Consider the following 72089-nt stretch of genomic DNA (forward strand, 5'->3'; position numbering starts at 1 on the left):
CCTCCAAATTCGCCGTTAGGACGGACGGCCATAACCACCCCCCAAAGCTTCTGGAAGCTTGGAAGCTTCCAAAGGGGGGGCCTCTTTAAACCCCCTTCCTATACCCTACTAACCCCTTTGTTTTTTTTTTCCCCCGGGTTTAAAATCCCTTAAGCCCCCTTCCATTCCCCCTCCCCCCCCGTGCTAAAACCCTTTCCCCTTGGCTTGGAACTCATACCCCCTCCCCCTGTGTTAAAATCATTAGACCTTTATAAGTTCTTTTTTCCCCCCCATGCTTAAAACCTTAAGCCCCATTCCCTTGACCTTGAAACTACATTCCCCCGTGTCTGAACCCCCTTTCTGATGGGTGTTAGAACCCCCATATTTTTCTCATTAAGCCTTTTCCTTAGGCCTTAAAGACCCTTATCCTCCCCGGATGTAACCCCTTTTATTTGGGCTTCAAAACTATTCACCCCTTTTTTTTTTCCCCCCCTGGTTAACCCCTATAAGCCCTTTCTCTTGGGCCTTGGAACCCACCCTCCCCTTCCGTATTTTTTTTGTAAATCCTCTTAAGCCCCTTTTTCCCCCTTCTGTTGCCTTTCATCTTTCCCTCCCCCTGGGTTTCAAAACCCCTAAGTCCTTTTCACTCCCGTGTCCAAAGTTCTTCCAAGGCCTCTTCTTATGCCTTTTAGAACCACACTCACACACCCTTTTCCCCCCCATGCATAAACCCCTATAGGGCCTTTTTTTCCTTGGGCTTTGTAAGCCTTTCCCTCCCAGAAGAATTAAGGCCTTAAAGGTCTTATTACCCCCTCCTCGTGGTTAAACCCTTAACAGTTCCTTGCCTTCTCAAAATACCCTTGGGAATTGGTTTTTCCCCTACTCGAAAAAGAGAAGAAGAGTATTGACGTGCAAAGGAGTGACGGTGGAGTTCTAAGGAGAAGTTATAAAGCTGCTTCCACGTTCAACGGACTACAATTGCGATGCCTCCTAAGAAGGTCCAAGGCGTCGCCGCGGGAGGGTCATCTCCCGGTATCCATGTGGATATCTCACCTCAAAGCCAGGTTTTCTTCTTGTTGTTAATTCGGGTTTTTAGTCAATCATGCAAAGAATAATTGTTAAGGAAATATATTTATTTGTTCAAGTTATTTTTAACGAAGTAGTTAGCTTATGAATGACAATTGGCTTTCTTCTAATTGCATCAAGCATTATAGAATAATAGGCAAAAACTATCCATTTACTATAGTAATATAGTCCTAAAATGAAGAAATTATATCTTGCACCATTAGTCTTATTCCTTTCGCAACGAATCATGGCAAAATGGCTAAATTCATGAAAGATTTCTTTCGATGCTCAAATTACTAGAGAGTTATCTTTGCTAGTTGCACATCTTAGCAAGGCAACTGTTGTAATTAGCATGAGTTCATCTTTAAAGAAACGGAAGTTAAATGTTAGAAATTAATAAGTATAAAAAAATTGATATACGAACTCATTTGGAAAGAAAATGTAATAGGAAGTTGCTGGATGACACTCTATTAACACTTTTCCCCTGCAAATTGAGGACTTGGAACTAATAAAGTGTGTATTCACCAATTCATTAGCTAGGCCTTTGTCCCAAGGAGTATCTTTGTATCATTATGGCATTATGCTATATGCCAAATTAAATTGTATTGACTGAGAAAGTTAATCAAAGATAGTAAAACCGTGACAAGACGATTAAAGATTACCTCCCAAAAGCTGACCAAACCAATCTTTCCAAAAGCTAACCGGACCAATCTTAACATAGAAACATTCATACCCTAAAAACACTGGACTACTTACCTTACCGCAAGGACAATAAATTCATAAAGATAAGAAATTAGGGTTCGTCCCTAAGGTTCTTAAATGAAGAAACCCTAGGCCTGACATACGTCAGCTTAAGGAATCTAAACAGATTATTCCGTCGCCGGACTTGCGCAACATGTATGAAATCATTTTGTGATCAATTCACAAAGAGAAAAGGGAAAAACCCTTTTCAAAGACGACAGATCCTTACGCAAGTTATCTTGCAAAAAGACGTAGTTTTTGGATATCCTTCAAAATAAGGAAAGTTGAAAAATAGAAACTAGCATATCTAAGGTACCTTAGGGTTAGCCAAGCTAGGTATATCCTACATCCGAATATAAGGGATCTTGCCAAGTTACAAGACATCTTGAAAACGACTGCTGATACACTCAAAAAGGAAAGAACACTGCTTTAGCAGTTTGCCATACAACTGGGTTGGTTAATGGAAATGTTTGTGCTTGCTAGAGATTTTAGGGCTCTGTTTGATTTATGGATTACAAATTAAATAAGTATCTATACTTCAGGTTAAAAGCCTGAAAGGAGAGGCAGCTTCAGTTACCCCTGACTGCTTGCCTGACCCTAACCAAGGGGGTTGTTTGACCGCGCCGGGAACGTGGACCGAACCCGCTGCGAGAGGTCTCTCCGTTGAGTTCTACTTGGAGCAGGAGGATGCTTGGGTGCCAGGGGGGGCTCTGGCCGTAAATCCCTCGCCTTCCGGGTCCTGCACAAGAGGCTAACGCGACTCGGGATTGGATCCCGAGGCCCGCATACTAGTTGACGGGCGGAAGCTTGGAATAGTAATCCCTGGAGATTACTTGTTAGCCTCCGGGCAGATTATGGACAAGCCTATGGGCGGAACTTCTTGTAATTCAAAGATAAAATGATGAGATGTTAAAAGAACTTGCTTGATATTGTTTTTATATGTCACGTGATAAGATTACGTGAAGAAACCAGTGCTTAACAAGATTAATTAAAGAAGCTGATTGTTATATGTCAAATTAATGTGTTAGATAATTACATAACTAAAACAAACCAAGGAAAGTGTGGAGGATGGACCATGGGTCCGTCCTACGGTTGGATGATCCCGGTTAGCCGGGAACTTTTCTCATAAATCTCGAAAGACAGCGGAATGATCATCATCATCAAAAAGAATAACGAGAACGATGACCTAGAGTTACGTCTTACCCGATTTACGTTGTTTTAGGGGAACGGAATGGGACTATGCCTTATGGCAGAGAGGTTGAGCTTTGCATCCCTCTCGTTTCCCATTCTCCTTGAACCAAGTGCAGCGTGAATCTGCTTCGGACCTGGCGTTTCTGCGTAAAGTAGTTCGCTCGGGTCTGACGCTAGTTGCTGTTAGCTAGTGACCCATTAGGAAAACCCTAATTCCGGTCGATCCTAAGTGGGAACGGCCAGGATACTTCCGCTACGTGGCAGACGCGGGAAGAACTAGATCACAAAACCCGTAACATTCCATGGGAATGTCGGGTGGAGCTTTCTAGACATCCTTTCCGATGGATTGCTAAGACGTGTCCTAGATGATACTAGGGGACACCTTACAGTTGGTATCAGAGCCGACCAACAACGGAATTGTTTTTATAAGATCTCAATAAAATGAAGTAAAGAAATTGTTGTTGTCCAAACATTTCCTCATCTTCAATACTGTCTTGCAGAACTATAAAGCGTGGAACAAGTTTTTGGTGTTCCGGGTCATGTTTATGACTGCAATGCATTCTCCGCTTTATAGACAAAGAGTTGGGATGATGAACATCCTGGAGCAGATTTATAATCCATCACCTTTATACATAGAACGAAGATGGACAGGGTCTTCAGGAATCTACTACATAGCTGCCCACTGGTTCGCTTATCTACAGACCAACCTAAAGAGGATCAAGTGGTTGGAAGACTTGAAAGTCGTAAAGCTGTTCATTTTTGTGGAAGCTCACATAAATTTGACTTTACATATTCAAGGTCGGAGGGTTAAAATGAACTCATATGTATATGAGGAAGTAACCCGTGTAATCCCAGCCGACAGGATTAAAGTGTTGGGCCACCATGAGAAGTATGGATTCCAACGAAAAGGATATCCTGAACTTCCAATGAATTATCGATTCCTAAATATCCATGACCCAAAACCCTACTATTACACAGTTCCTGTAGACAAATGCAATACAACGTTGTTCTCCCCAAACTAAATGTAATGATTGGATTATCAACACACGAGACGTTGTATAAAAGCTACGACCATGTAAATATAAATAATGACTTCTTTTATCAATATCTGACTGTGCATCAGAGTTGTTAAAAAAGTTAAGTAGCTTCATGATTTACGAGATAACTGAACTAAAGATAAACTAACGTCAATTATCATATAATAACGTTATGAAAAACTTTTATCCAGGCACAACCCCAGGTACAGGTTCCAAATTTGCCCCCTACATCAAGTACTGCTGTGATCCAGGAGAAGAAGTTCCTCCTCAAGCAGATAAAGCCACCCGAGTTTGACGGGAGAGGCAGATTCGTCCAGTCTGATGCTGAAATTTGGATTGAATGTATGGAGGATTACTTTGAGGCAGCTGGTACTGCACCTCCCAATCAGGCCATGCTCACCAAGTTAAAACTCACCGGCGAAGCTAGACTATGGTGGAAACAATGGTGCAGGGATCAAGGGACTTCAGAGGGGTCCGTTACCTGGGAGAAGTTAAAGAAACCCGTGTAGGGGAGATATTTTCCACCTGCATATCGTACACAGAAAATGAATGAGTTCTACGAGCTAAAACAGCTAGGACTCACCCTTGATGCATACTACTCTAAATTTGTCTCACTCTTAAAGTATGCGCCACAGATGGACATGACGCAGCAGGTGTCCAAATTTTGCGCGGGCTTAAATCCACCCGTAAATACCCGTCTCGAATCTATGCGTCCATCAGATCTTCAGGATGCACTCATTCGAGCGGCGCCTATAATTCAGGAAGTGCAAGCTAGACCAAGGGGTAACAAAAATTGGTCCTATAGCGACCCGAACAGAGGGACATTCAGACCCCAAATGAAGATAGTTCAAGGTCACAATCAGGGACAAAGAAAGAAAGCAAGGACAAATAACGTCAACAACTTTGTTCCTACTCAAAGTAATGACCGAAACCTCCGATGTTTCCACTGCAATGAACTCGGTCATTTCAAAAGGCAATGTCCCAAGCTCAGCGAGGGACATCGTCAAGGTGCAGGCCGCGGTCAAGGAGCCGCCACCCGTGGAAGAGGAAGAACTACCTGCATTACCAATAGGCAAAGATGCGAAGCAGAAGAAGAGGAAGATCTGACTATGGAAGCAGAATTCGAAAGAGCGACAGTCCATGCCGCTTTACACAAGAAGGGGCCGAATCGCCAGTTCTGGGTGATTCAAACACCGTCGGACTATCAAGGTAAAGGTTTCAAAACCTTGATTGATTGTGGCAGTACACATTCCTTTATCTCACCAGCATGTGCAAAAAGATTAGGAATAGCCACAGTAGAAGCACCTACCCTGCTTGTGGAATTGGCAAACGGTCGTGAGGTAACTTGTACAAGGCAAACTGCTAAGGAAAAATTCTTTCTAGGAGGAAAGAAAACCTCAGTCAAATTTAGAGTCATGAATTTAGGTATCCATGAGTGTCTACTCGGGATGGATTGGCTTAAGCCTAATGACGCCCACATCCACTGTGGAAAGGGTCAAGTTTCCTTTCGAAACTCTGAAAGGGAGTTTGTTACAACTCAAGGTGAGGCAGGAGTGCCAAGAATCCAGTTAGCCAAAGTATCGCGGATCATAAAAGGAGTCAGAAAAGGATTACCCGTTTACCTGATCAAACTCAACAAGTTAGATCAAAAGCAAGAGTCTCATGAAGGACCTTCTTGGCTAAAGGAATACGCTGACGTATTCCCTGAGGAATTGACTGAACTTCCGCCTCCAAGAGAAGTTGATCATGAAATAAGGCTAGTGCCTGGAGCTGCGCCAATTGCAAAGAGACCTTATAGAATGTCCATACCGGAAGCTGTTGAGTTGAAGGAACAACTCAAGCAACTATTAGATCAGGGTTACATCCGGCCTAGCAACTCACCATGGGGAGCTCCAGTACTATTCCAGAAAAAGAAAGATGGGACACTTCGACTATGTATTGATTACCGTGGGTTGAATCAATCAACAGTCAAGAACAAGTATCCTATTCCTAGAATAGATGAGCTTCTTGATCGCCTTCAAGGTGCAAAGATCTTCTCCAAGATTGATCTCAGGTCAGGTTACTATCAAATAAGGATCAAGGAAGAAGATATTCCAAAAACGGCCTTCAATACAAGATATGGACACTTTGAGTTCTTGGTTATGTCATTCGGGCTTACAAATGCACCTGCCACCTTCAATAGATTAATGCAGGATATTTTTAGACCATATCTTGATGATTTCGTGCTTGTCTTCTTCGATGACACTTTAGTCTATTCTAAACAGGAAGAAGATCATGAACCTCAACTACGGATTGTCCTTGAGACAATGAGGTCTCATAAGCTGTATGCAAAAATGAAGAAGTGTGCATTCTTCAAGCGTCAGATTGAATATCTAGGATTCATAGTATCATCAGAGGGAATATCAGTAGACCCAGCCAAAGTCAGGGATGTGCTTGAATGGCCAATACCAATATCCGTCAAAGAAATACGTAGCTTTCTTGGCTTGATAGGATGGTATAGGGTCTTTATCAAGAACTATGCTTTGATTGCAGCACCTCTTACAGACTTACTAAAGAAGCAGACTTCTATTACATGGTCAACTCCCGAACAAAATAGTTTCGACAAATTGAAGCAAAGTTTGGTATCAGAACCTATTCTAAAACTTCCTGACCTCAATAAGGAGTTCGAGGTAGTAACTGATGCCAGCATTCTTGCCTTGGGGTGTGTACTTATGCAGGAAGGTCATCCAGTAGCATACTCTTCAAGGAAATTGAAGAGTCATGAAAAGAATTATGCCATGCATGATCTGGAATTATTAGCTGTCATCCATGCTCTAAAGCTTTGGAGACACTACCTGTTGGGTAACAAGTTTACTCTAGTAACTGATCATAAGAGTCTCAAATGGATTTTTACCCAGAACGAGCTCAACATGAGGCAACGTCGGTGGATTGAAGTATTGGAGGAGTATGATTTTGAAATCAAGTACCGACCAGGGAAAGAGAATGTAGTTGCCGATGCACTCAGTCGCAAGGCATTCCTAAATTCCCTAATCTTGCAGAATCCATCAACGGCCAGATCTCTGGCTACAAAGGTATCTATGCCAAGCAACCCTATACTAGAACTAGCTAGAGAGGAAGCAAGCCATGATTTGGCCTACCAAACAATGATAAAAGAAATATCTACCAAGGAGCAGAATCTGAAGTTACAAGCTAAGTATCAGGAATTTTCCATTGATAATGGACTTGTCTACTATAGAACAAGGCTGTGTATACCAACAAGCCAGTCACTTAAGCAGAAGATATTATGGGAAGCTCATGATTCCCCTTTCGCAGGACATCCTGGCTATGCAAAAACTCTTAATGCAGTTAGGAAGAGCTACCATTGGGAGAGGCTCAAAGGTGACATTCTCAAATATGTCACTGAATGTTTGTCTTGCCAACGTATCAAGGCCGAACATGTCATGATGCCAGCGAAACTGCAACCGCTTGACATTCCCCAAATGAAATGGGAATTCATCAGTATGGATTTTTTTGTGGGCTTACCCCAAGTCCAAGGAGGTTACAATTCCATTATGGTTGTGGTTGACATGCTTACCAAGGTTGCACACCTAATTCCAATAAAGACAAACTATAAAGCCTCTGACATTGCAAGATTGTTTATCAAGGAAATATTCAAGCTACATGGGTTACCTAGGAGAATCATTAGTGATCGAGATTCTCTCTTCACATCCCACTTCTGGAGAGCTATCTTTGAAGCTATTGGAACTCAACTCTGTTTTAGCACCACTTACCATCCCCAAACGGATGGACAAACAGAGCGAGTGAATCAAATCATTGAGGATATGCTTAGGGCATACTGCTGTCGAGAGCCGAAGAGGTGGATTCAATACTTGCCATTAGTTGAATTTACAATGCTTCTTACCAGTAGAGCATTCAAATGACCCCTTTCCAGGCATTATATGGTCATGATTGTCGAAGTCCCCTAAACTTTTCTGATCCAACCCTAAGAGTTGAAGCTTCAAGACAAATGTTGGAGGACATGGATGATCAAATAAGGTCAATAAGACAAGACATACAAGCAGCCAAGGATAGACAAAAGGCATATGCAGATTTGAAACGTCAAGAAAGAGTCTTCAAAGAAGGAGACATGGTCTTCATTCGAGTACGCCCTAAAAAGAGTTCTCTATCCCTAGGAGACTGCAAGAAGCTAAGTCCAAGGTATTGTGGGCCGTATAAAATCCTCAAATGCCTAGGACCCAATGCTTATAAATTGCAACTCCCTGAGAACCTAAAGGTTCATAATGTATTCCATATCAGTCTATTAAAAAAATATATACCCAATCCTAATCATGTACTTAATGACCAACAAATTGTAATGCCTAGCCAAGGAGTCCTTGAACTAAGGCCAGAAAGGATCTTAGATGTTAGGGAAAGACAGTTAAGATCTAGAACCTTGAAAGAATGCCTTGTCCAGTGGAAAGATTATCCCCAAGAGGATGCCACTTGGGTAGATGAAGGCACTCTCAACCATCAATATCCCCAGTTTATCTCGAGATGAGGACATCTCGATTCCTCCAAGGGGGAGAGAATGTAAAAGTCCGCATGGGAATTAATAGATCGGGCTTTTTGAAATTTTTTTTAAATTATTTATTTCCCCCCTTATCCCTCCAGCCGACTGACGAGCTGGAGGGGGAGGGGAATAGAAGGAATTCTGAAGCTCCTTGGTGGAGCTTGTGGAGGGAGGGAGGGCATGCGTGTCGACACGCAGGAGGAGAAGATTCCCCCTCCCTCCACTATTTAAACGAGGGGAGGGGAGGGGCCTCAGGACGGAGAATGCTGGGGGGGGCCGTGAGAAGAATCGAATGCCGCTGCTGAAGATCATAACGTTGTGAGAAAAAGGGGAAGGGACGCTGTTGATTGGCCGCCAGGACAGCAGATAGGAGTCGCCATTGAGGGAGGGAGGAGCCGCCTCCAAATTCGCCGTCAGGACGGACGGCCATAACCACCCCCCAAAGCTTCTGGAAGCTTGGAAGCTTCCAAAGGGGGGGCCTCTTTAAACCCCCTTCCTATACCCTACTAACCCCTTGTTTTTTTTCCCCCCCCCCGGGTTTAAAATCCCTTAAGCCCCCTTCCATTCCCCCTCCCCCCCCGTGCTAAAACCCTTTCCCCTTGACTTGGAACTTATACCCCCTCCCCCTGTGTTAAAATCATTAGACCTTTATAAGTTTCTTTTTCCCCCCGTGCTTAAAACCTTAAGCCCCATTCCCTTGACCTCGAAACTACATTCCCCCGTGTCCGAACCCCCTTTCTGATGGGTGTTAGAACCCCCATATTTTTCTCATTAAGCCTTTTCCTTAGGCCTTAAAGACCCTTATCCTCCCCGGATGTAACCCCTTTTATTTGGGCTTCAAAACTATTCACCCTCTTTTTTTTTCCCCCCCCTGGTTAACCCCTATAAGCCCTTTCTCTTGGGCCTTGGAACCCACCCTCCCCTTCCATATTTTTTTTGTAAATCCTCCTAAGCCCCTTTTTCCCCCTTCTGTTGCCTTTCATCTTTCCCTCCCCCTGGGTTTCAAAACCCCTAAGTCCTTTTCACTCCCGTGTCCAAAGTTCTTCCAAGGCCTCTTCTTATGCCTTTTAGAACCACACTCACACACCCTTTTCCCCCCCATGTATAAACCCCTACAGGGCCTTTTTTTCCTTGGGCTTTGTAAGCCTTTCCCTCCCAAAAGAATTAAGGCCTTAAAGGTCTTATTACCCCCTCCTCGTGGTTAAACCCTTAACGGTTCCTTGCCTTCTCAAAATACCCTTGGGAATTGGTTTTTCCCCTACTCGAAAAAGAGAAGAAGAGTATTGACGTGCAAAGGAGCGACGGTGGAGTTCTAAGGAGAAGTTATAAAGCTGCTTCCACGTTCAACGGACTACAATTGCGATGCCTCCTAAGAAGGTCCAAGGTGTCGCCGCGGGAGGGTCATCTCCCAGTATCCATGTGGATATCTCACCTCAAAGCCAGGTTTTCTTCTTGTTGTTAATTCGGGTTTTTAGTCAATCATGCAAAGAATAAGTGTTAAGGAAATATATTTATTTGTTCAAGTTATTTTTAACGAAGTAGTTAGCTTATGAATGACAATTGGCTTTCTTCTAATTGCATCAAGCATTATAGAATAATAGGCAAAAACTATCCATTTACTATAGTAATATAGTCCTAAAATGAAGAAATTATATCTTGCACCATTAGTCTTATTCCTTTCGCAACGAATCATGGCAAAATGGCTAAATTCATGAAAGATTTCTTTCGATGCTCAAATTACTAGAGAGTTATCTTTGCTAGTTGCACATCTTAGCAAGGCAACTGTTGTAATTAGCATGAGTTCATCTTTAAAGAAACGGAAGTTAAATGTTAGAAATTAATAAGTATAAAAAAATTGATATACGAACTCATTTGGAAAGAAAATGTAATAGGAAGTTGCTGGATGACACTCTATTAACACTTTTCCCCTGCAAATTGAGGACTTGGAACTAATAAAGTGTGTATTCACCAATTCATTAGCTAGGCCTTTGTCCCAAGGAGTATCTTTGTATCATTATGGGATTATGCTATATGGCAAATTAAATTGTATTGACTGAGAAAGTTAATCAAAGATAGTAAAACCATGACAAGACGATTAAAGATTGCCTCCCAAAAGCTGACCAAACCAATCTTTCCAAAAGCTAACCGGACCAATCTTAACATAGAAACATTCATACCCTAAAAACACTGGACTACTTACCTTACTACAAGGACAATAAATTCATAAAGATAAGAAATTAGGGTTCGTCCCTAAGGTTCTTAAATGAAGAAACCCTAGGCCTGACATACGTCAGCTTAAGGAATCTAAACAGATTATTCCGTCGCCGGACTTGCGCAACATGTATGAAATCATTTTGTGATCAATTCACAAAGAGAAAAGGGAAAAACCCTTTTCAAAGACGGCAGATCCTTACGCAAGTTATCTTGCAAAAAGACGTAGTTTTTGGATATCCTTCAAAATAAGGAAAGTTGAAAAATAGAAACTAGCATATCTAAGGTACCTTAGGTTTAACCAAGCTAGGTATACCCTACATCCGAATATAAGGGATCTTGCCAAGTTACAAGACATCTTGAAAACGACTGCTGATACACTCAAAAAGGAAAGAACACTGCTTTAGCAGTTTGCCATACAACTGGGTTGGTTAATGGAAATGTTTGTGCTTGCTAGAGATTTTAGGGCTCTGTTTGATTTATGGATTACAAATTAAATAAGTATCTATACTTCAGGTTAAAAACCTAAAAGGAGAGGCAGCTTCAGTTACCCCCGACTGCCTGCCTGACCCTAACCAAGGGGGTTGTTTGATCGCGACGGGAACGTGGACCGAACCCGCTGCGAGAGGTCTCTCCGTTGAGTTCTACTTGGAGCAGGAGGACGCTTGGGTGCCAGGGGGGGCTCTGGCCGTAAATCCCTCGCCTTCCGGGTCCTGCACAAGAGGACGGATTATGGACAAGCCTACGGGCGGAACTTCTTGTAATTCAAAGATAAAATGATGAGATGTTAAAAGAACTTGCTTGATATTGTTTTTATACGTCACGTGATAAGATTACGTGAAGGAACCAGTGCTTAACAAGATTAATTAAAGAAGCTAATTGTTATATGTCAAATTAATGGGTTAGATAATTACATAACTAAAACAGACCAAGGAAAGTGTGGAGGATGGACCATGGGTCCGTCCTACGGTTGGGTGGTCTCGGTTAGCCGGGAACTTTTCTCATAAATCTCGAAAGACAGCGGAATGATCATCATCATCAAAAAGAATAACGAGAACGATGACCTAGAGTTACGTCTTACCGGATTTACGTTGTTTTAGGGGAACAGAATGGGACTATGCCTTATGGCAGAGAGGTTGAGCTTTGCATCGCTCTCGTTTCCCATTCTCCTTGAACCAAGTGCAGCGTGAATCTGCTTCGGACCTGGCGTTTTTGCGTAAAGTAGTTCGCTCGGGCCTGACGCTAGTTGCTGTTAGCTAGTGACCCATTAGGAAAACCCTAATTCCGGTCGATCCTAAGTGAGAACGGCCAGGATACTTCCGCTACGTGGCAGACGCGGGAAGAACTAGATCAAAAAACCCGTAACATTTCATGGGAATGTCGAGTGGAGCTTTCTAGACATCCTTTCCGATGGACTGCTAAGACGTGTCCTGGATGATACTAGGGGACACCTTACAGGAAGGCATAATGGTGGAGTGCATGGGGGAGGGGAGGAGGCATGTAAGCCATCCACATGGTGGCTATCTCTCCCCCCCTTAGCCTATATGAAACCCCCCTTGGAGCTTCAGGAAAAGGAGGAGAGAGTGCTATGTTGTCTGAGGAGAATTGACACCGTGCTGCAACCCGCCAAATCGCCGCCCTGCTGTGCCACGGAATTCGCTAGGCTGCCGCCCTCAACACCACGATCACCATCATCATCTTCATCTCTTTCAATCGTCGCCTTCACCTCTCCTTTCCAATCATTTCCCTCCCTGTCACGTTCTGACACTGAAGCTTTTGGAAGATTCCTTAGAAGCTTCTTAAGATAAGGCTTCCATAAGCCTTGTGCACACGGCCTTTTCCCCGGTTTCTTAAAATCCACGTCCTGTAAAGGGCATTTCTACGCGAGGGGAAAGTAGGTAGATTTTTGAGGCTGAGTTGCCAAAACTTGGAGGGAGTTGGAGATTGCATAAAGGTGAGGACAAATCGCGGAGTCCAAGTCCACTACATCAAAGATGGCTCCAAAGCCAAAGACGCAAGGCGCACATGTGGGAGCCTTGAACCCAAGTTTACAGTTGGACATCACTGCGAGTCATCATACCAAGGTTCTTAGAATTTTAATTCCGCATAAACGGAATGCATTGGGAACGTTTAAATTTCATGAGGAAGTTGTGAATACAAATTACTCAGTCATGTTACGAGTTTTAGTTGCATGTTGCTCTTTGCTTGCATTTCCAAGTTGCAAAATCCTAAGCGCATATTGCATAGGTTTAAAAGATGGAATTGTTTAAATGCATCCTTGATTGGCCTCGAAGAAGAAAAGCGCATAAGGCATTTAGGTAGTAATTTTCTACTTGTGGATTCGTGTGAGATAATTGTTGTCGTCCATTGGATATTGTCCAAGTAGTTGCATTGCATGGAAACGAAACCATGCACTTGCCCGTTGCATGCGAAGATGCTTGCATTTTAAGATGGATTAAGTGCCGTAGAGCAGATTAAGTCAACATTACTCTTATGACATTTGTCATACATGAACTTTATTTATCGAAGTAGTATCTAGAAAACGTTTCATGTCATATTAAAGCCTGAAATTCAATTGCATTAAACGAAAGGTTTGTAGACAAAGTTATTGATGTAAATCTATGTAGGTTTTATGCAAGTTATTTCCAAATTGTCAATCATCATGATTTTTGCAAGGAAAAGAAATGGTCTTTGCAAACCTTATAGTAGCATAGAAGTAAAAGTCTATGATTCGCATACTTGCATGGAATGTTGCATCTTGAATTTATTTATTTGCACCTCTTAGGAAAAGTATTAGCATATCTTCTAAGCAAAGACCACTCTTGTCGCAAGACAATTAGATCATTTTAGGTAGATCACTTGTAATGGTATAACCCTCAAGGGATTCGTAAAAGCACAACTAGTTGGTACGATGAACACTTCAAAGTGCTAGGTAGGGTTTAGCACGTTAAAACTTCTGCCTAGTATCGCACTTGGGACGCCAAGTCGAGACTTTCGAACCCAAAGGTCCTACCCACATTCATGCAATGTTGGGTTAACTGGACACCCATACAATAACTATCTAGGGTTTTTACCCTAGGGTAAATTGGCCTATTACTAGACTTCCGATTGAGTTTAGAAGCCCTAGGGCCAAACGTTGTCAGCCTAGTAAGGTTAGAGTTGGGTTGGGTCAAGAGAATTTCCAAACTCTACATCTTGATCAAGCATATTTCTTGACTAGGAAACGCCATTGTTGGGAGATTTATCCCACAAGTTAGATGCGACTCCTATGCAACAAGTTGCAATGTCTCATGGCTTTGTGCCTAAACCACAATATAGATAATTAATGCTTCAAGTTGAAGGCCTGGAGGAAGAGGCAGCATCAGTTATCCCTGACTGTCTACCTGACCCTAACCAAGGGGGTTGTTTGCCGCGTCGGGAACGTGGACCAAACCCGCTGCGAGAGGTCTCTTCGTTGGGCGCTACTTGGAGCAGGACGCTTGGGTGCCAAGGGGGCTCTTGCCGTAAATCCCTTGCCTTCCAAGTCCTGCACAAGAGGCCGACCTGACTTGGGATTGGATCTCGAGGCCCGCATACTAGTCTACGGGTGGAAACTTGGATTAGTAATCCCTGAGGATTGTTGGATTGCCTTCGGGCAGATTATGGATTGCCTTCGGGTGGATGATGGATTAGCCTTCAGACTGGATTATATGATGTATTCCAAAGACTGATAAATAAGATCAATTGTTGAAAAGAAACTTGTTTGACATTGTTTTTCTATGTCAGTGCTAAGATTACATGAAGGAACCAATGACTAAAAGGGCTAATTAAGGAAGCTGTTTTTGCGTGTTAAACTAAATGTGATAGGTAATTAGATAACTAAAGAAACCCTGAGAAAAGTGTGGTGGATGTGGCCATGGGTCCGTCCTACCGATGGGTGGTCCCGGTTGGCCAGGAACTTTTCTTGAAGGGAATTGACAGTAAGGAACGTTGACCTAGAAACTAGGATACTAGAGTCCCAATTTATGATGTTTTAGGGGAACGGAATGGGACTATGCCTTATGGGCAGAGAGGTCGAGCTTTGCATCCCTCTCATTTCCCATTCTCCTTGAACCAAGTGCAGCATGAATCCGCTTCGACCTTGACATTTCTACATAAACTAGTTGATGCTAGCTGCCATTCTAGGAATTTGACCACTAGGAAAACCATGATTCCGATCGTTCCTAAGTGGGAATGGCCAGAATGCTTCCACTTCGTGGCAGACTCAGGGAGACCTAGATCACAAACCCCGTGACATTCCATGGGAGTGCCAAGCGGTGCTTTCTGGACTCTCTTCTCGATGGGCTGCTTAGACGTGTCCTACGAGCAAACAAGTGGACACATTATAGGTGGTAGAAAGTATGTAAAGATGGGGGATTTTGCAGGCTCAAGTGGTGGTGATGATTTACAACAGATGATTGCTTTGTTGCAGCAACAATAATAGCAACAGTTATTGTTACAACAACAAATGCAAACTCGGCAGGAAGCATAAACAATTGATTCCTTAGCTATGAATACATTGTAGGTGTGGGATAGAAATTGAAGCAGTTTAAAGGTCAAAATGTTTTGGCCTTCCTTCGGATGTATGAAGAAAAGATGTTGTTTCACGGGGTACCACAGTATGCATGGAGTCGGTATTTCTGTTGTTTGGCCATGCATGCATTGCATGATTTAGATGAATGAGCTACATAAAAGAGATATTAATTTGGAAACTTTTAAGAAAGATTTTAGATAATAGTTTTTCTTGGAAGATGTAGGCTTGGTAACTAAAAATACATTTAGAGATTGGATTGAAAAGCCCAATAAAGGGTTGGTTGCTATAGCTTTTCTCTGTGAATTTGAAAGTTGGTATGTAGAGTTGGATGCCGATGAGTAGCAATCATTGGAGAGTCAAAAATTTGATTTGTTTCTAAAGGCTACAAATCATGTTTTGCAAGAGAAGTTGACTGATCATTTAGAAGATACCTCTTCTGAAACGGGGTTGAAATCAAATTGGGCTAATGTAACTAAGGTAGTGCATATGTTGGTAAAGAGAGAGCAGATGAAATTAAGATGGGGTCAAAGTACTACACCTGCCAATGCTCAGAAGGGGGACTAAAATTGCAACCAAGAGGCATGTGGTTATGGCAGAACAACTGGTTATACCTATTGGTTTGTCTCTTATAGGTGATGTTGTGGATGAATTAATCAAAGGCATGCATGATTTGAGGTTGAATTTGACGGAAATCAATACAAAGGTCAAAAGGTTGGATGTTAAGGTAGAAGAGAAGGGTTGGAAAATAGCCCAAAGACTGTACAAAGAAGAATACAAGAGGAGATGCATTTTGTGTGATAGTTTACAGCATGAAAAGCAAGACTGTATAATGTACCATGAAGCAGAAGCAAAAAGGTTAGTCTTTTAAAAGATGGAAAAATACATGCAACAGAAATTGGTGGTCTTCCAATAGAGCCAAATTTGGAAATGGTGGCATGGAAAAGGTTGGAAGAGATGGTTGCAAGGATAGCATTTGTTGCCATAGATGCAGCCACATATGGGTTGAGAATTGAAAGGACTAATGAAGCTCGTAAGGGAGGCATGGCTAAAGAAAAATCTCCCATTTGGATGCAAGCATTAGATTGCATGGAAAAGGGAAAAATAACAAAGTCTTAATTTGTTGATGCAAGTCAGAGTATACGAGGGAGAATAGGATGGAGTGCACCAGTGGTGGATCTATTTTCAGTCTATGCTTATTTGGCTAAGGTTCATAATCAAGAAGCTCTTGTGGAAGAAAAGAGAAGAAGAGATGAGGACACTACTGGTCCTTCCTCTTTAGGCCCATCTAAACCCATAACACGAAGTAAAATGGAGTAGCAAAAAGAGGCTAAAAAAGCCATACCTAAGCATGTTATGGAGGATGGATCTCAAGAGAAGAAAAAAGAAGGGAAGAAAAGGGGCAAGCATCCCAATTACAAGTTACAATCAGATCTTGAGAATGCCACAAACCCTAAAAAGGTCCTAGAAGAACGCATACTTGGCACTAGAGTGGAATTCACTTGGCAAAGTTCTTAGAATCAAGAAGCATGAATTTCATGATCTTGTCAAGATTGGAGGGTTGGAGGTGTGCTATAGATCATCTTCAATGGATAGATATGATTGACAAGGAAGCATGCATGGGTCACACACACACACACACACACACACACACACACACACACACACACACACACACACACACACACACACACACACACACACACACACACACACACACACACACACACATGTATATATGTATGTATGTATTTATTTATGTGAGGATTGTCCATGTGTTGTCATAAATGAAAGCACATGTGAGAGAGCATTCTTAAAAGGAAGGGGCTAGTGCCCAAAAGAAATACACAATTTTTAAAGACCTCATGAGAAAAAATATTCAATTAACCAAATGAGAAAGAAAGGATGACTCTAATTCCTCTCACTACATGCTTTGGTATTGCCATATGGAATTTAGAGAGAGAGAGAGAGAGAGAGAGATACACTAATTGAAAATATATAGAAGCTTTAGTTTAAGTGTTTTTAATGTGAATAGATAATATTTATATTGATATCATGAATATCTATATTTGCATCCTAATAGGTGTTCTTGGGGTATCCAAAAAGAAGTATACATGCAAAAACATTATCTAGCAACTACCCACAAGTCCACAATAGACATGTAGACCACGGCCCTTTGCAACATCTTGTAGCTATCCTTGAATACATGTTCCTTCATCGTAAGCCTCTTGAGGAGGGCCAAAACCTCATGGACGATCTTACTATAGATGAGATATTGATAATGAAAATTAAGTATAAACTCATATGTTATGCATTTGGTCTACATATTAATATGAATTATGATAAAAAATAATTATTATACATTTTATCTCTATTAAGTGTTGATAGTGAAAATTAAGTGTCGACATTGAATTAACTATTGATAGTGAAAATTAAACATCAACTAGTATGTTGTGTGTTTTGCTACATATGATTACTCATTATATTATTTGGGATTACAAGAAAGATGAAAAAAACATACTATTATGACCTTCATATTGATTAAGCAAGTATCTCCCAAATGTTTTTAAATTAAGAACTCATTATGTCTTTTAGATTAAAAGAAACACGAAATACAATCTTTCCTCTTCTCCTCAAGAATTTGTATGGTGATCATTTAAAAAAATGCTTCTATAATGGCATCAACATTATGACCTCTTCCAAACACCTTGCATAGCCCAAAATACATCAAAGTTAAATATTGAAGGGTAAATTGACTAGATGATATTCTAATAAGTAAGTTACATATGGGATTACAAAACATACATGAGCATTTGACATACACAAAACATATAAAAAATGCTACTTGCATAGTTGCATAGCATGGTGGAGAGTAGGCAAAAGCACTCCCCAAGATTTCATAATGAATGGGGATTGTGCCCTTCGCCACTATACATAATTTTATTGCATTGTAATGCATGAATAAGTGATGAAGTAGAACATGTTAGACTTACACAGTGTTGTGTTTATCTACTCTTTTCACTGAAAACTTATCTATAATATTGTCATGTCTCACAACAATATTGACATGGTAGAAATTTACTTTGCAAAAGGTTCTTGAAAGTGCTACTATAGCAAGACACTTTTACACAACCATGATGTGCCTTGCTGACAAGATTGAAATGCGTCAATAACTTTGATTCAAGATAGTTAACATTAGAAGATTGTGACATGAAAATTGGAATTTGTACACCCATTGTTTTTTTTGGAAAAAATAATGTCAAACCAACTCAATCATCGTCACTGCCATCAATTGCTACAATTGACCTTCTTTCTCCTTATAGATTCCTTTTGATCTTTTTGTGTGTGTATTTCTTCATCTTCCTATAACCATCGGCCATGATAGCTATCCTTCTTCGTATGCAATGGCTTCTCCTTCACCTTCGGCATGGCAATCACATCTCCTTCTCTAATCAAAGATTGTGAGGCTTATATTTTGTGCCCTTCTCTTGTTGTATCAATCAATTGCCACCTTGGGTGTGGTGGCATATGAATCCGAAAGCATTTCTTTTTTTCATCGTACCTAGAAAAACAAGAGAATTTCTCGGTTACACATTTAAATATTGAGAACATCCCTCCCTCTCAACTTGCTTGATTAGCGTAAGAAATTATAGCTTGGCTATAATCCTTGTCTGCCTTGGCTTCTCAAGCTTGATTATTTTAAAGGACACAAACGTGCTCACCATATTTGTGCAAAGCTAGCTTTGTTGCCATGATGGAGAGAGGACGATGCATAACATGTGTGATACTTGTTTTGAGAGAATGAGAGGAACAACTTGCAATAGCCATAGCTACACCAAAGGAGCTACATTGTCATCATCATTTCAAATTTTCTTCCTTAGTAAGGTAAGTGTCTTGTCCTATAGGGACAAAGGCTATGCACATTATATACAATGCATCTCTTTTGCTAGCATGGGAGGAGAGATGTCAAAAAGCATATATGTTGGCATAGGTGCATGATCATGTTGATTTTGCTATAAATTAATTTCCAAAAGTCACCTTAATTGAGGGTCTAGAAGCAAGAGGCCATGAGCCTTGAAGAGTCATGTAATCCATGCACAGCTTTGCTCCTCTTTAGAGAGGCTTGCTTGGGGTGGCACTTGATATAGAAGGAGAAGTAGTGCTTGCACAATTGAATCACATCATCATTGGAAATCTTGATAAGTATAAGTGACAACTAGCTTGTTAGCTTCACCAATAGTAAATAGTGAGAGTCAACTTCATTTCTCTTAATAAGATTGCTTACTGGCTTTGTACTAATTGTTAACATAGGAGTAGTCCCCTTGCAATGGCCTCTCCAATCCCTTCAAATAACATCCCTTTATTTCTTCTTTCTTTTCTTGCATTTAATGTAGCTCTCTTCTTTTAGCTTTTCTTGACATGCCCAAACTTTTTGCAACCTTCCTCTATTTCTTACAATGTGTGGTAGCTTGTGGTAACCTTCACATTATTGAAACTATTCTTGAGTCTGATGTTGTTGCAAATTTACTATTGGACATGTACATAAAGTCTCAGTTTCCAATAGATGCGAGAAATTTATTTGGTTGGTTGCTAAGGCATGATGTAGTGACATGGACTATAATGATCTCTAGACATGCAGCCAAGAGGCTTGCATACTAACCAAGTGATTGGATGTTCCCTTATTAATCATTATGTCGAATGTGGAAGTTTGGAGGATGCTCATGGAGTGTTTGAAATATTGTCCAAGCATGTTGTTGTCATGTGGAGTGCAAAGATGGCAAGATATTTGTTTCATAAGAATTACATTTTAGCACTGCAGTATTTTAAGCAAATGAGACAAGAAGGCTTGAACCTACATAATGTTGTCATTTTCTCTCTACTTTCTATGTGTAGTGTTGTCCTTGTCTCTCTAATTTTTGTGTGTAGCCACTTGGGTTTGATTGAGGAAGTTTATCAAAGCTTAATGAGTTTGGGTTCAGGCCAAACCTTGAGCATTATAATTGCATGATTGATCTTCTTAGTCATATAGGTCATTTGCACAACCCTGAAAAGCTACTTCAAAGCGTGATATTTTGGGAGAATACCTAGGCTAGAGATCTTTGCTAGGTAGATGTAGAATATATGGTGATGTAGAAGTGGGAAGATACAACTTTGATGTTATTAGCTTATAATATGCAAAAAATGCTTTTGCTATAGTTTTGATGCCGAATATTTTTGTTGATGTTGGCATGTGGGAAGAAGTGGAAAAATTAAAATGCATTCGTAACCAGACACAAACTTGGATGAAGCCAGGACATGCCTTCATTGAGATTGATGGTGGTGCGGTGCATGGCTTTGTTGTGCGAGACAATGGCCATAGGCAATGCACTAATGTCTACATGAAGCTAGAGAGATTTAGTATGAAATTTACAAGGGTAGAGTATAGACCCCAATGTGACTTGGTGTGGGAGTTTTCAATAGCTCAAAATGTTATACAACACTTTATTAGAAACAAATAACAATGAGATTGCAGTTTAACAGCTAAGGGGACTGCTTCAAGCCACTAAGTTCTAGTACACCTTCGTCTTATGTAAGTTAAGTGGCAAAAGAAAACTAATTAAGAAATCTTATGGCACAACTTGGAAAAAATAGTGAGAATGTATTTACACGAGTGATTCAAAGTTTTACTAGTTCTTCTAGAACCTCATCCTCTTATACCCTATACACTAGTTCTAAGAGATTCTGCAGTGTCCTCATCCTCAAATTGGAGATGACCTTTGTGCCTAGACAAGGAGTGCCATAGATAGAATGAAAATTTAAACTCAAATCTAGATGGAGAGAATCTCAAAAATTTATTTGTGTCCTTGTGAGTTTGGTAGGAGAGTCATGGCAGCCAAACCATGAATTTAACATTCTAGAATTGTCATTAATTGCCATAGATTCCCACATTCATGCAAACCCAAAAACCAATCCTAGAAAGATGTTGTGTGAATGGTAGCATTGCTCTCCAAAGACCTAGTTTCCACTTCCAAAGATGCCAAAGTAGAGCTAACATTTTATAGAAAGGCACTTTGGAGAATATAGGCCTAAATTGCTAGATGAGAGTCTTCTCATTGTTAGGGGTCTTCTTCCATGTGAGAAGACATGGAAGAAGTTATTGCCATGAAGACTACAGACTATTACTGTTGCTCTTGGAAGATCATGATCACCTAGAATATATTGGATCTTCTTGCATATCAATGTTAGATAGGGGGTTTGAGATTAGATTTGTAGTTGCCATTGTGACCACGTGCCATGCCAAGGTCATAACTACCACTACATCTGTCCACTCATCAATGTGCCACTTGTTGTCGTGTATTTAACACTACTACATGCAGTGCCCTTAACACTAGCATGCATGGTGGAGTCAAACCCATAGAATTATTTGCTGATTTCCCCTTCATCCTCGATGGCATGCATGGTGGAGTAAAACCCATAGAATCATTTGTTGATGTCACCTTTATCCTTGGTGGTAGGCACATCATCTTGTTGGATTTGGACCTAGTGCTAATGCGAACTAGTGAGAACAAGACCCAAGGGATGGAAGGAAGTAAGGGGTGGGTGGGTTGGGGTTTGGTGGAGTCCAGAGGTGGGGTGCAATTGGCGGGTTGGGTGGTTGAGGTAATAGTAGAGAGACTAGGCTATATATAGGTGGTGTTGTTGCATATAGAAATCTATGTGGGCCTAGAGTGGAGATTGCAACACATTATGGAAGATTAGCTTAGCTACAAACTTTTCCAAGTAAGGCAATTCCAATTGGGTTTGTTGTTGGAGTTAATCATGCTCAAAGGTGATGTGAGCAAGGCACGTTTGCAAGCCATCCATTTCTTATTTTTATAGGAATTCCATGGCTCAATAGTGCATGGATAGGATGCCAACATTTTGGGAACATGGCTTCAAACTTGGCAAGGAGGGTCTAGAGCTGGGTAATGTTTGCTAACTCTTTGAGCTATCCCTCTTGTTAATTTCTAAACTGAGTGTGAGTTATGGATTCTCGTCATTCCTCTCTAAGTGACGTGAGCTATGGGGTGGGAGACTTATCTATCATTCTATGGAGCCATCCATCTTGTCAATTTCCAATTCGATTGTGAGATTTGGGTTCTCATCATTCCTCTCCAAGTGACGTGAGCTATGGGTTGGGAGACTTGCTCACATGTTTAGTAGACCCTCTAAAAGCTCCATCTAAATACAATGTATAGACCCACTCTTCAGTGATAAGCCATGCCATACTAATTTAACTCACTCGTACTTGTGACAATCAAAGTCGAGCTGAGAGAGAGGATGTATAACAGGTACAATCCCTCCTTCCTTGTTGAACTCAATAGGAATGCTCGCAAGAATCCTTTGACAATGGTGGCAATAGGCCTTAATGTCCCACGTGAAAGATTTGTTGTAACGTGTCAACCTGTTATCTTCAGGACACGTCCTAGCAGTCCATCGGAAAGGATGTCTAGAAAGCTCCGCCGACACTCCCATGGAATGTTACGGGGTTTGCGATTTAGGACTTTCCGTGTCTGCCACGTAGCGGAAGTATCCTGGCCATTCCCAATTAGGACCGCCGACCTGAATTAGGGTTTTCACTAATGGTCATTTCCTAAATGGCAACTAGCATCGAACCCCAAGTGAACTACTTTACATAGAAATGCTAGGGTCAAAGCGGATTCACGCTGCACTTGGTTCAAGGAGAATGGGAAATGAGAGGGATGCAAGGCTTGACCTCTCTACCATAAGGCATAGTCCCATTCCGTTCCCCTAAAATAGAGTAAGTTGGGATTATTATAACTTAGACTCTAGGTCAGAACCCTTGCTGTTCGTATCCTTTGAACGATCTTCTTGCTTTCCATCATGATTGAGAAAAGTTTCCGGCCAACCAGGACAACCCATCTGTAGGACGGACCCATGGCCTTATCCACCGCTCTTTCCCCAGGTTGTTTTAGTTATTTAATTACCTACCACATTTAGTTGGACATGCATCAATCAGCTTCCTTAATTAGCCCGTTAGGCACTGGTTCCTTCATGTAATCATAGCACTTGACATTAAAAAACAATGTCAAACAAGTTCCTTTTCAACAGCTTATCATACTTATCTTTGAAATACATTTATAAAGTCCAGCCCGTAGGCTTATCCCTAATCTGCCCGAAGGCTATCCAGCAATCCATAGGGATTACTAATCCAAGATTCCGCCCATAGACTAGTATGCGGGCCTCGAGATCCAATCCCGAGTCATGTTGGCCTCTTGTGCAAGGCCCGAAAGGCGAGGGATTTACGGTCAGAGCCCCCTGGCACCCAAGCGTCCTCCTGCTCCAAGCAACACTCAACAAAGAGATCTCTTGCGACGGGTTCGGTCCACCTTCCCGGCACAGTTAACAACCCCCTTGGTTAGGGTCAAGCAGGCAGTCGGGGGTAACTGAGGCTGCCCCTCCCTTCAGGCCTTCAACTTGAAGCATTAGATATCTTTTCATCCATTAATTCCTTGAGGAAACAAAGCAAACAGTGCTCTTTAAACAGTTACAAGCACAATCATTTCCATTGGTTGTTATTTGGCCAACTGCTAAGGAGTGAATCCTTCTTTCCAAATGCATCTAGCACTCGATTCGGGATCAATTGCGACTTGGCAAGATTCCCAAGCGTTTGTTTGTTAACCCTTATATCCTTGGGTTAGGGCCATACCCTATTAACCCAACTTAACCAATACCTTAAGTTCTATTAGTAGTAAATATGTTATTCAAATTTACTGATTGGTCTTTTTCTTCCAAGCAAATATCTAATCCCCGTATCTTGGTCACTTTACCCAAGAAAGGTACTATATCAGGATGATTATTCATCCTCTTGCAAGATAACTTGCGTAAGAATCTACCAATCTCATTCAGAGGAATTGGCCATTTCCTTGTGATCAAATCACCAGATCATGCGACTCTGTAACTTGTTGCATGAGTGTCGCATCAAAAACCATGGGACTATTCTACCCATCGAATGGCATCTTCTAATCACGAAATCATGATTGGATAGGAAACATGGTTAGGGTGTCTTCATAACAATCTATTCATGATTGCATTAGGCCGACATTGTTGGTTCTAGGGTTCCGAAATTCAAATCGAGTTTTGTTCTTTTAGCAAGCGATCCTTAGGGTAAAAACCCTAGATCGTCTCTCGCAAGCACATCCTATTGTCCATACATTTCGTGAATGTGGGTAAGTCTTTAGGTATAAGAGTTTCAGCTTTGGCAATAAGAGCGATTAGGTCACGTCCTCAACATGCTAAATCCCAGTTAGCACTTGGGATATGTTGCATCAATTTAACCAATCCTAACGAGTCCCTCGGGGTTTAGGTGTTTAGGTTAAACCAATTTACTTGTCTACTCTTGAAGCTATTTACGATACCATTTTCGTAACCACATGATTCATTGCTTACATATGAGTAGATTTACAAACCCTAACTTTTTTTTGGTCAAGATCAAGGCATATGTTAAGTTATGGCATAATTCAAATTGATCCTTTAATAACATGCATTCAAGATTCATGCTACTAAACTTTAGGGTTTTATGTGAACGATGCAACCTTTTTCTAACTTCTTTTCTAAATGAGATAATTGTACGCTGAATGAGCATTATACAATATTTTGTAACTATTTACGTAGTCGATTGAGATTTAAGCCAATTGACTAGGGTTTAATCTACTTCACGCAGCTTAAGAACCATTTTTTGCACCTTGCAAATTCCTACCGATTATTAGCAACCTGCTTTTAATGAATCATTTCGAAGGAAATATGCCTGATAATGCGACATGCGATTTATTCTTTCCATGCCTAATCGAAGTGTACAATAATAATTTCGAATTTATAAAGATGATCTTTAATTGATCTAAATTCGTTACTTATAATGCATATAACAAATTGCTAAGAATGCATAGACATCTTATGTCCTTTCATTCGTTCCATTGGAAAAATACAAATGACCAATTCCTTGATCGTAAGCTATTTCCTTTTAATTTATCCAAAGTATTTCAATCGAAAAAGTACATCCTAATTTCATAAATGATCCATGCACAATTGAAATATTACGACATTAATCAAATTTAGGAAGAAAAACCTGGACTTGTGGTGAAATGCCCACATGGATGTTAGGAGATGATCCTCCTATGGTTGCGCCTTGTGCCTTCTTAGGAGCCATCAAGACTTCGACCTTCTCACCTTGGTCGTGGACTTATGATCTTGGCCCGTCTCCTTCGAATGTGAAACTCCCTTTGTGACCACTTGCACTGTCTTTCAGAATCAGCTTTAGAAGGCTTTATAGGTTTCCTCCTTGAAGTAGGGATTTCACGATTAGGACCTTACAACCATCAAGAATGACTTTGTGGAAATGCTAAGGGAAGTACTCAGTTTTCGAGAATGCAAGGTGAAAGGATGCTTCAGTCCCCGGTTTGTAAAAAACCGCTTTGTAGGGGTAAAGAAAAAAGGGTCCACAGAAAAGGGGATTTAAAACCCACTTGGAAGGGCTTTGAGGAATGACAAAAAAAAGGGGGGAAAAGGGGGTGTTTGTGAAGAGCGTAAATCCCGGGGTGAGACTCCCTTTGTGTAAGAACGCAAGGGGGGAAAGGGGGTGTAAAAAACCCGGGGGGGGGGGGGGGGGGGAGGGGGGGTTAAATCCCAGGGTGGTGAGACTCCCTTTGTGTAAGAACGCAAGGGGGGAAAGGGGGTTAAATCCCAGGGGGGGTGGGGTCATAAAAACCCGTTTTGTAAAGGCAATAGGAAAGGGCACGGGAAGGGGGGCTTTGGATCCCGCGGGGGGGGGGGGGGGGGTTTATTAACCCACTTGCTAGGGCCTGATACCAAAATTTTCTTCAATCTATCAAAGGTGGTTTGTTCGAGAGTTGACCATGCAATGGATGTCTGCTTCTTCAGTAAGTCCGTCAGAGGTGATGCAATCAAAGCATAATTTTTTATGAAGACCCTATACCATCCTGTTAATCCAAGAAAACTGTGTATTTCTTTGACAGTTGTTGGTATTTTCCATTCTAGCACATCTCTGACTTTGGTTGGGTCCATTGAGATTCCTTCCACTGATACGATGAATCCTAAATATTCAATCTGACGCTTGAAGAATGCACATTTCTTCATCTTAGCATACAGCTTGTGTGCCCTCATTGTCTCAAGGACAATCTGAAGTTGGGGTTCATGATCTTCTTCCTATTTAGAATAGACTAAAGTGTCGTCGAAGAAGACAAGCATGAAGTCATCAAGATATGGCCTAAAGATATCTTTCATTAACCTGTTGAAGGTGGCAGGCCCATTCGTAAGCCCGAATGACATAACTAGAAACTCAAAGTGTCCATATCTTGTCTTGAAGGCTGTCTTTGGGATATCTTCTTCCTTGATCCTTATTTGATAGTAACCAGACCTGAGATCAATCTTGGAAAAGATCTTCGCATCCTCAAGACGATCAAGAAGCTCATCTATTCTAGGAATAGGGTACTTGTTCTTGACAGTTGATTGATTCAACCCTCTGTAATCAATACATAGTCGAAGCATTCCATCTTTCTTTTTCTCGAACAGTACTGGAGCTCCCCATGGTGAACTGTTAGGATGGATGTAGCCCTTGATCTAGCACTTTCTTGAGTTGTTCCTTTAGCTCAATTGCTTTCGGTATGGACATTCTATAGGGTCTTTTTGCATTTGACGCAGCTCCTGGTACTAGCTTGATCTCATGATCCACTTCTCTTTGAGGTGGGAGTTTTGTCAACTCTTCAAGAAATACGTCCATGTATTCCTTTAGCCAAGAGGGTCCTTCACTAGACTCCTGCTTCTGATCTAACTTGTTGAGCTTAATTAAGTAGATAGGTAGTCCTTTTCTGACTCCCTTTATAATTCGAGATGCTTTGCCCAATTGAATTTTTGGCTTTCCAACTTCACCTTGAGTTGTGACCAATTCCCCTTCAGAGTTTCGAAAGGAAATTTGGCCCTTTCCACAATGGATGTGGGCATCATTAGGTTTAAGCCAATCCATTCCGAGTAGACACTCATGGATACTTAGGGTCATGACTCTGAATTTGATTGAAGTCATCTTTCCTCCCAGAAGGAATTCCACCTTAGCAGTTTGCCTGATACAAGTGACTTCACGACCATTTGCTAATTCCACAAGCAAGGTAGGGGCTTCTATTGTGGCTATTCCTAAATTTTTTACACAAGCTGGTGAGATAAAGGAATGTGTACTACCACAATCAATCAAGGTCTTGAAACCTTTACCTTGATAGTCCATCACTGAGAACTGGTGATTCTTCGGGCCTTTCTTGTGTAGAGCAGCATGGACTGTCGCCCTTTCAAACTCTGCTTCCATGGTCGGATCTTCTTCTTCGCACATTTCCCTGTTGGCAACACAGGCAGTTCTTCCTCTACCTCATGTAGTGGCTCCCTAACCACGGCCCGTTCCTTGGAAAGGTGCTTGGCGATGTTCTCCTCCAAGCTTGGGACATTGCCTCTTGAAATGACCGGGCTCGTTGCAGTGGAAAAAATGGAAGTTCCGACCATTGCTTTGGGTAGGGAAAAAGTTGTTGACATTATTAATCCTTGCTTTCTTTCTTTGTCCCCGATTTTGACCTTGAACTCTTTTCATTTGAGGCCTATATGCTCCTCTGTTCGGGTCATTATAAGACCAAGTTTTGTTACCTCTTGGCCTAGCGTACACCTCCTGAATTATAGGTGCAGCTCGAACGAGTGCATCCTGAAGATCTGATGGGCGCATAGATTCGAGACGGGTATTCATTGGTGGGTTTAAACCAACGCAAAATTTTGACACCTGCTGTGTCATGTCCATCTATGGTACATACTTAAGAAGTGAGACAAATTTAGAGTAGTATGCATCAAGAGTTAGTCCCAGCTGTTTTAGCTCGTAGAACTCATTCATTTTCTGCGTGCGATATGCAGGTGGTAAGTATCTTCCTTGCACGGCTTTCTTCAGTTTTTCCTAGGTAACGGATCCTTCCGCAATCCCTTGATCTCTGCACCATTGTTTCCACCAAAGTTTGGCTTCGCCGGTGAGCTTCAACTTGGCGAGCATAGCCTGATTGGCGGGTGCAGTACTGGCTGCTTCAAAGTAATCCTCCATAGACTCAATCCAAATTTCAACATCCGCTTGGACAGACCTGCCTTTCCCGTCAAATTCAGGCGGCTTAATCTGCTTGAGAAGAAACTTCTTCTCCTGGATTACAGTAGTACTTGATGTAGGAGGCGAACTGGGAATTTGTACCTGGGGTTGTGCCTAGATAAAGGTTTCTTAACGTTATTACTAGTTAATCATTACGATTTATATTTCATCTCCATTTCAGTTATCAACCAAGCAATCTAACCACTTAACTTCTTATCAATTCTCATGAACAAAACAGGCATTGATAAAAAGAAGTCTTATTGCATTTATATGGGCATAGCCCTTTTGGAATACAACATTTCTTGGAATGATAGGGCAACTGTTTACATTTAGTTTGGGGAGAATAATGTTGTATTACATTTATCTATAGGAACTAGATAATAATATGGTTTCGGGTCATGGATCTTCAGGAATCGGTAAGTCATTAGAAGATCATGGTATCCTTTTCTTTGGAATCCGTTCTTCTCATAGCACCCCAACACTTTGATCCTGTTAGTGGGGATTACACGGGTCACTTCCTCATATACATATGAGTTCAGCTCAACCCTCCGACCTCAGATATGCAAAGTTGAGTTTACGTGAGCCTCTACAAAAATGAATAGCTTCACGATATTCAAGTCTTCCAACCACTTGATCTTTTTAGGTTGGTTTGAAGGTATGCAAACCAGTGGGCAGCTATATAGTAGAATCCTGAGGCACCCGTCCATCTTCATTCCACGTACAAAGGTGATGGGTTATAGATATGATCTAAGATGTTCATCATCTCAACCCTTTGTTGATAATCCAGGGAATGCATCGCAGTCATAAACATGACTCGAAACACTAAGAACTTGTTCCATGCTTCGTAATTCTGCAAGACAGCATCGAAAGTAAGGAAATGTTCAGAACAGTAACATTTTCTTTACTTTTTCTTATTAAGATTTCTTAAAAACAAATCCTTCGTTGGTTTGCTCTGATACAAACTGTAACGTGTCCACCTGTTATCTTCAGGACACGTCCTAGTAGTCCATCGGAAAGGATGTCTAGAAAGCTCTGCCCGGCACTCCCATGGAATGTTACGGGGTTTGCAATTTAGGACTTTCTGTGTCTGCCATGTAGCGGAAGTATTCTGGCCGTTCCCACTTAGGACCGACCTGAATCAGGGTTTTCACTAATGGTCATTTCCTAAACGACAACTAGCATCAAACCCCAAGCGAACTACTTTACGTAGAAACGCCAGGGTCGAAGCGGATTCATGCTGCACTTGGTTCAAGGAGAATGGGAAACGAGAGGGATGCAAGGCTCGACCTCTCAGCCATAAGGCATAGTCCCATTCTGTTTTCCTAAAATAGCATAAATCGGGATTATTATAACTTAAACTCTAGGTCAGCGCCCTTATTGTTCGTGTCCTTTGAATGATCTTCTTGTTGTCCATCATGATTGAGAAAAGTTCTCGGCCAACCGGGACCACCCATCCGTAGGATGGACCCATGGCCTCATCCACCGCACTTTCCTCCGGTTGTTTTAGTTATTTAATTACCTACCACATTTAGTTGGACATGCATCAATCAGCTTCCTTAATTAGCCCATTAGGCACTGGTTCCTTCACGTAATCATAGCACTTGACATAAAAAAACAATGTTAAACAAGTTCCTTTTCAACAACTTATCATATTTATCTTTGAAATACATTTATAAAGTCGAGCCCATAGGCTTATCCATAATCTGCCCGAAGGCTATCCAACAATCCACATGGATTACTAATCCAAGATTCCGCCCATAGACTAGTATGCGGGCCTCGAGATCTAATCCCAAGTCACGTTGGCCTCTTGTGCAGGGCTTATAAGGCGAGGGATTTACGGCCAGAGCCCCCTAGCACCCAAGCGTCCTCCTGCTCTAAGTAGCACTCAACGGAGAGACCTCTCGCGGCAAGTTCGGTCCACCTTCCCGGCATGGTTAACAACCCCCTTGGTTAGGGTAAGGCAGGCAGTCGAGGGTAACTGAAGTTGCCCCTCCCTTTAGGACTTCAACCTAAAGCATTAGATATCTTTTCATCCATTAATACCTTGAGCAAACAAAGCAAACAGTGCTCTCTAAACTGTTACAAGAACAATCATTTCCAGTGGTCATTATTTGGCCAATTGCTAAGGAGTGGATCCTTCTTTCCGAATGTATCCAGCACTCAATCGGGGATCAATTGTGACTTGGCAAGATTCCCAAGGGTTTGTTTGTTAACCCTTATATCCTTGAGTTAGGGCTGTACCCTATTAACCCAACTTAACCAATACCTTAAGTTCTATTAGCAGTAAATATGTTATTCCAATTTACTGATTGGTCTTTTTCTTCCAAGAAAATATCTAATCCCCGTATCTTGGTCACTTTACCCAAGAAAAGTACTATATCAGGACGATTATTCATCCTCTTGCAAGATAACTTGCTAAGAATCTACTAATCTTATTTAGAGGAATTGGCTAATCCCTTGTGATCAAATCACCAGATCATGCGCCTCCGCAACTTGTTGCATGAGTGTCGCATAAAAAACCATGGGACTATTCTACCCATCGAATGGTGTCTTCTAATCATGAAATCATGATTAGATAGAAAACAAGGTTAGGGTGTCTTCATAACAATCTATTGGTGATTGCATTAGGCCAACATTGTCGGTCCTAGGGTTCCAAATTCAAATCGAGTTGCATCCTTTTAGCGAGCGATCCTTAGGGTAAAAACCTTGGATCGTCTCTCGCAAGTACGTCCTATTGTCCCTACATTTTGTGAATGTGGGAAAGTCTTTAGATATAAGAGTTTCAGATTTGGTAATAAGAACGATTAGGTCACGTTCTCAACGTGCTAAATCCCAGTTACCACTTGGGATATGTTGCATCGATTTAACCATTCCTAATGAGTCCCTCGGGGTTTAGATGTTTAGGTTAAACCAATTTACTTGTCTACTCTTGAAGCTATTTACGATACCATTTTCGCAACCACATGATTCATTGCTTACGTATGAGTAGATTTAAAAACCCTAACTTATTTTTGGTTAAGATCAAGGCATATGTTAAGTTATGGCATAATTCCAATTGATCCTTTAATAACATGCATTCAAGATTCATGCTACTAAACTTTAGGGTTTTATGTGAACCATGCAACCTTTTTCTAACTTCTTTTCTAAATGTGATAATTGTACGTTGAATGAGCATTACATAACCTTTCATAACTATTTACGTATTCGATTGAGATTTAAGCCAATTGACTAGGTTTTAACCTACTTCACGCAGCTTAAGAACCATTTTCCACGCCTTGCAAATTCCTATGGATTATTAGAAACCTTCTTTTAATGAATCATTTCGAAGAAAAGATGCCCAATAATGCGACATGCAATTTTATAAAGATGATCTTTAATTTATCTAAATTCGTTACTTGTAATGCATATAACAAATTGCTAAGAATGCATAGACATATTATGTCCTTTCATTCGTTCCATTGGAAAAATACAAATGACCAATTCCTTGATCGTAAGCTATTTTCTTTTAATTTATCCAAATTATTTCAATCAAAAAAGTGCATCCTAATTTCATAAATGATCCATGCACAATTGAAATATTACGACGTTGATCAAATTTAGGAATAAAAACTTGGACTTGTGGTGAAATGTCCACATGGATGTTAGGAGATGATCCTCTTGCGGTTGCGCCTTGTGCCTTCTTAGGAGCCATCGAGACTTCAACCTTCTCACCTTGGTTGTGGATTTATGATCTTGGCCCGTCTCCTTCGAACGCAAAACTCCCTTTGTGACCGCTTGCACTGTCTTTCAGAATCGGCTTTAGAAGGCTTTATAGGTTTCCTCCTTGAAGTAGGGATTTCACGATTAGGACCTTACAATAGTCAAGAATGACTTTGTGGAAATGCTCAGGGAAGTACTCAATTTCCGAGAATGCAAGGTGAAAGGATGCTTCACTCCTCGGTTTGTAAGAAACCACTTTGTAGGGGTAAAGGAAAAAGGGTCCACGGAAAAGGGGGTTTAAAACCCACTTGGAAGGGCTTTAAGGAATGACAAATAAAAGGGGGGAAAAGAGGGTGCTTGTGAAGGGCGTAAATACCGGGGTGAGACTCGCTTTGTGTAAGAACGCAAGGGGGAAAAGGGGGTGTAAAAAACTTCTTGTGAAGGGGTTAAATCCCGAGGGGTGGGGTCATAAAAACCTGTTTTGTAAAGGCAATAGGAAAGGGCACGGGAAGGGGGGGTTTGGATCCCGAGGGGGGGTTTATTAACCCACTTGCTAGGGCCTTATGGAAGCCCACAAGAAGGGGGGCTTCCTAAGCGGGCTTTAGAAGCTTCCCAAGAAGCTTCTAAAGCTTCTGGAATCGTGGAAGCCCCACGTGGACAAGAAATGGTGGTAGATGGTGGTCCGTTGGCGGCAAGGCTGAAATGACAGCTTCAGTGGCGGCAGCTTCCTCGAGCTCAAACGTGGACTCCTCTCTTCCTCACTATCCCATTCAATGGCGGCAGCAGCGCAGAATCCTCACGACCCTCTCCTCTCCTCAACTGTAGCGTGATGGCCTTCTTTTTTCTTATTTTTCACCTCCCCCCCCCCATAGGGGGTTTTTATAGGGTGAAGGGAGGAGGACCTCCCACCCCCCACGTGGCCATTTGCATGGCATTCACCCCCCCCATGGCATCCAGCGAGGTGCACAGTCATCGTGCCTCTCTCTCCCTCTCCTCCAGCACGGCCATCGGATGGGGAGGAAGGAGGGAATAATTTTTTTAAAAAATTCCATTTATTACAATTATTATCCTCATTACCTCCTATCAAGAGGAGGTTCTTATGAAGAACACGGTTTAGGAATCGGAAATATTACATTTTTCTTGCCACTCAATAACCTGATAACCTTTACTCCACCATATCACTCGACTTTGATGGTAATGTTGCTATAATTACAAATGGTCAGGATAGGGAATGTTTCTTCCCATTTGATTGTCTTGGTGCCTACTATAAGTTATAGCTAAATCAGGAAGGACCTACATCATCACATGCACCAACCCCAATGTCAACCCTTATACATAGTAAGGCTTCAACATACTAAAGTTAACTTTATTTTTTAACTCTACCTCCTACAAGTCTACTAAAAGGGTTGTAGAGCCATTCTTCCCTATACATATAATTTTATAAGGCCCATCCCATTTGGGTTCTAGTTTACTAAGAAATAGCTCACGATGAGCATCATAGTACATCACCAACAACTCGGCTTTCACAAATTTATATTTATTAGCCCAAAGGTTGTGAAGTGCTTTCATTATCTTCTTCCCTACCTCTTGATATAATAGAGCTTGTAAACAAACTTCATTAAGATGATCAAGGGAAATAAATCTTTCTTGCAATGCTTCTGCCTTGCCTAATGAGAATGACTGAGAGCAAATCGCAAAGTGGGTAGCTCTATCTCTAATGATAAAATGCACTCTTCCCCATATACCAACTTAAACAGGATGTGGCTTGTAGCTTTCTTAAATGTCATATTGTAAGCCCAAACTGTCACATACAATTTCCTATCCCAATCTTGCTTGCTTTTAGGAACTATTTTTTTGGATAAGATCCCTACAGGCTGTTTATTCATAGTTTCAGTTTGACCATTTACTTGCATATTATATGGGGTATTTTTATTGTGTTTAATACTTCAAAGCTTCTATCAAGGTTATTACAACCATTTTCAAGAAGTGTATCCGCTTATTAGACTCTATCTCCTTAGGTGGACAAAAATGGAAAACAATCTACTCCATAATAAAATTGGCCATTTCCTTAGCATTATCATTCATCGTTGCTCGAGCTTCAGACCACTTTGTAAAGTAGTCTAATGTTGCTATAATAATATAACACTTCGGCATAGTCAATGAAGGGTATATTGATCCAATAAAATTGATACCCCATTTTTCGAAGGGTAATATAACTAAAATAGGACTTAGCAGCCGCTTATGATTCTCCCTAACATCATGTCTTTGATATACGTCACAATGCTTAACATAACTAAATGAATCTTTGAAAATCAATGTCCACCAATATCCAACATGGAGAGCGTTCTGGGCGCGATAAAGCCATCCATGTCCCTACAAGCTGAATCATGGTGTTTCTCATGAATAAATGGTACCTCATCAGGTACTATGTATCGGTGATAAATCTTGTCCACACCTTTTCGATACAAGATATCCGTTATAATCAAAAAGCATAGTGCTTTCTACTTAATCTTTCTCTTTTCTGACTTTGATAGAGCAGCCTCAAATTCCCCTCTAGATAAATAATGCATTATATTTGCATACCAGGAAGGGATGGAAGCTGTATTGATCATGAATAAACCTTCAATATCACTTCTTTTAGCCAAAAATTTCCTTTGGCTCCTTGATATCCACAAGACATTCCACAATACCCTGCAGCTTGGATGGTTTACTCCTAATCTCATAATCAAACTCCTGCAAAGTTATTAATCACTTTGTTGAATGGTCAAGCGACTGCAACTTGTTCATCAATAGTCTAAGTCCCTCCGTCTTCATAAAAAATACCACCTTCTCATAAAGAATACATTACCTAAATTTATTTGTTGTGAAAACCATTCCAAGGTACAATTTCTCCATATAAGTATAGTTGACTTCAGATATCCTCAATTTATGACTATCAAAGGCAATTGGATGATACCATTTCTCTTCCCAAATTTGGACTATATAACAACTAATACTATGCATTATTGCTACAGAAAATATATAAAAGATCTCACCTCTTTTGGGTGCTTTTAGGATTGGCACTTTCGCTAGTTCCTACTTCACATTCTCAAAATATACTTGACAAGCTTCACTCCAATTAAAAAAATAGTTGAAAGATAGGAGGTTGGCCAATGGCACCATTCTTTCTGCCAATGCAATGATAAATCTCAGATAATATCCCATTGATGTGACAGAAAGTTGTGTACTTATTTTGGAGTGCATGGGGGCTTATAGAGATTATAATCTTTATCTTTTCAGGGTCAATTGCGATACCAATCAATGAGCTAACCAGATGGCCTAGTAAAAACCCAAAAGGCACCCCAAAAATGCACTTGTATGGATTGAGAGAAATACAAAACTATCTGCAATGCTTGTCAAGAATCGCATGGTGGGGAGACTTGCTTGAGCTACTGTGCCAAACACACACTGTATACACAAGAGCAAGCTCACTCAAGAACACAAGAAGAGAGATGGAGGCCAAATAAATTTCTTGTTGATTTCTTCTTCTTCTTTCACACATTATACAATGTACACAAAATATATATAAGATACAAGATAAAGGAAAGTGGTTACCAAGTCAAACAGTACATAATAGACTACACTAATCGATTGGCGCTATGTCTTTGCCAGCTGTAGGTAGGTGTAACAAACTAAATATAATAAGTGATAAGTGAGTGGCCATGTGAGTATCATAATGACTACCAACGTGCTAAGTGTAGATGTGCGGACCCATCTAGCCAGGCGGTCCATCATCAATGTCCGCACATGGTGTTGATCTTGCCATGTCAACACTCCCCCTCAAGCTCAACTCTATCTCTGCAACTCCAAGTAAGCTTTAGAGATTTTGAAGCTTCTATGCACCCAATGCCTTGGTGAAAATTTCAGTTATCTAATCCTATGTGTTGACATATACCAAGTCAACCTCTCCTATAAGCACGTTCTCTCTCAAAAGTGGTAATGTACCTCAATGTGTTTTGTCCTAGCATGGAACACTCGATTCCTAGTAGCTATATGATGCTCATGTTGTCACAATGAATGACAACTGGACCATCTCTATGAACATCCAAATCACCTAATAACTTTTGCAGCCATACCACCTCATATGCTGCCATAGCAGCACCTATATACTTAGCCTCTATTTTTGCTGCTCCATGTAACTGCTGCACTACCAAGGGAAAACATGAGTCCACTTGTAGATCTTCTATCTGACATGCTACCAGTCCAATATGAATCTATGTATCCAAAGACCTCTATGTTTACCGCAGCACAAAGCGGGAAAATGGAGCACAGGAGCAGGAAAATGGAAAAAGGAGATAACAAAAAGGGCACAGGACAAAGGAAGGAAAAGGCACCCCAGATGGAAGTCAGACCCTGAAAATTTTGAATGACCAACTCTCCAAAAGGCCTCAATTTCGCCTCGAGAAAAGAAAATAGTAAAAGCGCACCATTAATTGTGAAAGCGCTCCTGAATCCTTGTAAAAGAGTGCCAGGCTTACTCCTATGCAAATTGTATGCACTAGTTGGGAATGGGATAAGTTATAAGGGTGGTAAATAGGAAAAGAGGGCCTAGGCTAATGGCCGGCCATGTAAAAAGTGGGGATGACCGCCCAAAAAGTAGGGCATGTATATAAATTTCAAAAGTGAATGAGAAGATCATTCTTGTGTGTGGCCAAAGCTTCTTCTTCTTCTTCTCTTGTTTCTTTCATTCTTGCTTGTGCTTGAGTGAGGGATTGAGGGAGTGTGAGGGAGTGAGGGAATGAGTGTGTGAGAGTGGGGGATTGTGGAGAAGAAGCTCCCCATCTTCTCTCTTCATCTTCTCTTCTTCTCTTCTCTTTTCTTTTCTCGCCCAGCTATGGAGGATGGAGCTTGACGGAGAGGGCTTGAGGTTGCATGAGTTTGCCGCAAGGATCGTGGAGCTACCGGAGTGCAAGAGAGAGGAGGGAACTCGATCGAGCATCAAGGTAAGCTCACTATACCCGTAAGGTGGGCATTGCACATCGGCTATGTGAGAGGTATCCATGGCTGCTCGGCTTGAAACACTTGATCAATAAGCAGTCCGTAGGTCTCGGGATAGAGCTCTGTAGCTCCCCTTCATTTTGGTTCCATTGCCGGGACCAACGGAATCGAGCCTCGAGCGCCCCACGCATCGAATTGAGCATAGAAGTAGAGTTTGCAGCTCGAATCGGTGCTCGAGATAGTTAGGAGATTTAGGAGGTTTTAATCCTTGGAGCAATTAAGTATTTTGATTTGTTGGAGTAGGACCATCCATCTCCATCTCTGTTTTTGATTTTTGTTGCATTAGGTTAAGATTAGGATAGGAAAAAGAAGGAAAATAGAAAGGGTTCTACTGCTACTGGAAATAGGGAAATAGGGGCACAAATTCAAGTTTCTAGTTGGAAGAGTGTGAGGGATTAGCTTCTAAGGTTACAGCAAGCTAGGATGGGGCAATAAGAGGCCCAGGGAACCAGGAAAGACCACATTTGACATTCTGCTTTGTGAGAGAGAGTGAGCTTGAGAGCCAGGGAGAGAGAGAGAGAGCTGTAGGGAGATCCTTGGAGTCCCATTCAAGTTGAGCACCACAGTGATTCCAGGTATGTCTGGCATTTCCTTGTAGTGTTTTGCACCTATCTGGAAGGCACTGGATGTGATTCCATGGAGTAGGCGGGCGCTGAGCTTGAGTCATCGCGTGCAACCCGCAAGCTGTCGTCTGCGTAGTCAAACCAGCCCCGTCCGATTCCTAGAGTCGGACCACCCAATTTTTGGAATCAGACCGTCGGACTACGAGAATCGGACCACCCCGTCCGACTGTGAGAATCGGATCACCCCATCCGATTGCAAGAATTGGACCACCCCATCCAACTGCGAGAATCGGACCCAGTGTCAAAATCGAAACCAGTGTCAAAATCAAATCATTGGTCCTAGCGCCACAATCAGACCACCCTGTCCAATTTTCAAAATCGAACCACCCTGTCCGATTTCCAAAATTGGACCACCCTGTCCAATTCCCAAAATTGGACCAGTTCACCAAAACTTAAAATAGAGGGTTTTTGAACCTGCCTAACAGTCTTGGCCACCCTATTCACATCTCTGACCCCCTGGAAACCCAATTTAGCCCTTAGAAGCCAGAGACCAGACATGATAATCAAGGATTCACCCTAAACAGCTAGACACTAAGCGGACTGAATTTAAAACTTGACTTGACTTTCGGTAACTAACCAACCAACCCTGAAGCAGAATAAAGAACACAGCATGGAATTTTAGTAAGACCTTAGATCAGCCAAAACCTATGCTTAGAGCCATATCAGGCTATGAATGTGAGGGGAAGAGTGGAGTTTGCATTGAGCATTTCCTGCATCTGCACCTCACTTTTGACTTTATCACCAAAGGTGCACTACAAGAAAAGAAAAAGCATGTTTTCACACTGAGCACTAGAAAGCACAAAGCACAGCTTGTGAATAAGATTGACAACTGCTTTCAATAACAAGGAACTCATTAGGAGATATAATAACATCAAGGAAGCCACTATTAGGAGATGATCCCAAAACATAGTTTGGTGCCAGAGAGCCCCATCAGTAGGACCCTAAGAGGACACGAAGATCCAGAAGGCGACAACATAGAGGATCGGATGCTGCCCAAGTTACCCAAATTGATCGACGACCTTGTGGAGCTGGAAGTGGGAGCAATGTCAGGATCATGAGGCGGACAAGGAGAGGACTAGACTTTGGAGAATTCCTAGTCTTAGTGTAGGAGTTAGTCAATGAGTACAACTTGTTGACTAGGACAGTAGTTCAGGGCAGACAAGTAGAGGAAGTGGTAGCAAGCCTAGAAGAGGAAAGAAAGGCGATTAGAAAGGTGCTAGAGAGCATAATTGCCTATAACCATGAGCAGAAGGCTAGGAAACTCCAACAAGATGTAGACATGTGCGAGGCCCATGTGCTAGCCTTGGCTGGTGTAGCCAAAGCAAGCCCAAATGTAGAGAGAGAACGAGCAGCAGAGGTTAACTTATTGTTGAGTGAACTTGTAGCCAAGCAGCTCATGGATAATACATCCACTGAGCAGAGCAAAACAGCCTTAGCCACCACATTACTCTCGGGATTAGGGGTCACGCAAGGAGCAAAGGGGAAATTTAGAATCCCTATTGTAGCAAAGCAGCTAGACAAGTATGAACCTAGCATTGACCCATATAGCTTTGTGGAGCAATTCGAACAAGTTTGCAAAGCAAACGGTCTCACGGACCTTGGACAATGCTCTCAAGCTTTCGGTCTGTACTTAGGTGATAAGGGGAGAATTTGGTACACTAGTCTAGATGCAGCTGAGCGCATGAACTTTGCCCATCTTAAGGACCTCTTTATCAAGTGATAAGGGGAGAATTTGGTACACTAGTCTAGATGCAACTGAATGCACTAACTTTGCCCATCTTAAGGACCTCTTTATCAGGAGATTCTCTGAGGCATGGTACTCTGAAAATCTCATCGTCCGGTTGATGAATGTCAGCCAGAGGGAAAAGGAAGACATAAGGGACTATGTCACTCATGTTCATAGCCTCTTCAAGAGGATCCCTGCAAATGAGAAACCTAACAAGAAGGCTATGTCTATTGTATTTATAAATGGAATTCGAGGAGAGGAGCTCTACAAGGCTTTGGCTAGTAACTCCACTCTACACCGAGACATGTTAGCTAGAGTCTTTGAAGAGGCAATAAGGGTGGACGATCAGCTTAGGGAGAGAAGAATGAGAAACACTAGTCGGGACAATACAAGTCAGAGAGCTCTAGAGCGGTCAATAGTTTCAGGAGAGAGAGAGAACTCTAGCATAGAGGATAAGGGAAAGAGTGTTGACCAAGGCCACGAGCTAGCTGAGGTGAGAATGGATCTTGCATGATTGCAAGACAAAATGAGGAAACCTGTGCGGTCGCATGTGCAGTGTATACACTATGGCGGTAACCACCTCCAGCCGAGTGCCAAGATCCTAGATCTAGGCCGTGCTCGAACTGCGGTAGGTTTGGTCATGATGCATTACATTGCAGACTACCAAGAAGATTCCCATATGTGCAGCAATACAACCCTCCATACTTAAACAACAGGCCACCTAACCTCTTTGGCAGGGGAGCCCAGTTGGCGCTTCCAGCTCCAAATGATGCAAGACTTCCTAGGCTAGAGATGAACCCAACAGGCATACCCAGACCACCAAGGGCCTATGTAACCCATCCACTGAGTGACACTCCTGTTCACTATTGTTAGAAGTCAAGCTCACTTCAGTTCATCTTTATGAGTGACTGACATCTATGATAGCTAGTGTGTGTGTGTACAGCTGTCTCCATGTGACTACATTGAATAAGTCGGGTGTGTGTTAGTCAATGACCTGACTAGAGTTAGTCAGTTAGGTCTACACCTAGTCTAGTTTACTTTTACATTGTATTGTGTGATTCTCAGTTAGTTATTTATAATGAAGAAAACACAATGAGAGCGTGAAGGCTCATGGATATGGAGTATTCCCTGTCTCTTTCTCCCATCTTTGAACATGGTATTAAAGCATTGCCAGGTTGAGCTCTCTGGAGCAGGAGGGAGTTAAGAAGACTTGAAGAAGTTGAAGAACAAGGTTTTTTGAAAACAAAATAGGCTACCATTACTCTGTCAAGGTATGCATTTGCTAATTAGGACTCTATGCTTTATCACAGTGGTTGAGGCCTTTCTGGGAGCCTTGGTGGGCATTTTGAGCATATGTAAGTGCTCATTGAGCCTCATGATGAGGAGGACCAGCTGTCAAACCAGATCTAGAAATCAACATGATTGTGCCTACTGGACTGTTGATCACAGATCTCTGCAAACTATCAACTACATCATTTACTAAGTGATATGGAGCTTGTCTACACCTTCTGAAGGTACTTGAAGACTACAGGAATCCATTGCTTGTGCTAGAGCTCTGTTATGAGCTAGGAGCAGAGTACACAGATCTGTGAAATAGTCTTGAACTATTGGGAAAGTGAAAGGACAGCTTGCATTTGATTATCATTGAGCTACAAAAGCTCTTGGTTATGCCCAAAAGCATCAACAAGGCGTAGACATTTGCTTGGAGGCCGTATGTATATGTGTCAAGAATCGCGTGGTGGGGGGAGTTGCTCAAGATGCTGCACCGAACATACACAGAATGCACAAGGAGAAGCTCACTCAAGAGACAAGAAGAGAGATGGAGGCCAAAACGTTTTCTTGCTGATTTCTTCTTCTTCTTCCACACTCTTTTACAATGTACACAAAGTATAGATAAGATACAAGATAAAAGGAAAGTGGCCTACTAAGTCAAACAATGCATAACCGACTACACTAGTCGACTATCGCTATAACTATGCCAGCTGTAAATAGGTGTAACAACCTGAATATAATAAGTAATGAGTCAGTGGCCATGTATGAGTCATAATGACCACCCACGTGCTAAGTGTAGACGTGTGGACCCATCTAACCAGGCGGTCCATCATCAATGTCCGCATGTGTTGAGCTTGTCATCTCAACACTCCCCCTCACGCTCAACTGCATCTCTGCAACTCCAAGTAAGCTTCAAAACTTTTGAAGCTTCTCTGTACCCAATGCTTTCGTGAAGATGTCAGCTATCTGATCATGTGTGCTGGTATACACCAAGTCAATCTCACCTGCTAGTACCTTCTCTCTCACAAAGTGGTAGTGTACCTCAATATGTTTTGTCATGGCATGGAACACAGGGTTCCTAGCCAATTGTATACTGCTCATGTTGTCACAATAAATGACAACTGGACCTTCCACCTGCACATCCAAATCAGCCAATAACTTTTGTAGCCATACTACCTCACATGTTGCAACAGCAACACCTCTATACTCAGCCTCTGTACTCGACAAAGCAACTGTAGATTGCTTTTTGCTGCTCCAAGAAACTGCTGCACTACCAAGAGAGAACATGTATCCGCTGGTAGATCTTCTATCAAACATGCTACCAGCCCAATCTGCATCTATGTATCCAAACACCTGTACCTCTGTACCTGCCTCATAGAAAAGTCCATAATATAATGTGGACTTCACATATCTCAATATGCATCTGACTGCATCCAAATGTGGCTTTCTAGGTACTTGCATAAACTGACTCACATGACCAACAGCGTAGCTCAAGTCTGGCCTTGTAATGGTCATGTAGATCAAACTCCCCACTGTCCTCCTGAACATAGTAGGGTCTTCTATCTCATCCCCAACATCAACACTTAGCTTTACATTCTGCTCCAACAGGACTGAAAGTGGTTTGCATGCAGTCATATCATACTTGGACAACATATCCAAGCCATACTGTCTTTGGGACAGCCATATACCATCATCACATCTGATCACCTCAATGCCAAGGAAGTACCTTAGCTCACCTAAATCCTTCATCTCAAACTTCATCTTCAAACAACCCTTGACTTCAGCAATCCCACTATCACTATCACCTGTTATAATCAAGTCGTCCACATAGATGACTATGATGACAAAACGTTCATCTCCCTTTCTCACATAAAGTGAGTGATCAGCATCAGAAACATAAAAGCCAATATTGACAAGATACTCTCTGATCTTGTCAGACCATGATCTAGGTGCTTGCTTGAGCCCATAGAGCGCCTTCTTCAACCTGCACACATACGTGGGATGCTCTAAATCTTCATAACCTACTGGCTGATCCATATACACTTCTTCTTGCAAATCACCATGCAAGAAGGCATTCTTTACATCCATTTGCTGCAACCTCCAACCTTTGGTTGCTGCCAAAGCAATCACACATCTGATAGTTGCCATCCTAGCAACTGGACTGAAGGTTTCATCATAATCTATGCCATATGTTTGGGCATAGCCTTTTGCAACCAGCCTAGCTTTGTACCTGCTAATAGTACCATCTGCATTGTGCTTAATCTTATAAACCCACTTACATCCAATAGCTTTCTTTCCCTTCGGCAATGATACTAGATCCCAAGTCTTATTGGCCTCTAATGCAGCCATCTCCTCATCCATTGTTGCATCCCAATGAGCATGACCAACAGCCTCCTCAAAACATGTGGGCTCAACATCCTCAACTAGTTTCACCATATAAGCATAATGGTGAGCTGCATAACCTTCAAAACCAAATCTTTTAACAAGGTATCTCACCCTGCTAGACTTGCGTACCACTGGATCACTCAATGGAGTCTTTGCATTAGCGCGTGCTCTCTGCACACCTGGAGTTCTCACTGAAGGAATGCCAAGCTCATCATCCAAGCTCTCTGAGCCACTGGAGTCTCCATCAAGAACTGCATCAATGCCTTCTGACACTTTATTCTTTCCTTTTTCTTTACCTGTAGTGCTACTAGATGCACCTAAAGATGTAGAGGTACTCCTTAGTCTCCCAGACCAAGGCTATTAGATGATGTCTCTGGTCCACTAAGAGTCCGTGATTCTTGCTTTTCAGCCTGCACATGAGTGTCATGATCATCATCATCATCTAATGCATCACCACTAGATGCATAGCAACTGCTCATTTCATCAAAGATGACATCCCTGCTCACTCTGAACTTACATGTGATAGGATTGTTATAGCGATACCCTTTCTACTCTAAAGAGTATCCAATAAAGACACACTTTTCAGCCTTTGGATCCAGTTTCTTCCGCAACTCATCTGGCATATGAACATACGCAATGCAGCCAAACACTTTCAAGTGTGAAGCATCAGGCTTCTTACCTGTAAAACATTCTTCGGGGGTCATACCATGAACTGCAGCTGTGGGAGTTCTGTTCATAATATAAACAGCAGTATGAACAGCCTCAGACCAAAAATGCTTAGGCATATTCTTTTCAGCCATCAAGGCACGTGCAACTTCTGCAATATGCCTGTTTTTCCTTTCTGCAACCCCATTTTGCTGTGGGGTATACCTATATGTGAACTATCTCTTTATCCCATGAGACCTCAGAAAATCACTGAACTCATTTGAGAGGTACTCTCCCCCTCCATCTGACCTCAAGCACTTTACTTTCAAGCATGTTTCTCTTTCAACTGCAGCCTTGAAATTTCTAAAGTGCTCAAACGCTTCACTCTTTTCCTTCATAAAATATACCCACAGCTTTCTAGAACAATCATCAATGAATGTGACAAAGTATGAACTGCCTCCAAGAGATACATTTTGTGTAGGTCCCCAAATGTCTGTATGCACAACATCAAGGATATTTCTGCTTACATCTCTATCATGTGAAAAGGGTTGTCTTGCCTGCTTACCAAACTGACATGCTTCGCATACCTTATGAAATTTTGCAACTTTAAATATAGGCAAACCTGCAACCAACCCTTTGGACTACATTAATTTCAGCCTCTGTACATTTGCATATCCAATGCGTTTGTGCCAAATTTCAATGTCTGCAACAACACCTTTTCCTTTGGCATACATAGCAGCATTCATAGTAGGAATTCCAGCATCCAGAGTAAACATACGTCCAACTCTACTTCCCTTTGCTACCAACCTGCACTTGTCATTGAAATCTTCTACAAAGCAGCCCTTTGCATTAAATCTGACTTGCAGCCCTTGCTCTACCATTTGACCGACTGACACCAAGTTCTTTGTAATAGATGGCACATGTAATACATCTGAAAGACTCTTTGTCTTACCATCATGCAAGGACAAGGGAACTTTTCCAATGTGTAAAATTGGGTGGCATGAGTCATCACCCGTCTGCACATAACCTGCATTCTGCAAATTCTGCATCTCTCCAAACCATTCTGCATGGCTCGTTATATGATTGGATACACCTGAATCAACATACCAAACATCATCATGTGCTCCCTTTCCTGTAACAACATTCAACATATGCTGCATAACAAACAGACGTTCATTTTTGTCTTCATTCTGTCGTGAAGACGATGCATAGTTTCCTTGCTGCAACTTACCACTACGGATATCATATTTCTTAGCATAACAAAGGGCTGCAATATGATCTGTTTTGCCACAGTAGTGGCACACAATACCAGAGTTGTTAGAACCTCTGTTCTGCCATCCACCTCTTCCTCTAAAGCTCCCCCTGCCTCTAAAGTTACCACGACCTCCTGAAACCTGTATATCGCCAAATTGCTGATTCAATATATTTTGGTGGTTGTCACTACCACATCCTGTACCACAGCCTCTTGAAGAGAACCTACCACGTCCCCTTCCTGAACTGGAGTAGAAAGCTTAGACCTGTTCACTGCTTCTTTCAAATGTCTCACTCTGCATGTTGATCTCTTCAGTGATCGTAAGGAAGACCAACTCATCGAAATCTGGAAATGGCTTTCTGACATATACGGAAGTTACAAAAGACTTCCAAGCCTTTTCATTGTTAAGTCCACCCAAGGTAGACGACACCAAATCATCATCATCGGGCATTGCATCAATTGCTGCCAAGGCATCTGCAATGGTCCTTACCTTCAATGCATACTCATTGATAGACATCTTCCCTTTCTATAATGTATTCAACTCTTGCTTGAGTTGAATCTTTCGCGCCTTTGTATTTACAGAAAACATACTTTCAAGTATGATCCAAGCTGCATATGCATTCTCTGCATTTCTAATGTGTCTCAGCATATTATTGTCAATTACTGCAGACAACCAATACATGACCTTTTTATCCTTTGCATTCCATTCCTTTTGTGCCTTTGTCTCTTCTGCAGTTGGAGAATCACTCACCTCGACTCCTTTTCTTCATCTGAAACAAACTCGTAGAGGCCTTTTCCAATAAGGAAATTCGTGACACGGAACTTCCATGAAGGGTAGTTGTTCTTGTCGAGCTTCTCAATGATGGGGCTTCCACTATTCTCTACCATTATCACAAAACTAATACCAAACAACAAGCAAATCTTCTGCAAGCCTCGACCTGTAGTGCATAGCAATACACTAGACAGCCTTTTTCACTGTCTGCTTAACAATACATGCAATCTGCAACCAGTTTGCAGAGAAACCTTGTGTCTACTCACTAGTAAACACCTTTGAACTTACAGATCTGAAATCTGTAACCTGTGCACCTACTTTCGGTCAATACAGTCGAAGTCACAACGTACCCTGAAACTGTTGTCCGCAAACTTGCGGCTCTAAAACGGGCCCTGAAATGGCCTCAAATGCCCAAAATAACTGCGGGTAGCCCTAATGGGCTTTACTACAGAATATACAGCGCTCTTCGCGTACACCAAATCTCACTGTAATCTGAGATTTTTGCTCTGCCCTACTTCCGGTGCCTCCACAGGCACTATCCAAGAGAAAGAGTAGAAGGATGGGAGAGCTTCTTACCCGTGGCTTGCTTGCTCGAACCTTGCTTCTTCTCCTTTGCTTCAACCTTCGAAATTAGCCTCTCTCAGTGGTGCGGCTCTGATACCATGTCAAGAATCGTGTGGTGGGGGGAGTTGCTCAAGATGCTGCGCCGAACACACACAGAATGCACAAGGAGAAGCTCACTCAAGAGACAAGAAGAGAGATGGAGGCCAAAACGTTTTCTTGCTGATTTCTTCTTCTTCTTCCACACTCTTTTACAATGTACACAAAGTATAGATAAGATATAAGATAAAAGAAAAGTGGCCTACTAAGTCAAACAATGCATAACCGACTACACTAGTCGATTGTCGCTATAACTATGCCAGCTGTAAATAGGTGTAACAACCTGAATATAATAAGTAATGAGTCAGTGGCCATGTGTGAGTCATAATGACCACCGACGTGCTAAGTGTAGATGTGTGGACCCATCTAACCAGGCGGTCCATCATCAATGTCCGCATGTGTTGAGCTTGTCATCTCAACAATATGTTCTCATGTGTTGGAGCTAGTATTTTATGACTAAAATATTCAGATCTGGAAATATTTTAATGGCTGGAAACTGTCATACACAGTGAATAGCAAGCATTGTATCTTGCTGAAGCAATACATGTCACTTTGGAGCTTCTATCACCTATATGAACTGACATATGCATGCTGAATGTATGGAGGATTGTGGAAAGCATTGGATGCTGCTGAATACTCAAATATGGACCTAAAATAATTTCCTTGACAGTGCTTGGGCTGGTTATAAACAGTCATGTATTCCTTGGCAGTGATTAATGAAGACAGGTTGTCTATGCCTACCCAAATGCTCATGTATTGAACCTATCACTTCAAAGTTAATGTATGACATGTCTTGAAGATTTTTGGAGCTGAAATACATCTTGGTTACCAGAGTATTGGTTGTTTATAATCTGTGAGTAGATTTATGTCACTTGTACTTGTTGCTGGATATGCACTACTTTGTGCTCGAATGGTTATGTTTGGACTGCCACATGTACTAGCAAATACTTTGGAGTTTTTGGGACATGTATGACATGTATACACACTGATTTTGGCCTTGAAATTGCTACTGGTTACTCATAGTTTATAGTTTTTAGATTACATGTAATTACCCTGGCAGTGAGGTTGCAGGAGTTTAAGCTAAAGCAACTACAAAGTATATGTATTGATTGTTATACCTACGGGTTAGACCACTTGTTTGTGGACTGTTTTGGGTTATCAGTGGGCTGAAATACCCTGTTTTTTACTGGAATTAGTTGTAGAAAATTTTCATAAACAGTTAAGGACTGAACTTGGTCAGTCATACTTGTTGGCTTGCAGGTAGTCAAGCATCTCGCAGACATAGTCTATTGCATCATGGCTAATGCACATGGGACTGATAATATCACTCAGATAGTTGGAGAGAAGTTAGACAAAAAGAACTTTGCATTATGGAAATTCAAAATGAAGAACTTTCTAGTTAGCAGGGGTTATTGGGATCTATGTGCAGGAGATGAGGCTGCTCCTAAGTTACCTGCAATGAATCCAACTAATGAATAGAAAAGAGCTCATAGGCTATGGAATGAGAGAGCATGCAAGGTGCTGCATTGGTTTTCTCTATGTATATCTGATGCTATGGTAATTCAAATCACTAGATGTGAGACTCCGAAGGATGCTTGGGACATACTGATGAAAAATTATGGAACCACGACACATGCACGAAAGATCCAGTTGAAACAACAGTTCAACAACATGTCTAGGAATGGCAGGAGCATCTAGGTGTATACAACAAAGATTAAGACCATAGCTGATCAACTTGCTACCATTGACTTAAGTGTATCAGAAGATGATATGATTGCTGTTGCCTTGAATGGATTAGGGAAAGAGTACAAAGCTTTTGACACATCCATTTCTATTAGAGAAGAGCCCCCTACTTGGGAAGAGCTAGTTGCTTTGTTGCTACATGAGGAGGTCAACTTGGTTTGAATACAGGTTCCACTGCATCTCAGAATAGAGACACTATGTTATACTCTAGCCAGCATGGCAGAGGATTTAGAGGTCGTGGTTCATTTTGAGGTCATGGTGACACTCGTAATGCTTATGGACAGCCGCAGCATCAGGGTAATTGGCATGGTGCAAATACACAAGGCCAGCGTGGATATGGTGGGTTTAGAGGAAGGGGGAGATCACCCCAAGGTAGAGGTGGTGGATCTAGTTCATGGCAGTCATTTGATCAGTCCAACAAGGACAAAGATTGCCATTATTGCGGAAGGTATGGGCACATTCTAAAGGATTGCTACAAGAAGCAGGAAGATATGAAGGCAAAGGGCAAACAGCATGGGCACTATGCATCTTCCAATGGTACTCATGATGAGCAAGTTGATAGACTCTTTGCCATGCAGCATGTATCCAAAAATGCATCAAGACGTAATAGAGATGATAGATGGTACATTGACTCTCGAGCATCAAACCACATGACACCGCATGGAGAGTGGTTTGATGAGATGGTTACAGATACACATGGTCATGTATGTACTAGGGATGACACCCAACATGACATAAAGCATAAAGACATTGTTCCTCTCATGATGCCTAATGGCAAGAAGAAAGGCGTGCATGATGTATTACATGTACCGACCATAACAAAGAATCTTTTGTTTGTGGGTCAAATGGCAGAACAAAATCTGCAAATGAGATTTAACAAAGATGGATGTTTAATTGAGGAGTATGGAAATGGCTGCAAGTTAATTGCCAAAGGTAGAAGGGATGACAGGATGTTTACATTGGATGCGACCATTCCGAGACTTAAGGCAGCCATGTGTGCTCATGGTGAGAGTGCCATTCGGGATGTAGAGATTTGGCACAAGCGGATTGGACATGTCAATGTACAAAAGCTGAAATCTATGCAGCAGAAGGAAGTAGTACTTTGATTACCCAAATTCAAGTATAATGACTTTGGTCATGTATGCCTTGCATGTCAATTTTGGAAGCATGCATGATTTCCTTTCATGAGACATGTAAAAAACAACACTAGGCCTTTACAATTGGTGCACTCTAATGTCTGGGGTCCTTCACATAATGCTTCTTTTGGAGGTGCATGGTATTATGTATCATTTATTGATGATTTTTGCAGGTACACTTGAAATTTTATTTTGAAGCATAAAGATGATGTATTTGATGCATTCAAAGACTTCAAGAAGCATGCACAAAATGAGTTGGGCTGCTACATATCCTGTTTGAGATCACATGGAGGAGGTGAATATGTCTCTAATTACTTTGACATGTATCTTGCTAAATATGGGATCAGAAGACAGCTTACTTGCAACTATACACCGCAGCAAAATGGTGTTGTAGAGAGGAAAAACAGGGTCCTGATCGAATCAGCTAGAGCTATGCCAAATGAGAAATGTCTGTCAAATGGTTATTGGGCTGAAGCAGTGATGATTGCTGTCTATGTGCTGAATCAAACCCCTGTAGCAGGGATTCATGATGTCACTCCATATGAGAGGCTGTATGGTCATAAACCTAATATTTCGCACTTGAAGGTATTTGGCAGCATTGCATATGTGCATATACCAAATGAGAAGAGAAAGAAACTGGACCCTAAGGTAGTGAAGAGTGTGTTTGTGGGATATGCATAGGAACAGAAATCTTATAAGTGTTATGTACCTTCTACGCATGAGACACTCATAAGCAGAGATGTGGTATTTGATGAGTTAGCATCCTAGTATGGGAATCCTGTTGCAGTGCTTACTGATGGCTCACCCAGTATGAGTCGTGCTGAAAATACTCCTGTAGAGAGTACTTCCATGAGTGGTCAAACAGGTGATGTATCATCTACAGTGAGTCCTTGGACAGGACAATGCGCAGTCACACTACTGCATCCACTGACACGGATATGTCAGTGAGGGGGATAAGAGATAAGGGAAAAGAAAAGTTTTTTGAAGATGTTACAGGTCCACTCACTGCAGGTTATGAGTCATCTAGCAGTGACAGCTTAGACAGTGAATCGGGGATTCCATCTGTTATAACGTTGTTACGCGAGAGGTGATTGAGAGCAAGCCTCACTCACAACCCGATAACGAGACGTTAAGAAGTGCCGATTTGGGTATTTGACTTTGTTGGATACACAATACAACTTGAAAAATTAAAATATTCGATCATATACCACAAGCCACACAAAAACAAAACAAAGCCTCTTATAGCTCAAAAAAAAATTAAAACCTGTGTGTGGGTAGAGCATCACACAACCACAACACAACAAAAATACAAACAATTCGAAACAAACCACAAGTGAGATATATTTTCGTACCTTAACAACCTTGAGCCGATGCTCGGCGCTTTGACACCCAAAAGCTCCAACTTCCAAATTAGCATGACAAGAGCTCACTCTGGCATGCGACCCTCCACTCTCCTCTCTCATAAAATACAATTGTAATCAAGAGGGAAGGCCCTTAACTCTCCATTCTCATCTCCTTATATAGTTTTCTATCCACACTCCCACACATTAGGCTTTTTGCTTTTAGCTTTTGGCTTTTGCTTTTCACTATTTTCGTTTTTTCTACTTTATGCTTGTTTGTAACTTGTTTGGATCATAACTTCGTCATTTGAGATTCGAATATAGACATTTGGGTACGTAAAACGATTGGAATACATCTTGTCAACAAGCCTACATGAGCAGAATTACAAAAATCCATCAAAATTGGACAAAAAATATCAATTTTTGTAAATTACATCATTTTTCTCCATCTTTTAACTTGGACGACTTATTCCCTTCCTTGGCCTATTGTTCTTGTGATTGCATACACTTTCAGCACACATGTCCTCTTTTTCTTCAAGAAATACTAGCTGATGATGTACAACGTACGATCTTTTTCCTTTGACCCTTGAGTCTTCAAAATGAATATTCTCTGGAAATGAACCTGTTTTTTAATGTAGTGTGCCCTAGCAGGAATATGCTATGAAAGAGAACTCCGTGCCCAATCATTCATGATTTGAGAAAATATGCAATATAAAATCGATGCTATGCAACCATTCAATCAATGCTCACACAAAAATAATGTATGCATTGAAGAATCGTGCCTAGCCTATCTAGATGTGATCGTGCATCATGCAAAATGCAAACAGAATTCATTATTAATTTAAAATTCCTTATCCTCACCTCTCAACTATCATAAGAAGATATGATATACTCCGCTCCACCCATCCATAATCTCACAATCTCTCAAGAAAATGATGGTCCTCAAGATGTTGACCAAATATGAACAACCCTTCTCACGATTGATGGCATCCTTCACGACCCTCGAACTCTCCTTACCACCTTACACTCTCAACCAAAGATTCCTAACTTTGTAATGAACATCTCAAATGGTGCGTGCAAAAAAACGTGCACGCTCAATGACAGGTGCTCTCTCATGTGCGCATGCATCTAAGATTTACTGCAAATAGTTGCAGTGGACCTCATGCCGTGCTAGTGCTTAATGATGGTGCAAAATGTGCTTAATCCCAACCCATGGCATGGAAGTATTTGATAAGAACATGAGACGACCCCCGAGTGTAGTGCATTAACAAGTGCAACATGGAGTGCTCGTGAACCCTTAATCCCTGTGATGTGCATGAGTCGCAACAAGAATACATACCTAGCTCCTCAATGTTCGGTAGCTATTGACAAACACAAGCTTCATCCAGTTCAAAAAATACCAAGCTCGACCAAGGCTATCAAGTTCCACATTCAACAAATCAAACAAAAAGACAGAAATAAATCCTAAGCTAGACAAACACAATAAATCGAATTACAAAACAACAAAACAAACTGTCACACAACAACTAAACTAGCTAAAAATCAAACCTAACTACAATTTGACTAGGGGATTTTAATTTTCAGAAAAACGCTTGACAATGCCAGGTGCTAGGCAGAGTCATTATGTGCCGCCTCATGAGATGCAAACTCACAGTGAGCCACAGCTCAGGAGATCAGAGAGGGTCAGACGACGTGTTGATAGATACACTTACACTAGATATTCAGCCTGTCATTATGCTTATATGACGAAAGTAATAGGTTTTAGAGAACAAAGTAAGTTTGATGAGGCAGTTGCAGATGAGGATTGGCGTGTTGCTATGGATGAGGAATATTCAGCTTTGGCTGAAAATGGCACATGGGATTTGGTACAGTTGCCCGAGGGCAAAACACCTATTGGCTGCAAGTGGGTGTATAAGGTAAAATGTAAATCAGATGGATCATTGGAAAGATACAAGGCCAGGCTGGTTGCAAAAGGGTATGCGCAGCAGTATGGTCTTGATTATGAGGAGACTTTCAGCCCTATAGCAAAGATGGCTATAGTTAGAACTGTGATTGCTTTGGCAGCAGCTAGAGGCTGGAAACTATGGTAGATGGACATAAAGAATGACTTTCTGAATGGAGAGTTACAGGAATAAGTTTACATGGAACAACTTGAAGGCTATGTGCATCTAGAATTTCCAGCACATGTATGCCAGCTGAAAAATGCATTATATGGGCTGAAGCAGGCACCCAGAGCATGGAATGCTCGCGTCAGTAGTTTTTTGCAGCAACATGGTTTCCGATTGGGTGATGCTGATCATAGTTTGTTTGTGAAGAAGACAAATCGTGGCTATGTATTCCTAGTTGTCTATGTTGATGACTTGATCATTATAAGAGATGATGAAAGAAGGATTGCTGAAGTAAAGACATGTTTACAGGTTGAGTTTCAAATCAAGGACCTAAGAGAGCTGAAATATTTTTTGGGGATTGAGATTGTCTCTACACCTCAAGGCATATGGCTACTACAGAAGCAGTATGCTCAGGACATGTTACATAAATATGGTATGGCTGATTGCAAGCCTATGGATATGCCTTTAGAGCAGAATGTCAAGCTCCAAATTGATGTTGGGACAGAGATTGAGAATGTTACCATGTACAGACAGATGGTAGGCAGCTTGATCTATCTCACGATCACTAGACCTGACTTGAGAGTTATGTTGTAGGGCTAATCAGTCAGTTCGTGTAGAAGCCTTGCAAACCACACTTGGATACAGTCAGGAGAATTCTGAGATATGTAAAGAGTACCACAGATCATGGGATATTTTATGCATATGGAAAATCCCTTGACTTGATGGGGTATATTGATGTTGACTGGGCTGGTTGCACTTACAGGAGGTCAACGAGCGGCTATGCATTTGGATTGGGTAGTAGCATGATTAGTTGGCAGAGTAAGAAACAGCCTACAATTGGAGTGTCCAGTACGGAAGCAGAGTATCGTGGTGTGGCCTTAGCGGCGTGTGAAGATATGTGGTTACAGAAGTTGCTGAATGACTTGGGAGTACACTTGGACATCAAAGTAAGGCTGTACTATGACAATTTAAGCAGTGTCATGTTAGCAAGCAATCCTGTTTATCATGCAAGATCAAAACACATTGAGGTTCACTACCATTTCATCAGGGAAATGGTTTTAGCAAATCAGATTGACTTGGAGCATGTGAAGACTGAAGACCAAGTAGCAGACATCTTTACCAAATCACTTGGTAAAGATAAGTTCATTCACTTTACACAGCTACTTGGAGTGATGCAGATGATTTGAGTTTTGTTTTGAGCTTTAGGGGGAGTGTTAGAAGTAAAGCTCACTTCAGCTCATCTTTATGAGTTATCGACATCTGTTAAAGCTAGTGTGTGTGTACAGCTGTCTCCATGTGACTACATTGATTAAGTCGGGTGTGTGTTAGTCAGTGACTTGACTAGAGTTAGTCAGTTAGGTCTACACCTAGTCTAGTTTAATTTTACATTATATTGTGTGCTTCTCAGTTAGTTCTTATATAATGAAGAAGACACAATGTAGAGCCTGAAGGCTCATGGATATGGAGTATTCCCTGTCTCTCTCTCCCATCTTTGAACAACTATGTGGAAGAACCTAGTGAAGAGGAGACCTATGTGAACCCATATATATCCTATGATGAGGAAGAAAATCCAGTCCTGATGGACTATCGACTAGTACCGGTGATGGCGCTAGGTAGAGGAAGAGGTAGAGGCTTTGGAGGACCAAGCCAAGATCCAATCTCATGCTGGAATTTTGGTCATCCAGGCCATATTTCATCATGCTGCCCAAAAAGGGAACATGCAAACAAGGACAAAGCTAACCTTCAATGCACCAAGTGTGGAACCACACATCTATTTCCTAACTGTCCTAGACAGAATCCATCAACTAGTTCTACCAACGTGCCCTCAGTACCCTTGGGGTTGTTTGGTGTGGAGACCTTTGACAGTGAGGATATGCCCATCCCACTACATGTCATGATGCAAGCACAGACAAAACAGACAGGCATCTCATTGCGTGGGCCAAGTAACCTGGATGCAGCCTCATTGGGAAAGAAAAGCCAGAGGAGAAGGAGAAAGAGAACATATGCAAAGATTATCCTTAAGACTAAGTAAGCTACAACGCTAGTGACAGGAAAGAGGGTCACTAATGCAGAGGTAGAGACCTCAGCTCCTAAGACAGCAGAACTAGGGAGTGCCAAGGTAAGGAAATACTCCCACCCCAAACGGCAACTCGAGGTATAGCAAAAGTCAAGGAGTGGGTCAAGGATGCCCAATGACACCTTAAGGACGTAAAGCCCATATTGGAAGACCAAATTGAAGATCTCTCTAGTGTGAGTACACCCATTTCACCATTGCGACCTCAATAGGGGAATGTACCCACACCACATGAGATGCCATAGAGGCAAGACCAAGAAGAAGCATGTCAGCAAGCTAACCAAGACATATGGCCAAAGAGTGCTGACCAAGGAGGAAGGCAACCACCCAGCAACCTCCTCACCACTTTAGTAACCACGCTAGTAACCTTGAGCCTAGGAGATCTGCTTTGGAAATATCCTTCCTTATGGCAAGAATTAAAGCACTGGGTGGAGGAAAAAGAAGAGAACACTACTGCTGACTTGCAAGAGCAGAATGCAGTCATGCAGATTCTAAGCCTAACCCTACACTCAGTTCCAAGGTCACTGCACGTCAATGCTTTCTAGGAAGGCACTCAGATGCATGTTGTCTTACCTATCTTAGCCTTGGGGGATGTAACACGAAAAGGAATCATAGACATAGGTGCCGGTGTCAATGTCTTGAGCCACGTAGTTCTACAGACCTGGGGAAACCCAACTATGGAAACGGCTAGGTTCAATGTCACATTGGCCAATCGAATGAAGGTGAGACCATTCGGGGTCCTAAAGAACTGGCCAGTGAAGGTTGCAGGGGTGCAGTTTTCCATGAACTTCATTGTCATGAAGGGAGTGGACTACAACATACTGCTAGGTTGACCCTAGATGAGGAACACTCGAGTTATTGAAGATTGGGGTAATACTCTCATCTTCTTGGGGAATAGAACAGAAGCGGTAAGGGTTGAGATGGATATCTAGAAGACTACCCTAGCCGACCTCAACGCTATCTCAACCATGCTAAAATGTGATGAACATACAAGCAAACCCTATGGGTCATTAACCAAGTACATCCCTTACCCTGAGGACGAGCGAGATTGGATGCATATCTTAGCAACCATTGACCTACCGTTCTCAAATAAGGAGGAGCTATATAGGCAAGCTACTATCCTCAAGCATGCAAGCAAGAGAGCCCATCGTGCCACTCTGCATGATGGCAGGAAGCTCACGTAACCCAGGGAAACCGGTCTCGTTCCATATCCCACCAACAAGCTCGGGCTTCAAGAAATCATAGAGTACCTAATCGATAAATTGAAGGGCAATATGGCTGCCAATCTTAAACCCTTGAGTGATCTTTTGGCTAAGCCTGAGTGGAAATGGACCAAAATTCACGATATGAACCTATTATACAATTGGGATTTAGTCACTAACGAAAAGGATATTGGAGAGAAAAGCCTGGGGGATGACGAGTAGTCAGAGGGGCAAGACTCTGATGATGAGGAATAGAGGACTGCCGCTCTATTGGAGACAAGAGTGAAGAAGAGTTAGACACGATAGAATATGACACTGAAGGGAGAACGATTGAATAGATCAAGGGAGACTCTAGGCCTAGAAGGGAAAGGGCAGGCTAAAATGAAAGAGGAGTCATGCAGATGGAGTGCGATAAATCTTGGCTGGAGCACATAGGAGCCATGGATTACGAGCATGCAGGAGTGGCGCAACCATTGGTAGTTCCAATGCTTAAGATGGATACACCTAGTGAATTACGATCCCCTAGCAAAAATCCTTCCTCAAGCGAGGGATGTGAGTTTAACTCGGAGTCAAAAATCAGTACAGAGAGTGATCCCGAAATACCCCAACCCTCTAAGGTCAGATGCACCAAAGGGGACTTGCATGTCCACCTAAAGTGCATACGGCTAAAGGAGGAGGCCAGGAAGCAAACTAAGGACTCAGAAGCAGAGAGGAAAAAGAAGCCACACGATCTCCCCAAACGCTTCACAAAGTTTAAGAAGGGTGATAGAGTGGTGATTCTACTACGAGCAAAGAGCCAAGGGCAAAACTAGAGAGCCAATTGAGGGACCTTCCAAGGTCAAGGAAGTCAACTTGGCAGGGGAAGGTGAGAAGCCTCAACTTGTGTTCATTGCTGACGACTTGACCAAGGATGAGGAGGCTAAACTTGTTGCTCTCTTGCGAGAGTATGTTGATGTGTTTGCCTGGTCCTTGGAGAAACTTAAAGGAGTCGATCCTAGGGTTGTGACCCATAATATTCCAATGGTTCTAGATGCCATGCCAACAAAGCAACGACCTTACCCTATGAATCCCAAACACGCCTATGCAGTGGAGGAAATCGATAAGCTCCTGAAGGTGAGATTTATATATGAGATTGAGCACACGGATTGGGTATCACCTATAGTGATCGTTATGAAAAATAATGGTAAATTTTGAGTGTGCGTGAATTATAAGAAAGTTAATGCTGCTACGAAGATGGACAACTACCCCTAACCATATACCGAGCACATGCTGGAGAGGGTAGCATGCAAAGAAGCCTACAGTTTCTTGGATAGCTTCCCTAGCTATAATCAAGTGCAAGTGCACCCTGACGACAGGCACAACAGTGCCTTCGCTACGAAGTGGGATGTATTCGCCTACATCGTTATGCCCTTTGGGCTAATGAATGCGCCTGCGACCTTTCAATGACTAATGTGCACCATCTTCAAGGATATGCTTAGACACGAGCTAGAGGTGTTCGTAGAAGACTTATGCATACACTCTAGTTGGGCTGAACACTTAGAAAAGTTGAGAGCTGTCTTTGAACGGTGTCAGTTATACAACCTCTCATTGAACCCCTTAAAGTGTCAGTTCTGGGTGAAGCACGGATTTATTCTAGGGCATGTAGTGTCAAGGAAAGGCATTGCCACTGACTTCTCAAAATTTAGGGTCATTGTAAACCTACCACCACCCATTAATTTAACATGTCCACTTGTATCTTCAAGAAACGTCTGAGCAGTCTATCGGAAAGGATGTCTAGAAAGCTCCGCCCGGCACTCCCATGGAATGTTACGGGATTTGCGGTCTAGGGCTTTCCGTGTTTGCCACGTAGTGGAAGTATTCCGACCGTTCCCACTTAGGATCGACCTAAATTTGGGTTTTCCTTATTGGTCATTTCCTAACGGCAACTCCGTCGGACCCAAGCAAACTACTTTACGCAGAAACGCCAGGTTCGAAGCAGATTCACGCTGCACTTGATTCAAGGAGAATGGGAAATGAGAGGGATGCAAAGTTGAACCTCTCTGCCATAAGGCATAGTCCCATTATGTTCCCCTAAAACAGCGTAAATCGGGACCAATCATAACTCTAGGTCAACGCTTTTGTTGTTCATGTTCTTTGACGATCTTACTGCTATCCATCGTGATTTGAGAAAAGTTCCCGGCCAACCGAGACCACCCATCCGTAGGACGGACCTATGGCCCATCCTCCACACTTTCCTCGAGTTTTTTTAGTTATTTAATTACCTAACACAATAGCTGGACATGTAACAATCAGCTTCTTTAATTAACCCATTAGGCACTCATTCTTTCACGTAATCTTATCACTTGACATAGAAAAACAATATTAGACAAGTCCCTTATTAACACGTTATCATATTTATCTTTGAAATACAAAGAGTCCAGCCCGTAGATTTATCCACAATCCGCCCGAAGGCTATCGAGCAATCCATAGGGATTACCAATCCAAGTTTCCGCCTGTAGACTAGTATGCGGGCCTCAAGATCCAATCCTGAGTCACGTTCGCCTCTTGTGCAGGGCCCGAAAGGTGAGGGATTTATAGTCAGAGCCCCCCTGGCACCCAAGCGTCTTGTTGCTCCAAGTAGCGCTCAACAGAGAGACCTCTCGCGACGGGTTCGGTCCACTTTCCCGGTGCGGTCAACCCCCTTGGTTAGGGTCAGGCAGGCAGTCGGGGATAACTGAAGCTGCCTCTCCCTTCAGGCCTTCAAACTGAAGTATAGATATCCATTTATCTTTTAATTCATTGATCAAACAGTGCTCTAAAATTTGTACCAAGCACAAACATTCCCATTGATCGTTTTTGTTGGAAAACTTGCTAAGGAACGAATCTCCAGCACTCGATTCGGGATGACTTGCATCTTGGCAAGATCCCCTATATCCTGGGTTAGGGCGTACCCTATTAACCTGACTTGGTCAAACCTTAAGTTCATAGGTTATTTCAGTTTATCGGTTGGTCCATTGCTTCCAAGCAATCTTCTTTACTCAAGAAAGATACTAAATTAGGATGATTATTTATCCTCTTGCAAGATAACTTGCATAAGGACCCACCAACCTCATTGCGAGAATTTGGCCATTCCCTTGTGATCCAATCACAAGATCATATGACTCTGCACTTGCTGCACAAGTGTCGCATCGAACTATGAGACTTATTCTACTCATTGAACAGAGCCACGAAACAATCTGTTCCTGATTACATTAGGCTAATGTCATCAGTCCTAGAGTTCCAAGTTCCATCTCATAAGATTCTTAGGGACAAACCCTAGTTCACTTTCCAATTACATTTCACTGTCCCTACATTCAGTGAATGTGGGCAAGTATTTAAGGTATAGGAGTTTCAGTTTTTAGCAATACGTACGATTAGGTCACATATTAATTTCTTAGTGAATTTCTTGGAATTTAACTCATTCTAAATGAGTATTCTGCGGTTTAGGTGTTTTAGGTTTATGCCAATTTGTTTAACTCTAGAAAATAATTACGTGAACATTTCCACATGACTTGTTGTTTAACTCTAGAAAATAATTACGTGAACATTTCCACATGACTCGTTGTCTATACGTAAATTGATTTTAGGTGTTTTAGGCTTATGCCAATTTGTTTAACTCTAGAAAATAATTACGTGAACATTTTCACATGACTCGTTGTCTATGCGTAAATTGACTTTTCAACCCTAACTTATCGATTTGCGGTCAGGTTAGGTTATTTCCAACTAATCTTCCTATACTTTGCAAACAAAATTCATGCTAAACAAGCAACCTTTTTCTTGATAATTTATGCAGTTGAAAACGATAATTTCCTAGAGTTATGCATCGTAAGAATCATTTCATGCCTTGTACTTTCCACGATGATTCATTGCGAAGAGGATATGGGTTAAGTGCGATATGCAGTTTATACTTCTAGGCTTAAACAAAGTATTTTATTTTAATGGACAATAATCTAATTTTTAATTCATTTCAATGCATAAAGTTATTTGCTAGAAATGCATTCATGCTTTCTTTATTTTGTATGTTTTATTGAAAGTATTAATGACTAAGTTCCTCCGTCATGAGCATTTAGGACAAAAATATATCCTATTTCCAACAATTAACCTTGCATGATTGAATTACAATAATACTCAATGAAAATTAGGAAGGAAAACCTGGGCTTGGGGTGAGATGTCCAAGTGGATGGTGGGAGACGACCCTTGCGCGGCTGCACCTTGGACTTTCTTAGGAGGCATCACAATTGTAGTCTTTCCATCGTGGAAGTAGCTTTACAACTCCTTTTTGAAATTCCACCGTGGCTCCCTTTTGCAATAACTTGCACCATCCGTCGGAAGTAGTTTTAGAAGGCTTCCTCCTTGGAGTAGGGAATTTGAAAAGGGGGTGTTTCAGAATCTTTCACGACTAAGACCCATTAAGCCACGGGGAAGGCTTAATGGCCTTTGTAAAGACTCGCACGAATGGGGAAAAAAGTGTGGAATCCCTTACGAGGCTTTTGAGTGGGAAAGGAAGGTGTCAAACGACCCTCAACATTCTTCTTTCTTTTACGTGTGGGAAAAAAAAACAAGGTACAGGAGAGTTCCAAGGGGTATTTTTGCATGGGCTAAGGTAAAATTTTCTTGGGGAAAAATGGGCCTTATAGAATCTTAAGGGAGAACTCCAAGGGGAAAAAAGTAGCCTTAAAGGCTATGGGCCTAAGGGGGTCTTTTTAGAAAACACGCGGGGGAAAGGAAAGGTCATTTGGAGTAACCTTTTATAGGGGGGAAGGCCCTAAGGGAGCTTTAGAGAGGAATTTTTATAAGGGGGAAAAAGTAGCCGTTAAAGGCTATACCTTTTGGAAGGAGGGAAAAGGCCTAAGGGCCCTTAAAGGCAAACTTGGAGGGAGGGGGGGTAATCCTAAAAGCCATAGGAAGGGGGGCTAAGGGAAATTTAAAACATGAGGGGGGGTATCAAGAGGCACAGAAAGGGGGGCTTGGAAAGCCCAAGCTTGGAAGCTTCCAAGAAGCTTCCAAGACTTCTTGAAGCTCCATGTGGAAGGGAGGAAGGCGTCGACAACGGCAGCAAACTCCCTTTCTGATATCCCGGCGATGATCAGCTCAACCTCTCTCCTCCAACTCACGGCAACGATGATGCCACAGCATCAGACTCACGGCTCTTTCTCTCCCTTCTAGAGCTTCCGGCAGCAGCAGCCATATCTTCAATCCTCCCTCCCTCACAAGTTAAACAGGGAGACTCACTCTCTCCTTTCTGCAATAGGACGGCACTCAGCGTCTTCTACCCGGTCTTTGGAAGCCCCCTTGAGCCTACACCCCCTCAAATATATATATGGGAGGGGATAAGATTCTCCCTCCCCCACGCGTCGAGCTGCATGCTCAGAGTGTGAGCAAGCTCCAACAAGGAGCTTGCTCTACATTCTATTCCCCTCTTCCTCCAGCTCGACTGTTAGCTGGAGGACAGGGGAAAAAAATTATATTTATTTAATTAAAAAAATTATCCCAATTTCCTATTAGAAGTAGTTCACATTAGAATGTTACATTTCTCTCCCTCTTGGAGGAATCGAGATGTCCTCATCTTGAGATAAACTGGGGATATTGATGGTTGAGAGGGCCTTCATCTATCCAAGTGGCATCCTCTTCGGGATAATCTTTCCACTGGACGAGGCATTCTCTCAAGGCCTTAGTTCAAGGACTCCTTGAGTAGGCATTACAATTTGTTGGTCATCAAGTACATGGTTAGGATTAGGTATATACTTCTTCAATAGGATGATATGGAATACATTGTGAACTTTTAGGTTCTTAGGGAGTTGCAGTTTATAAGCATTAGTTCCTACGCATTTGAGGGTCTTGTACAGCCCATAATACCTTGGACTTAGTTGCTTGCAATCTCCTAAGGATAGGGAACTCTTCTTTGGGCATACGCGAATGAAGACCATGTCTCCTTCTTTGAAGATTCTATCTTGACGCTTCAAATCTGCGTATGCCTTCTGTCTATCCTTGACTGCTTGGATGTCTTGAATTATTGACTTTATTTGGTTACCCATCTCTTCCAACATCTGCCTTGAAGCTTCAACCCTCAAGGTTGGATCCGAGAAGTTTAGGGGACTTCTACAGTCATGACCATACAATGCTTGAAAAGGGGTCATCTGAATGCTTTGTTGGTAAGAAGCATTGTAGGCAAATTCAACTAAAGGCAAGTATTGAATCCACCTCTTCAGCTCACGACAGCAATATGCCCTAAGCATATCCACGATGACTTGATTTACTCGCTCTGTTTGGCCATCCGTTTGGGGATGGTAAGCGGTGCTAAAGCAGAGTTGAGTCCCAATTGCTTCAAAGATAGCTCTCCAGAAGTGTGATATGAAGAGAGAATCACGATCACTAATGATTCTTCTGGGTAACCGATGTATCTTGAATATCTCCTTGATAAACAATCTTACAATGTCTGAGGCTTTATAGTTTTTCTTTACTGGAATAAGGTGTGCAACCTTAATAAGCATGTCAACCACAACCATGATGGAGTTGTATCCTCCCTGGACTTGTGGTAGGCCTACAACAAAATCCATACTAATGAATTCCCATTTCATTTGGGGAATGTCAAGCAGTTGCAGTTTCCCTGGCATCTTGACATGTTCGGCTTTGATACGTTGACAAGACAAACACTCGATGACATATTTGAGAACGTCACCTTTAAGCCTCTCCCAATGGTAGCTCTTTCTAACTGCATTAAGAGTTTTGGCATAGCCAGGATGTCCTAAGAAAGGGGAATCATGAGCTTCCCACAATATCTTCTGCTTAAGTGACTGACTTGCTGGTACACATAGCCTTGTTCTATAGTAGACAAGTCCACTATTAATAGAGAATTCATGATACTTAGCCTGCAGCTTCTGGTTCTGGTCTTTGATAGAGATCTCCCTTAGCATTGTTTGGTAGGCTGGATCATGGCATGCATCCTCTCTAGCTAACTCAAGTATAGGGTTGTTTGGCATAGATACTTTTGTAGCTAGAGATTTGGTTGTTGATGGATTCTGCAAGATTAGGGAATTAAGGAATGCCTTGCAACTAAGTGCATCGGCAAGTATATTCTCTTTTCCTGGTCGGTACTTGATTTCAAAGTCATACTCCTCCAGTACTTCAATCCACCGACATTGCCTCATGTTAAGCTCATTCTGGGTAAAGATCCATTTGAGACTCTTATGGTCAGTTATTACTAGCGTAAAATTTTTACCCAACAGGTAGTGTCTCCAAAGTTTTAGAGCATGGATGAGAGCTAGCAATTCCAGATCATGTGTAGCATAATTCTTCTCATGACTCTTCAATTTCCTTGAAGAGTATGCTACAGGATGACCTTCCTGCATGAGTACACACCCCAAGGCAAGAATGCTAGCATCAGTTACTACCTCAAACTCTTTATTGAGGTCTTGAAGTCTTAAGATAGGTGTTGATACCAAACTTTGCTTCAATCTGTCGAAGCTATTTTGTTCGGAAGTTGACCATGAAATGGAAGTTTGCTTCTTCAGTAAGTCTGTCAGAGGTGCTGCAATCAAAGCATAGTTTTTTATGAAGACCCTATACCATCCTGTCAATCCAAGAAAGCTGTGTATTTCTTTGACAGATGTTGGTATTGGCCTTTCCAGCACATCTTTGACCTTGGCTGGGTCCACTGAGATTCCTTCCATTGATACTATGAATCCCAGATATTCAATCTGACGTTTGAAGAATGCACACTTCTTCATCTTAGCATACAGCTTATGTGATCTCATTGTCTCAAGGACAATCCAAATTTGGGGTTCATGATCTTCTTCGTGTTTGGAATAGACTAAAGTGTCGTCAAAGAAGATGAGCACGAAGTCATCAAGATATGGCCTAAAGATATCCTGCATTAACCTGTTGAAAGTGGCAGGTGCATTCGTAAGCCGGAATGACATAACTAGGAACTCAAAATGCCCATATCTTGTGTTGAAGGCTGTCTTGGGAATATCTTCTTCCTTGATCCTTATCTGATAGTAACCTGACCTGAGATCAATCTTGGAGAAGATCTTTGCACCCTGAAGACGATCAAGAAGCTCATCTATTCTAGGAATAGGGTACTTGTTCTTGACCGTTCATTGGTTCAACCCTCGATAATCAATACATAGTCGAAGTGTTCCATCTTTCTTTTTTTGGAATAGTATTGGAGCTCCCATGATGAACTGCTAGGCTGGATGTAGCCTTGATCTAGCAGTTGCTTGAGTTGTTCCTTCAGCTCAATTGCTTCTGGTATGGACATTCTATAAGGTCTCTTTGCAATTGGCGCAGCTCCTGGTACTAGCTTAATCTCATGATCCACTTCTCTTTGAGGCGGGATCTATGTCAACTCTTCAGGGAATATATCAGTGTAATCCTTTAGCCAAGAAGGTCCTTCACTAGACTCTTGCTTCTGATCTAACTTGTTGAGCTTAATAAAGTATATAGGTAATCCTTTTCTGACTCCTTTTATGATCTGAGATACTTTGGCCAATTGGATTCTCGGCACTCTACCCTCACCTTGAGTTGTGACTAATTCCCTTTCAGAGTTCCGAAAGGAAACTTGGCCCTTTCCACAATGAATGTGGGCATCATTAGGCTTAAGCCAATCCATTTCGAGTAGACACTCATGGATACCTAAATTCATGACTCTGAATTTGATTGAAGTCTTCTTTCCTCCCAGAAAGAATTCCACCTTAGCAGTTTGCTTGGTACAAGTAACCTCACGACCATTTGCCAATTCCACAAGCAAGGTAGGTGCTTCTACTGTGGCTACTCCTAATCTTTTTGCACATGCTAGTGAGATAAAGGAATGTGGACTGCCACAATCAATCAAGGTCTTGAAACTTTTACCTTGATAGTCCAACGGTGTCTGAATCACTGAGAACTTTTACCTTGATAGTCCAACGGTGTCTGAATCACTGAGAAAACTGGCGATTCGGCCCTTTCTTGTGTAGAGCGACATGGACTATCACCCTTTCAAATTCTGCTTCCATGGTCGGATCTTCTTCTTCATCTTCTTCGCACATTTGCCTATTGGCAATGTATGCAGTTCTTCCTCTGCCTCGGGTAGCGGCTCCTTGACCATGGCCCGTTCCTTGGAAAGGTGCTTGGCGATGTCCTCCACCAAGCTTGGGACATTGCCTCCTGAAGTGACTGGGTTCGTTGCAGTGGAAACAACGGAGGTTTCAGCCATGCTTTGAGTAGGAACATAGTTGTTGACATTGTTAGTCCTTGCTTTCTTTCTTTGTACCTGATTATGACCTTGAACTCTCTTCATTTGAGGTCTGAATGCTCCTTTGTTCGGGTCATTATAAGAGCAAGCTTTGTTACCCCTTGGTCTAGACTGCAGCTCTTGAATTATAGGCGCCGCTCGAATGAGTGTGTCCTGAAGATCTGATGGATGCATAGATTCGAGACGGGTATTTACTAGTGGATTTAAACCAGCACAAAATTTAGACACCTGCTGTGCCATGTCCATCTACGGCGCATACTTTAAAAGTGAGACGAATTTAGAGTAGTATGCGTCAAGAGTGAGCCCCATCTGTTTTAGCTCATAGAACTCATTCATTTTCTGCGTGCGATATGCACGTGGTAGGTATCTTCCCTGCACGGCTTTCTTCAGTTTCTCCCAGGTAACGGATCCCTCCGCGATCCCTTGATCCCTGCAGCATTGCTTCCACCAAAGCCTGGCTTCGCCGGTGAGCTTTAGCTTGGCGAGCATAGCCTGATTGGCAGGTGCAGTACCAGCTGCTTCGAAGTAATCCTCCATGGATTCAATCCAAATTTCAGCATTTGCTTGGATGGACATGCCTCTCCCATCAAACACGGGCGGCTTAATCTACTTGAGAAGAAACTTCTTCTCTTGGATTACAGCAGTACTTAATGTAGGAGGCGAACTAGGAACCTGTACCTAGGGTTGTGCCTGGATAAAGGTTTCTTAACGTCATTATACAATAAACGTTATTGATTTATATTACATCTTCAATTCCGCTATCACCCAGGTGCTCTAACCACTTAACTTTTTATCAATTCTAATGCACAATTAGACATTGATAAAAAGAAGTCTTATTTGTATTTATATGGGCATAGCCCTTTCGGAGTACAACATTTCTTGTTATGATAAGCCAACTGTTACATTTAGTTTGGGGAGAACAATGTTGTGTTACATTTATCTACAGGAACTGTATAATAGTATGGTTTCAGGTCATGGATCTTCAAGAATTGGTAAATCATTGGAAGTTCAAGGTATCCTTTCCTTTGGAACAAATTCTTTTCATGGCGCCCTAACACTTTAATCCTGTCAGCGGGGATTACACGGGTTACTCCCTCATATACATATGCGTTCATCTCAACCCTCCAACCTCGAATATGTAAAGTTGAGTTTACGTGAGCTTCCACGAAAATGAACAGCTTCGCAACTTTCAAGTCTTCCAACCACTTGATCCTCTTTAGGTTGGTTTGTAGATAAACAAACCAGTGGGCAGCTATATAGTAGATTCCTGAAGCACCCGTCTATCTTCGTTCCATATACAAAGGTGATGGATTATAGATTTGCTCTAGGATGTTCATCATCTCAACCCTTTGTTGATAATGCAGAGAATGCATTGCAGTCATAAACATGATTCGAAATACTAAGAAATTGTTCCACGCTTCGTAATTCTGCAAGACAGCATTGAAGGTAAGGAAATGTTTGGAACATCAACATTTGCTTTACTTCATCTTATTAAGATTTCATAAAAACAATTCCGTTGTTGGTCGGCTCTGATACCAACTCTAACGGTGTCCACTTGTATCTTTAGGACACGTCTTAGCAGTCCATCGGAAAGGATTTCTAGAAAGCTCCGCCCGGCACTCCCATGGAATGTTACGGGGTTTGCGGCCTAGGGCTTTCCGCATCTGCCACGTAGCAAAAGTATTCCGGCCGTTCCCACTTAGGATCGACCTGAATTTGGGTTTTCATTATTGGTCATTTCCTAACGGCACTAGCGTCGGACCCAAACGAACTACTTTACGCAGAAATGCCAGGTTTGAAGCGGATTTATGCTGCACTTGGTTCAAGGAGAATGGGAAACGAGAGGGATGCAAAGCTCAACCTCTCTGGCATAAGGCATAGTCCCATTTCGTTTCCCTAAAACATCGTAAATTGGGACCAATCATAACTATAGGTCAACGCTTTTGTTGTTCGAATTCTTTGACAATCTTCTTGCTGTCCATCGTGATTTGAGAAAAGTTCACGACCAACCGGGACCACCCATTTGTAGGACGACCTATGGCCCATCCTCTGCACTTTCCTTGGGTTGTTTTAGTTATTTAATTACCTAACACATTAGTTGGACATGTAACAATCAGCTTCTTTAATTAACCCATTAGGCACTCGTTCTTTCACGTAATCTTATTACTTGACATAGAAAAACAATATCAGACAAGTCCCTTATTAACACGTTATCATATTTATCTTTGAAATACAAAGAGTCCAGCCCGTAGGCTTATCCACAATCCGCCTGAAGGCTATCCAACAATCCATACAGATTACCAATCCAAGTTTCCACCCATAGACTAGTATGTGGGCCTCGAGATCCAATCCTGAGTCATGTTAGCCTCTTGTGCAGGGCTCGGAAGGCGAGGGATTTATGGCCAGAGCCCCCCTGGCACCCAAGCGTCCTCCTACTCCAAGTAGCGCTCAACGGAGAGACCTCTCGTGGCGGGTTCGGTTCACTTTCCCGGTGCGATCAACAACCCCCTTGGTTAGGGTCAGGCAGGCAGTCGAGGGTAACTGAAGCTACCTCTCCCTTCAAGCCTTCAATCTGAAGTATAGATATCCATTTATCTTTTAATTCATTGATCAAACAGTGCTCTAAAATCTGTAGCAAGCACAAACATTTCCATTGATTGTTTTTGTTGGCAAACTTACTAAGGAATGAATCGTTCCTTTCGAATGCATCCAGCACTCGATTCGGGATGACTTGCATCTTGGCAAGATCCCCTATATCCTGGGTTAGGGCATACCCTATTAACCCGACTTGGTCAAAGCTTAAGTTCATATGTTATTTCAGTTTATTGGTTGGTCTATTGCTTCCAAGCAATCTTCTTTACTCAAGAAAGATACTAAATTAGGATGATTATTTATCCTCTTGCAAGATAACTTGCATAAGGACCCGCCAACCTCATTGCGAGAATTTGGCCATTCCCTTGTGATCCAATCACAATATCATATGACTCCGCACTTGCTGCACAAGTGTCACAACGAACTATGAGACTTATTCTACTTATTGAACGGAGTCACGAAACAATCTGTTCCTGATTGCGTTAGGCTGACGTCGTCAGTCCTAGAGTTTCAAGTTCCATCTCGTAAGATTCTTAGGGACAAACCCTAGTTCACTTTCCAATTATATTTCATTGTCCCTACATTCAGTGAATGTGGGCAAGTATTTAAGGTATAGGAGTTTCAGATTTTAGCAATACGTACGATTAGGTCACGTATTAATTTCCTAGTGAATTTCTTGGAATTTAACTCATTCTAAACGAGTACTCTGCGGTTTAGGTGTTTTAGGTTTATGCCAATTTGTTTAACTCTAGAAAATAATTACGTGAACATTTCCACATGACTCGTTGTCTATGCGTAAATTGATTTTTCAACCCTAACTTATCGATTTGCGGTCAGGTTAGGTTATTTCCAACTAATCTTCCTATACTTTGCGAACAAAATTCATGCTAAACAAGCAACCTTTTTCTTGATAATTTATCCAGTTGAAAACGATAATTTCCTAGTGTTATGCATCGTAAGAATCATTTCATGCCTTGCACTTTCCACGATGATTCATTGCGAAGAGGATATGGGTTAATAGTGCGATATGCAGTTTATACTTCTAGGCTTAAACGAAGATAATCTAATTTTTAATTCATTTCAATGCATAAAGCTATTTGTTAGAAATGCATTTATGCTTTCTTTATTTTGCATGTTTTATTGAAAGTATTAATCACTAAGTTTCTCCGTCGTGAGCATTTAGGACAAAAATGACCCTCAACATTCTTCTTTCTTTTACGTGTGGGAAAAATAGACAAGGTACGGGAGAGTTCCAAGGGGTATTTTTGCATGGGCTAAGGTAAAATTTTCTTGGGGGAAAATGGGCCTTAAAGAATCTTAAGGGAGAACTCCAAGGGGAAAAAAGTAGCCTTAAAGGCTATGGGCCTAAGGGGGTTTTTTTAGAAAACACGCGGGGGGGGGGGGGGGGAAGGAAAGGTCATTTGGAGTAACCTTTTATGGGGGGGGAAAGGCCCTAAGGGAACCTTAGAGAGGAATTTTTATAAGGGGAAAAAAGTAGCATTTAAAGGCTATACCTTTTGGAAGGAGGGAAAAGGCCTAAGAGCCCTTAAAGGCAAACTTGGAGGGAGAGGGGGTAATCCTAAAAGCCATAGGAAGGGGGGCTAAGGGAAATTTAAAACACGGGGGGGGGGGGGGGGGGGGGGGTATCAAGAGGCACAGAAAGGGGGGCTTGGAAAGCCCAACCTTGGAAGCTTCCAAGAAGCTTCCAAGGCTTCTTGAAGATCCATGTGGAAGGGAGGAAGGCGTCGACGATGGCAGCGAACTCCTTTTCTGATCTCCCGATGATGATCAGCTCAACCTCTCTCCTCCAACTCACGGCAGCGATGATGCCACAACATCAGACTCACGGCTTTTCCTCTCCCTTCTAGAGCTTTTAGCAGCAACCATATGTTCAATCACTCCCTCCCTCACAAGTTAAACAGGGAGACTCACTCTCTCCTTTCTGCAATAGGACAGCGCTCAGCATCTTCTACCCGGTCTCTTGGCGGCCCCCTTCAGCATGCGGCCCCTCAAATATATATAGGGGAGGGGATAAGATTCTCCCTCCCCCACACGTCGAGCTGCATGCTTAGAGTGTGATCAAGCTCCAGCAAGGAGCTTGCTCTACATTCTATTCCCCTCTTCCTCCAACTTGACTGCCAGCTGGAGGAGAGGGGAAATTTTTTAATCTTTATTTAATTAAAAAAAGTATCCCAATTTCCTATTAGAAGTAGTTCACATTAGAACATTACAATTAACTACAAGGGCATTCAGTGTTTCTTAGGCCATATGGGATACTATCAACGCTTTGTACTAAATTACGCATTGATTGCTAGACCATTGTACAAGATGTTGATCGTATTCGAGTGGACTAAGGAATGCAAGTGTGCATATGAAGAGTTGAAGAAGACTCTCACCACTGCACCAATCTTACGAGCCCCAGATTGGAGCATAATGTTTCATGTACACATAGATGCCTTTAAGTTTGCTATTGGATCTCAGTCTGGTGAGCATAACCTAGATTACCCCATGAGTTTTTCCAACTAGCAACTCACTAAAATGGAGATGAACTATTCCACTACAGAAAGGGAAGGGTTAGCCATGGTGTTTTTGCTGTAAAGAAATTTAGGCATTATCTGTTGGCCACCCCCTTCGTCTTTTTGGTTGACCATCAAGCCTTTCTTTATCTCGTGAACAAGCCGTGTGCTACAGGTCGCATAGCTAGATGGTTACTTCTCTTGTTGGAATTCAATTTCTCTATGGTTGTATGTAAGGGAAAGCAACACTACATGGCTAATCACATGTCCCGCATACCCAGAGGAGAAGCTGCTGGACAAGGCATACCTAATGACATACCAGATGCTCATCTCTTTGGCCTGTCTAGCGAAAGAGACTTGTTTAGAGCCAATCTGATGCCATATTGGGCCGATGATGTAGTTCAAGTGCTAGAGAACGGTCTATCTGAGAGACATATTGAGAAAGCCAAGCTAAGGAGACTTATCTTAAAGATCCAGCCATACCAACTGATGGCCGGCCAACTCTATAGGCTAGGACAAGATAGTTTGTTGCATAGATGTGTGTGTGAGCATGAGATGCACGATGTATTAAGAGAAGCGCATGGTGGAATAGTTGGAGGACACTTTAGTGGGGATACAACAGCCTGTAAGGTGCTACAATCCCAACTATGGTGGCCCACCCTATTCCGTGATGTTGCTAAATTTGTAAAACATTGCGATGAGTGCCAGAGGACTAAGGTGCCTGTGCGCAAGGATAATATGGAGTTGACCCCCGTAATAGGATGACAACCCTTCGAAAAATGGGGCATTGACTTCATTGGACCTATCAATCCTACGGCACAGTACTCCGAGGCATGCTACATCATTGTGGCAATTGAAGTGGGTAGAGGCAAGAGCCACTAGAAAGACGACACTAGAACCACTACGAAGTACTTGTGGGAGCAGGTCCTTTCACGTTTTGGTTGTCCAATTGAACTAGTAAGTGATCAGGGCACAGACTTCATTAATGAAGTGATATCCCATCTGCTCTCGACCTTCCTAATCATTCATAGAAGGTCCTCGCCCTACTACTCTCAAGAAAATGGGCAAGAAAAATCCACGAATAAAATCCTAGTCAACGTGCTTACGAAGGTGGTATCCACATCACGAAGTGAATGGGATAATAAATTAATGGCGGCCTTGTGGGTCTATCGTATAGCTTATAAGACGGCTGTAGGACAGACGCCCTTTAGGCTGACTTATGGAACAAAAGCCATTCTACCCTTAGAGTTCTTTGTCCCTACCTTAAGGATAGTAGCCTAGGAGCGTTGGGAGGGAAGATAGGCTTGGACCAACCACTTAGTGGAGTTAGAGTGTCTCATAGAGACTCGACTCTTAGCCACACACGCTCTGATTTGTGATAAGGCACGAAGAAAGATGTGGTTTGACAAGCATGTCAAATAGTACAACTTTGATCAGGGGGACCTCGTTCTACTATACTCTGTGAAGGGTCGCAAACAAAAAATGAAATTTCAAGGACTAGGACCTTTCCGAGTACGTACAATTCGTAGAACATGTAATGTTGAATTGGAGACGCTCGAAGGTGAAGGAATAGGCTTTT

The sequence above is a fragment of the Lygodium microphyllum genome, chromosome 4 (genome assembly GCF_053477565.2).
Source record: "Lygodium microphyllum isolate KBCC chromosome 4, Lygodium_microphyllum_v1.1.10, whole genome shotgun sequence".
Taxonomy (NCBI): Eukaryota; Viridiplantae; Streptophyta; class Polypodiopsida; order Schizaeales; family Lygodiaceae; genus Lygodium; species Lygodium microphyllum.